The sequence below is a fragment of the Oncorhynchus masou genome, chromosome 15, assembly GCF_036934945.1.
Source record: "Oncorhynchus masou masou isolate Uvic2021 chromosome 15, UVic_Omas_1.1, whole genome shotgun sequence".
NCBI classification, from domain to species: Eukaryota; Metazoa; Chordata; class Actinopteri; order Salmoniformes; family Salmonidae; genus Oncorhynchus; species Oncorhynchus masou.
In genome coordinates this window covers 61,234,251-61,306,339 of record NC_088226.1, presented here as the reverse complement: position 1 = coordinate 61,306,339, position 72,089 = coordinate 61,234,251, and the positions used below count along the sequence as shown (strand labels likewise).

General features: G+C 43.1%; 3 protein-coding genes across 5 annotated transcripts in view; 2 read left to right on the top strand and 1 right to left on the bottom strand.

Moving 5' to 3' along the window:
• Positions 1 to 22,602: 22,602 nt before the first annotated feature.
• lsp1a (lymphocyte specific protein 1 a) lies at positions 22,603 to 59,730 on the top strand. Of its 2 annotated transcripts, none has more exons than XM_064989915.1 (13): positions 22,603 to 23,004; positions 31,884 to 32,036; positions 42,271 to 42,703; positions 42,859 to 43,004; positions 43,520 to 43,772; positions 44,551 to 44,688; positions 46,945 to 46,988; positions 48,894 to 48,975; positions 50,516 to 50,653; positions 52,140 to 52,241; positions 52,985 to 53,074; positions 53,220 to 53,337; positions 58,398 to 59,730. In XM_064989915.1, exons 1-13 carry the CDS (start codon positions 22,946 to 22,948, stop codon positions 58,418 to 58,420), a joined length of 1,779 nt encoding a protein of 592 aa, XP_064845987.1. In that variant the 5' UTR covers positions 22,603 to 22,945; the 3' UTR covers positions 58,421 to 59,730. The 2 variants fall into 2 exon arrangements, with proteins under 2 accessions (XP_064845987.1, XP_064845988.1); XM_064989916.1 differs by having other exon boundaries at positions 22,608 to 23,004; positions 52,143 to 52,241.
• Positions 53,426 to 61,670, bottom strand: prr33 (proline rich 33). Of its 2 annotated transcripts, XM_064989913.1 has the most exons (3): positions 61,404 to 61,670; positions 60,890 to 60,938; positions 53,426 to 58,152 (listed from the first exon to the last, which is right to left on the bottom strand). In XM_064989913.1, exon 3 carries the CDS (start codon positions 58,135 to 58,137, stop codon positions 55,015 to 55,017), a length of 3,123 nt encoding a protein of 1,040 aa, XP_064845985.1. In that variant the 5' UTR covers positions 58,138 to 58,152; positions 60,890 to 60,938; positions 61,404 to 61,670; the 3' UTR covers positions 53,426 to 55,014. The 2 variants fall into 2 exon arrangements, with proteins under 2 accessions (XP_064845985.1, XP_064845986.1); XM_064989914.1 differs by lacking the exon at positions 60,890 to 60,938.
• A 3,978-nt stretch (positions 61,671 to 65,648) lies between these two features.
• Positions 65,649 to 72,089, top strand: part of LOC135556893 (troponin T, fast skeletal muscle isoforms-like) — an 8,357-nt gene continuing 1,916 nt past the window's right edge. Inside the window, exons 1-9 of the mRNA XM_064990303.1 lie at positions 65,649 to 65,665; positions 65,751 to 65,833; positions 69,098 to 69,116; positions 69,689 to 69,728; positions 70,855 to 70,971; positions 71,208 to 71,285; positions 71,411 to 71,524; positions 71,671 to 71,783; positions 72,057 to 72,089. The exon at positions 72,057 to 72,089 is cut by the window's right edge and continues 58 nt beyond it. Coding sequence (XP_064846375.1) covers positions 65,649 to 65,665; positions 65,751 to 65,833; positions 69,098 to 69,116; positions 69,689 to 69,728; positions 70,855 to 70,971; positions 71,208 to 71,285; positions 71,411 to 71,524; positions 71,671 to 71,783; positions 72,057 to 72,089 — 614 coding nt within the window. The remainder of the gene's footprint in view (positions 65,666 to 65,750; positions 65,834 to 69,097; positions 69,117 to 69,688; positions 69,729 to 70,854; positions 70,972 to 71,207; positions 71,286 to 71,410; positions 71,525 to 71,670; positions 71,784 to 72,056) is intronic.

The window sequence follows — 72,089 nt, the reverse complement described above, 5'->3', positions numbered from 1 at the left end:
GCCAACATACTGACTCAACTCTAGCCACTTTAATAATGGAAAAATTGATGTAAAAAATGTATCACTAGCCACTTTAAACAATGCCACTTAATATAATGTTTACATACCCTACATTACTCATCTCATATGTATATACTGTACTCGATACCATCTACTGCATCTTGCCTATGCCGTTCTATACCATCACTCATTCATACATAATTTATGTAGATATTCTTCATCCCTTTACACTTGTGTGTATAATGTAGTTGTTGTGTAATCATTAGGTTAGATTACTCATTGGTTATTCCTGCATTGTCGGAACTAGAAGCACAAGCATTTCGCTCCACTCGCATTAACATCTGCTAACCATGTGTATGTAACAAATACAATTTGATTTGATTGGATTTGATTTGACCTGGTAGGTTCCATAATAATTTGTGTGAGATTGAGGGCATCTAGCTTAGATTGTAGGACGGGTGGGGTATTAAGCATATCCCAGTTTAGGTCACCTAACAGTACGAACTCTGAAGATAGATGGGGGTCAATCAATTCACATATGGTATTGAGGGCACAGGTGGGGCAGAGGGAGGTCTATAGCATGCGGCAACAGTGAGAGACTTGTTTCTGGAAAGGTGCATTTTTAGAAGTAGAAGCTCTAATTGTTTGGGTACAGACTTTGATAGCCTGCAGAGTTCTGTATTACTATCTCTGCAGTAGATTGCATCTCCGCCCCCTTTGGCAGTTCCATCTTATCGGAAGATGTTATAGGTAGGGATGGAAATTTCAGGATTTTTGGTGACCTTCCTAAGCAATGATTCAGACATGGCTAGGACATCGGGCTTGGAAGAGTGTGCAAAAGCAGTGAATAAAACAAACTTAGGGAGGAGGCTTCTAATGTTAACATTCATGAAACCAAGGCTTTTATGGTTACAGAAGTTTTAAAAAATGAGAGCACCTGGGGAATGAGAGTGGTGCTGGGGGTACAGGGCCTGGGTTAACCTCTACATCACCAGAGGAACAGAGGAGGAGTAGGATAAAGGCTATAAGAACAGGTTGTCTAGTGTATTTCAGAACAGAGTGTAAAAGGTGCAGATTTCTGGGCGTGGAAGAATAGATTCAAGGCATAATGTACAGACAAGGGTATGGTAGGATGTGAGTACAGTGAAGGTAAACCTAGGCATTGAGTGATGAGAGAGAGGTTTTGTCTCTAGAGGCACCAGTTAAGCCAGGTGAGGTCACCGCATGTGTGGGGAGTGTAACAAAAGGGCAATCTAAGGCATATTGGGCAGGGGCTCTACAGTGAAATAAGACAATAATCATGAACCACAACAGCAATAGACATATTTACATTAGGGAGAGGCATGTGTAGCCGAGTGATGATAGGGTCCAATGAGTAGCACTAGATGAGTCAGGGAGCCAATTCCGTAGTCGCTGCTATGCCTGGCGAGCTGGACACATAGCGATTCAGACAGCTTGTGGGCCGGGGCTAGCAGATGGGCATCCGGCGACGTTGCAAGGGAAGAGCCTGTTGAGACCACATCGGACGGTTACGTCGGCAGACCAGTAGTGATGGATCAGCTAGCGGGCCGGGGCTAGCAGATAGGCATCCGGCGACGTTGCAACGGAAGAGCCTGATCAGACCACCTCGGACGGTTACGTCGGCAGACCAGTAGTGATGTATCAGCTAGCGGGCCGGGGCTAGCAGATGGGCATCCGGGGACGTTGCAACGGAAGAGCCTGTTGAGACCACCTCGGACGGTTACGTCGGCAGACCAGTAGTGATGGATCGGCGGAGCTCCGTGTCGGCAGTAAAGGGTCCAGGCCAATTGGCAAAAGAGTTATTGTATCCCAAGAATTGTGGACAGTTAATGGATAGAATATGCAGTATATCTGAAGAATACATTGGAAAGAATAGTACAGTATATATACAGCAATAGTTTAAGGATCTTCCCCTGTTTTCCAATTTTCGCCTAAAATTACATACCCAAATCTAACTGCCTGTAGCTCAAGCCCTGAAGCAAGGATATGCATATTCTTGGTACCATTTAAAAGGAAACACTTTGACGTTTGTGGAAATGTGACAGGAATGTCACACGGAGACACCTGAAACCCCACCTCTTCAAGGAATACCTAGGATAGGATAAGTAATCCTTCTCACCCCCCCCCCCTTAATGACTTAGATGCACTATTGTAAAGTGGCTGTTCCACTGGATGTCAGAAGGTGAATTCACCAATTTGTAAGTCGCTCTGGATAAGAGCGTCTGCTAAATGACTTAAATGTAATGTAAATGTAATGTAGGAGAACATAACATAATAGATCTGGTAAACGATAATACAAAGAAAAAAACAACAGTTCTTGTGTATTTTGTTGTACCATCATTTTTGAAACGCAAGAGAAAGGCCATAATGTATTATTCCAGCCCAGGTGCAATTTAGATTTTGGCCACTAGATGGCAGCAATGTATGTGAAAATGTCTGCATTTCTGGACAAAATTGTGCACTCTCCTCAAACAATAGCATGGTATTATTTCACTGTAATAGCTACTGTAAATTGGACAATGCAGTTATATTACCAAGAATTTAAGCTTTCTGCCTATATCAGATATGTCTATGTCCTGGGAAATGTCCTTGTTACTTACAACCTAATGCTAATCGCGTTAGCCTATGTTAGCTCAATCATCCTGTGGAAGGGACACTGATCCCGAAGAGCCTTGACTAGAATACGGTATATGCATCTGAAATGGGTAGAACAGTATGTAAACATTATTAAAGTGATCAGTGTTCCATGTCTAACGGTTGGTAGCCAGCTAGTGACAGTGACTAAAGTTCAGGGCAGGGTACTGGGCGGAGGTCAGCTAGTGGTGACTTTTTAACAGTCTGATGGCCTTGAGATAGAAGCTGTTTTTCAGTCTCTTGGTCCCAGCTTTGATGCACCTGTACTGACCTCACCTTCTGGATGGTTGCATGGTAAACAGGCCATGGCTCGGGCGGTTGAGGTCCTTGATGATCTTTTTTTTTGGCCTTCCTGTAACACCGAGTTCTGTAGACGTCCTGGAGGGCAGGCAGTTTGCCCCTGGTGATGCACCCTCTGGAGAGCTCTGTGGTTGCAGATGGTGCTGTTGCCATACCAGGTTGTGATACAGCCCGACAGGATGCTCTTAATGGAGAATCTGTAAACATGTATGAGGGTCTTTCATGTGAAATATACTGTCACGACTTCTGGCGAAGTCGATTCCTCTCCTTGTTCGGGCAGTGTTTGGCGGTCGACGTCACCGGTCTTCTAGCCATCGCCAGTCCATTTTTCATGTTCCATTTGTTTTGTCTGATTGTCAAACTCACCTGGTTTCAATTCCCTAATTACATGTTGTATATGTTCCCTCTGTTTCCCCCATGTCCTTGTTGTAAGCTGCGAGTTATGTGCATTAAAATGGCTACGGCCATTTACCAAGTTCTGCTCTACTGCATTTGACTTCCATGCCACCAGTTACGCACCCCTTGGCAGTGTGGGCAGCACTTTGTTTTAAGCATCAATTGATCAAACCAGTTCTATGTTTTCTTATTTAAACTGTGAGCAATACTGTCAAACTCTGTAATGTAAAAAACACAGGGATGTCAATACGCACTAGTATTATAAAAGCACCTTGGAGTTTGCCAAAAACAGTAGGTTATTCTGGCTGCAATTGTTACTCTCCTGCCATGTGAAAATTACTGCCATGGCAGATTCGCACGGGACTAGAATTATGGATGTGCACATAATTACATTACCCGAAATCCCCCGGTAAATCTAATCCCGTCCAGATAGGCCTTAATGAACTTCTACATCCATTTCATGCATTATTCTGAAAGTGTACTTTAAGCATGGTAGCTGCATCCTAACTGCTTTATGCCTGTATAATAACATGATTTACGAAAGCAACATATTTATTTATTTCCATTGACAGAGCAACATCAGGAAGCCCTTCAAAGTTTCAAACAAGAACAGTAATCCCTCTTAGAAAGTCTGCAAAGTGCAGAACAGCTCAATAAAGAATGTAAGGTTAGTATGTTGTTTTGTACTCCAATATGCTGATGAAGAGAATATTCAAAACACAGGTAATGCAATTCATCATACATATGCCAAGGGGGGCATACGTTGGTCATTTTACATTCTATATTGTTATTTAGCTTTATGTGGCTGTGGACAGTACAGATAAACTCAGCAAAAAAATAAACAGCCCCTTTTCAGTCTTTCAAAGATAATTCATAAAATCGAAGTAACTTCACAGATCTTCATTGTAAAGGGTTTAAACACTGTTTCCCATGCTTGTTCAATGAACCATAAACAAATAATGAACATGCACCTGTGGAATGGTCGTTAAGACAGTAACAGCGTACAGATGGTAGGCAATTAAGGTCACAGTTATGAGCAGGACACTAAAGAGGCCTTTCTACTGACTCTGAAAAACACCAAAAGAAAGATGCCCAGGGTCCCTGCTCATCTGCGTGAACGTGCCTTAGGCATGCTGCAAGGAGGCATGAGGACTGCAGATGTGGCCAGGGCAATAAATTGCAATGTCCGTACTGTGAGACGCCTAAGACAGTGCTACAGGGAGACAGGACAGACAACTGATCGTCCTCGCAATGGCACAACACGTGTAACAACACCTGCACAGGATCGGTACATCCGAACATCACACCTGCGGGACAAGTACAGGATGGCAACAACAACTCCCTGAGTTACACCAGGAATGCACAATCCCTCCATCAGTGCTCAGACTGTCCGCAATAGGCCGAGAGAGGATGGACTGAGGGCTTGTAGGCTTGCTGTAAGGCAGGTCCTCACCAGACATCACAGGCAACAACATTGCCTATGGGCACAAACCCACCGTCGCTGGACCAGACAGGACTGGCAAAAAGTGCTTTTCACTAACGAGTCGCAGTTTTGTCTCACCTGGGGTGATGGTCGGATTTGCGTTTATCATCAAATGAATGAAAGTTACACCAAGGCCTGTACTCTGGAGCGGGATCGATTTGGAGGTGGAGGTTCCGTCATGGTCTGGGGTGGTGTGTCACAGCATCACCGGACTGAGCTTGTTTTCATTGCAGGCAATCTCAACACTGTGCGTTACAGGGAAGACATCCTGCTCCCTCATCCCTTCCTGCAGGCTCATCCTGACATGATCCTCCAGCATGACAATGCCACCAGCCATACTGCTCGTTCTGTGCGTGATTTCCTGCAAGACAGGAATGTCAGTGTTCTGCCATGGCCAGCGAAGAGCCCGGATCTCAATCCCATTGAGCACATCTGGGACCTGTTGGATCGGATGGTGAGGGCTAGGGCCATTCCCCCCAGAAATGTCTGGGAACTTGCATGAATACATCCTGGAGTTGTATGTTATCTTGTTTTGGTGTTACTGTTTAGCCCCTTTATTCACATTATTCAAGGCAAAATATGTCAAATGCTTGTTGTTTTGACCAAACTTGCCTCCTTTGAGTCCATTCAACATGAATAATAATAATAATAATAATAATATATCCCATTTAGCAGACGCTTTTGTCCAAAGCGACTTACAAGTCGGCTGGGGCCACTACTTTTACATATGGGTGGTCCCAGCGGGAATCGAACCCACGACGCTTGGCGTTGCAAGCGCCATGCTCTACCGACTGAGCCACACAGGACCCACATGTCTGCATGAAATGTAATTTAATTGTTCGTAAAATTGTTTTTGCTAATGCTGTTTTTATCTTCCTATATATTACATTTGTCAACATTGTATGATGTTCTGTTATTTATTATTATTTATATTAGTACCAAATAAAATAAAAATACAATCAGCAAAATCTGTCAAATGTGTAAAGAAATGTACTGTATACAACAATGCAATTGATGAACTGATTGATTTTACTTCATTTTCAAGTAATTTTTATTTTTTTATTCCACACATAACCACCTTGAGATTGCACTGATGTACTTGATGAGACTAAAGACTTGCCATTGTCAATGCAGAAATGGTTGTTTGGTCCAGTGAACATTTATGAGCATTTATTGGTGTCGTCATGGTACGCTGATCCATGAGGGAACAGACCATCTTTAATCATAATATTCACATGCTCAATGGACTTGGAGGGAGGCACTTTGACTGACGTCGGCAAATAAGAACAAAAAGATACTTTCAATCATGTGTTTCATTCGTGGATGATGACCATGATGTGAAAGGTTTCAATAACACTACTACTTTCTTACACCTAATTGCGGGCAGTGGGTGAACACCAGACACTACCCAGTGATGGTAGAATTCACTCACTAGCTACACCTCACCCCCCACTGAGATACATGACTGGGGTTTAACCCTTATGGAGGGAAGTTGCATTAAACCCGTCAGATGGGAGGTTTTACCTGCCAGGACAGCACTCTATCGTGTCACGTAGTAATCTCCACTGTGTGAGGTCTGGGCTGCCCGCATGGCTGCTGTGATAAAGCGAATACATCTCTACAGGCAAACAAGCACTTCATTCACAAGCTTATTAGATAAGTGCATCTGCGGTTTGAACAGATCTGGGCTTCATTCCATTCTTTCCATTAATATACAGTTTCCTCAAAGAAAGACATATTTTTGTATTATTCTCGAAACATGTCACATGGATATTTGCATCCAAATCTACACTGTGTCCAAATGTAAGATGGATGTGTGCAGATTTTAATGGAAAGAAACTCAAAGGCTTATGGCATTTCCCCATTTCTATGAAAAGTATTCCTCACTTAATTTTGTGAGTGTCTGGGGAGAATCCAGTTCTTCAGAAGGGTTGTTACCAAGGGCTGTGTGTGTGTGTGTGTGTGTGTGTGTGTGTGTGTGTGTGTGTGTGTGTGTGTGTGTGTGTGTGTGTGTGTGTGTGTGTGTGTGTGTGTGTGTGTGTGTGTGTGTGTGTGTGTGTGTAGGCCTTATCCCGTCACACACACAGGGTTTAACTTTTCTTCCATGGATCTTTCACTACAGAAAAATATTTCATGATTGATATGGAAAAGTTAAACTCCTTCATGACATGTACACAGCCTTAGCTTCTATTAGGTCCTTGGTATACAGCATCCTTGGGACTGACTCTGACGTAACCCCATTGAAGTTGATATTTGAAAGGGTTATGGTAAGGGTTAGGTAAGAGTTATGGGAAGGGTTCTTTGCGAGGCATTGGAAAACCTCCCTGGTCTTTGTGGTTGAATCTGTGTTTGAAATTCCCTGCTCGACTCGGGGACCTTGCAGATAATTGTATGTGTGGGGTAGAGAGATTAGGTTGTCATTCAAAAATCCTTTTAAACGCCATTATTGCACACAGAGTGAGTTTATGCAACTTATTATTTTACTTTAATTTTTGCTTCTGAATTTATGTAGGCTTGCCATAAAAAAAGGGGTTGAATACATATTGACTCAAGACATTTCAGCTTTTCCTTTGAATTAAATTGTAAAAATGTCTAAAAACAATATTCCACGTTGACATTATGGGATACTGTGTGTAGGTCAGTGAATTTAAAAAAAATGTAATCCATTTGAAATTCAGGCTGCAACATAACAAAATATGGAAAAAGTTCATGGCTGTAACTATTTTGTGAAGGCACTGTTTTCAGTATGACAGACCTGTGATAAATCACAGACTGAGCCCTACCAGAGTTGTTATGTACTTGAGTGAAGACCCAAAAGCGGTTTTAACAGAAAACAGAGTTCTTTAATGAAAAACAGGAATGGCATAAATCCTCTTCCAACGTTGACAATGGAACAAAAAGAACGTAGTATAGTGCAGGATGCACCTGCCAGGCAGACTCCGACAGGATAGGACAAGGTGGAAGCAAACGAGACGACAGCTTGCTTCTGGCATCAAAAACACAAACAATAATCAGACACTGAAAGTAGCAGGAACAGAGAGAGAAATAGAGACCTAATCAGAGGGGGAAGAGAGAACAGGTGTGAAAGAGTGAATGAGCTAGTTAGGGGAGATGTAGAACAGCTGAAGAATGAGAGACAGAGAAGGTAACCTAAAAAGACCAGCAGAGAGAGACAGAGTGAAGAGAAAGGACAGGAACAGACATAACAAGACATGACAGTACCCCCCCCACTCACCGAGCGCCTCCTGGCGCACTCGAGGAGGAAACCTGGCGGCAACGGAGGAAATCATCGATCAGCGAACGGTCCAGCACGTCCCGAGAGGGAACCCAACTCCTCTCCTCAGGACCGTACCCCTCCCAATCCACTAGGTACTGATGACCACGGCCCCGAGGGCGCATGTCCAAAATCTTACGAACCCTGTAGATGGGTGCGCCCTCGACAAGGATGGGGGGAGGGACGAGCGGGGCGCGAAGAACGGGCTTAACACAGGAGACATGGAAGACCGGGTGAACGCGACGAAGATAGCGCGGGAGAAGAAGTCGCACTGCGACAGGATTAATGACCTGGGAAATACGGAACGGACCAATGAACCGCGGGGCCAACTTGCGAGAAGCTGTCTTAAGGGGAAGGTTCTGAGTGGAGAGCCATACTCTCTGACCGCAACAATATCTAGGACTCTTGGTCCTACGCTTATTAGCGGCCCTCACAGTCTGCGCCCTATTACGGCAAAGTGCCGACCTGACCCCCTTCCAGGTGCGCTCGCAACGCTGGACAAAAGCCTGAGCGGAGGGGACGCAGGACTCGGCGAGCTGAGATGAGAACAGCGGAGGCTGGTACCCGAGGCTACTCTGAAAAGGAGATAGACCGGTAGCAGACGAGGGAAGCGAGTTGTGGGCGTACTCTGCCCAGGGGAGCTGTTCTGACCAAGACGCAGGGTTACGAAAAGAAAGACTGCGTAAAATGCGACCAACAGTCTGATTGGCCCGTTCGGCTTGACCGTTAGACTGGGGATGAAAGCCGGACGAGAGACTGACGGAAGCCCCAATCAAACGGCAAAACTCCCTCCAAAATTGAGACGTGAACTGCGGGCCTCTGTCGGAAACGACGTCAGACGGAAGGCCATGAATTCGGAAAACATTCTCGATAATGATCTGAGCCGTCTCCTTAGCAGAAGGGAGCTTAGCGAGAGGAATGAAATGAGCCGCCTTAGAGAATCTATCGACAACCGTAAGAATAACTGTCTTCCCGCTGATGAAGGCAGTCCGGTGATGAAATCTAAAGCGATGTGAGACCACGGTCGAGAGGGAATGGGAAGCGGTCTGAGACGGCCGGCAGGAGGAGAGTTCCCAGATTTAGTCTGCGCGCAGACCGAACAAGCGGCGACAAATCGACGCGCGTCACGTTCCCGAGTGGGCCACCAGAAACGCTGGCGAATGGAAGCGAAGCGTACCCCGAACGCCGGGGTGGCCGGCTAACTTGGCAGAGTGGGCCCACTGAAGAACGGCCGGACGAGTAGGAACGGGAACGAACAGAAGGTTCCTAGGACAAGCTCGCGGCGACGGAGTGTGAGCGAGTGCTTGCTTTACCTGCCTCTCAATTCCCCAGACAGTCAACCCGACAACACGCCCTTCAGGGAGAATCCCCTCGGGGTCGGTGGAGACCTCAGAAGAACTGAAGAGACGAGATAAAGCATCAGGCTTGGTGTTTTTGAGCCCGGACGATAAGAAATAACAAACTCGAAACGAGCGAAAAACAGAGCCCAACGAGCCTGACGCGCATTAAGTCGTTTGGCTGAACGGATGTACTCAAGGTTCCTATGGTCAGTCCAAACGACAAAAGGAACGGTCGCCCCCTCCAACCACTGTCGCCATTCGCCTAGGGCTAAGCGGATGGCGAGCAGTTCGCGATTACCAACATCATAGTTACGTTCTGACGGCGATAAGCGATGAGAGAAAAACGCGCAAGGATGGACCTTGCCGTCAGAGAGAGAGCGCTGAGAAAGAATGGCTCCCACGCCCACCTCTGACGCGTCAACCTCAACAACAAACTGACTAGAGATGTCAGGTGTAACAAGAATAGGTGCGGATGTAAAACGATTCTTAAGAAGATCAAAAGCTCCCTGGGCGGAAACGGACCACTTAAAGCACGTCTTAACAGAAGTAAGGGCTGTGAGGGGAGCTGCCACCTGACCGAAATTACGGATGAAACGACGATAGAAATTAGCGAAGCCCAGAAAGCGCTGCAGCTCGACGCGTGACTTAGGAACGGGCCAATCAATGACAGCCTGGACCTTAGCGGGATCCATCTTAATGCCCTCAGCGGAAATAACGGAACCGAGAAAAGGGACAGAGGCGGCATGAAAAGTGCACTTCTCAGCCTTCACATAAAGACAGTTCTCCAAAAGGCGCTGGAGGACGCGCCGCACGTGCTGAACATGAATCGAGAGAGACGGTGAAAAATCAGGATATCGTCCATGTAAACGAAAACAAAAATGTTCAGCATGTCTCTCAGGACGTCGTTAACTAGTGCCTGAAAGACAGCTGGAGCGTTAACGAGGCCGAAAGGAAGAACCCGGTATTCAAAGTGCCCTAACGGAGTGTTAAACGCCGTCTTCCACTCGTCCCCCTCCCTGATGCGCACGAGATGGTAGGCGTTACGAAGGTCCAATTTGGTGAAAAACCTGGCTCCCTGCAGGATCTCGAAGGCTGAAGACATAAGAGGAAGCGGATAACGATTCTTAACTGTTATGTCATTCAGCCCTCGATAATCCACGCATGGGCGCAGGGACCCGTCCTTCTTCTGAACAAAAAAAAACCCCGCTCCGGCGGGAGAGGAGGAGGAGACTATGGTACCGGCGTCGAGCGAAACCGACAAATAATCCTCGAGAGCCTTACGTTCGGGAGCCGACAGAGAGTATAATCTACCCCGGGGGAGTAGTTCCCGGAAGGAGATCAATACTACAGTCATACGACCGGTGTGGAGGGAGAGAAGTGGCCTTGGAACGACTGAACACCGTGCGCAGATCGTGATACTCCTCCGGCACCCCTGTCAAATCGCCAGGCTCCTCCTGTGAAGAAGAGACAGAGGAAACAGGAGGGATAGCAGACATTAAACAGGTCACATGACAAGAAACATTCCAGGATAGGATAGTATTACTAGACCAATTAATAGAAGGGTTATGGCGCACTAGCCAGGGATGACCCAAAACAACAGGTGTAAAAGGTGAACGAAAAATTAAAAAAGAAATGGTTTCGCTATGATTACCAGAGACAGTGAGGGTTAAAGGCAGCGTCTCACGCTGAATCTTGGGGAGAGAACTACCATCTAAAGCGAACAAGGCCGTTGGCTCCCCTAACTGTCTGAGAGGAATGTCATGTTCCCGAGCCCAGGTCTCGTCCATAAAACAGCCCTCCGCCCCAGAGTCTATCAAGGCACTGCAGGAAGCAGATGAACCGGGCCAGCGGAGATGGACCGGAAAGGTAGTGCGTGATCCAGAAGGAGAGGCCTGAGTAGTTGCGCTCACCAGTAGCCCTCCTCTTACTGATGAGCTCTGGCTTTTACTGGACATGAGGTGACAAAATGACCAGCGGAGCCGCAGTAGAGACAGAGGCGATTGGTGATTCTCCGTTCCTTCTCCTTGGCCGAGATGCGGATACCCCCAGCTGCATAGGCTCAGCATCCGAGCCGGCGGGGAGGGTGGCAGTGATGTGGCAGGTGGCAGTGATGTGGAGAGGGGAGCAATGGAGAACGCGAACTCCTTTCCACGTGCTCGGCGACGAAGATCAAACCGTCGCTCTATGCGAATAGCGAGAGCTATTAAGGAGTCCAGACTGGAAGGAACCTCCCTGGAGAGGATCTCATCCTTAACCTCGACGAGGAGACCCTCCAGAAAACGAGCGAGCAAAGCCGGCTCGTTCCAGTCACTAGAGGCAGCGAGAGTGCGAAACTCAATAGAATAATCCGTTATGGATCGATTCCCCTGACATAGGGAAGACAGGGCCCTGGAAGCCTCCCCCAAAAACAGAACGGTCAAAAACCCGTATCATCTCCTCCTTAAAGTCCTGAAACTGGTTAATACACTCAGCCCTCGCCTCCCAGATTGCCGTGCCCCACTCACGCGCCCGTCCGGTGAGGAGAGAAATGACGTAGGCGATGCGGGCTGCGCTCCTGGAGTAAGTGTTGGGCTGGAGAGAGAACACCACATCACACTGAGTGAGGAATGAGCGGCACTCAGTGGGCTCCCTGAGTAACAGGGCGGGTTGTTGATCCTGGGCTCCGGAGACTCGGAAACCCTGGAAGTGGGCGGTGGATCGAGGTGGAGTTGGTGAACCTGTCTTGTGAGGTCGGAGACTTGGACGGCCAGGGTCTCAACGGCATGTCGAGCAGCAGACAATTCCTCCTCGTGTCTGCCTAGCATCGCTCCCTGGATCTCGACGGCGGAGTGAAAAGGGTCCGGAGCCGCTGGGTCCATTCTTGGTCTGATTCTTCTGTTATGTACTTGAGTGAAGACCCAAAAGCGGTTTTAACAGAAAACAGAGTTCTTTAATGAAAAACAGGAATGGCATAAATCCTCTTCCAACGTTGACAATGGAACAAAAAGAACGTAGTATAGTGCAGGATGCACCTGCCAGGCAGACTCCGACAGGATAGGACAAGGTGGAAGCAAACGAGACGACAGCTTGCTTCTGGCATCAAAAACACAAACAAGAATCAGACACTGAAAGTAGCAGGAACAGAGAGAGAAATAGAGACCTAATCAGAGGGGGAAGAGAGAACAGGTGTGAAAGAGTGAATGAGCTAGTTAGGGGAGATGTAGAACAGCTGAAGAATGAGAGACAGAGAAGGTAACCTAAAAAGACCAGCAGAGAGAGACAGAGTGAAGAGAAAGGACAGGAACAGACATAACAAGACATGACAAGAGTAGAGAGAGTGATTTAGACCGGGCTTCAATCTGATCCTGGGTTGATGACAATGTGGCTTTTAAAGGGATTTTAAAGAGATTGCATTCAAGGTAAACAGCTGCAGATGTCGGTTCAATAGGAAATGACCTTTAAATGTTGCATTGTAGACAGGCGAGGTCGGCATAACATTAAATCCCGGCATAAATGCCCCCATTACCTAGGATACATGTATCTTTGTGTGAATAAATTTGCTGTGTGAGTTAAGTTTGTCACATATTTGATCCTAGCTGCCATGGCAGTGTGTCATTGTTCACCAGAACAACTGAGGCAGGTATCACACATAATCGCCCCCAGGGATGTTATCAAGAATACAGTACAATCCATTGTAACCAAATCTATGCAGTCCAGTAACTTCACATGGGGTGTTTAGAATATACACAGAGGTGCTCCGAGCCTAACCAACAAGCACATGTTCATTCTTTTTGTAATCTTCAAGTTTCATCTTACCTCTTTTTAAACCTCATTTGACCTTATTCATCTTCTTTTGATTATTTGAACAAGAAATGACAAACCATGCATTTATCTCTCTAAACCTGTCCTGAAGTGTTCACCATCTCCCTCAGGTAAAAAGTATGCAACGTCAAGCGAGGAAACACATCTGAATCTGGAATACTAGAACTTTTATAGTTTTGTATCAAAACTGCATCAAAACTGTATCAAAACAGCTCACAGCTGGAGGGAGGAGAACCTGGGTATCAGAAGGAGGAGAGGTCACAGGTCAGCCCTCAGCTCCTGGAGATGAGAGGATTTAGTTCTCCTGGTCACTTATCAGCACAACCACTCCTTGGTATTACAAGGGGAGAGGGTTGAATCATAAGCTTTACCCCAGTTTAAACACTCCTCACCATACAGATGTGCTATCTTAATTTGTCCAGTTTCTCACAGCAGGAAAATAATCCTGCAGCAACAGGAAATGTGAATTATTATGTGGATTATAATTAATGGACATTTTTGTAGAGGTTGATACATTTTTCGTTCGGATAAATCCAGTTTGACATTTCAAAGTGGAAATTAGATAATTGATAAGCCTTTTTAAATCTAGAATATACTACAATTTGCATTTGCTGATGTGCAGGAAAAGGATCTGCAACATCAGAGTGATCAAATTAAGACAGCACACCTGTTCAGTATATACAGTACTGTACTGTACCTGTAATACATTGCTATTGTGACAATGATATGTAAACAGATATTCGTCCCTAGCTCTAACTTCACGTCCCACCCCGGCTCAAAGCTAGCCCTAACACCAACCCTAGCTTCATGTCCACACCCCGGCTCAACGCTAATCCTAGCCATAATCCTAAGCCTAACACCAACCCTAGCTTCCACACCCCTCAGAGTAATTACCCAGTTATAACAATACTGTAATGTTAAGTCTGATCAATTCCTCTGTATACCTTCAGCCCCAATAACAGCACAGTTTATGCCACAGCATAATTACAGACCTTTTCTAGTGTGTCTGAGGCTGCTGGCAGGCAGTGGTGGAAAAAGTTCCCAATTGTCATACTTACATTTACATTTACATTTAAGTCATTTAGCAGACGCTCTTATCCAGAGCGACTTACAAATTGGTGAATTCACCTTCTGACATCCAGTGGAACAGCCTTGAGTAAAGGTATAGATACCTTAAAACCTGTTAAGGCTCAGGACAATACTGCCCCCTTTGGATGAATTGCGTGCCCATAGTAAACTGAAAGAAAATCTGTCCAAAATTGCTAATATATGCATATAATAATAATTATTGAATAGAAAACACTCTAAAGCTTCTAAAACCGTTTGAATTATGTCTGTATGTATAGCAGAACTCACAGGGCAGCCAATCTCCCAAACTAGTTTTCTCATTCAGAAAGTTGGGCCAACTTTGACGTCATCGCCCCCACCCTTCCCAACCAGCTATGGATCTGGGAACAATTTCTATGTCTTCCGTGAGATGTCTTCTATCAGGAGAGCGTTTAATTGTGCAAATCCCGCGAGCTTTGACCCTTTGGCAGGCAAAATAGTGGGTGTCGCGAGAAAATGGATGCGCGTTCGGGCGCGAATTGTACACAGTCATTCCTCCGTTCCAGATTGTCTGAGAGGAATTGCTTTTGTCCGGTTGAATCGCCAATTGTTTTGTACATTAATAACATCCTAAAGCTTGATTCGCACTTAGTTTGACCAGTTTAGTCGACATATAATATGTAATTTTGAAGTTTTGATGCGCAACCGTTGGGGACCAGAAGTCATTTTGGATGCATTTCAGCTGGAACTTGTCGCATATGCTAATACAAAGACACACGACTTGAAACCAAACAATGTTTTGGGTAATTATGACTCCTTCCACTACATTCTGATCGAAGACCATCAAAGGTAAGGGAATATTTATGTTGTAATTTTGTGTTTCTGTTGACTCCAACATAAATATTAGTAAATATTGCTTATGTCTGAGCGCCGTCTCAGATTATTGAATAGTAAACGATTTCTGTAACGTTAAAAAGAAATGTGACAAAGCGATTGCATTAAGAAGCAGTGTATCTTTCTAACTATATGTAGAACATGTATATTTAGTCAAAGTTTATGATGTGTATTGCTGTTATCTGGCGTTATCTGGCGGAGTTATCTATAATTTCTCCGGACATTTTTTAGCATTTTCTGAACATGGCGTCAATGTAAACGGAGATTTATGGATATAAATTGCATATTATTGAAAAAAACATAAATGTACTGTGTAACATGTCCTATTACTGTCATCTGATGAAGATTTTCAAAAGGTTAGTGAATTATTTTTCTTTTAATCCTGCGTTTGTGATTGCATCTTTTGTTCGACAAAATGGCTACATATCGTCTGTGTCTTTGTGGTGGTTTGACATACATATGTGCTATGTTTTCGCCGTAAAACATTTTAGAAATCTGACTTGCTGGGTAGATGAACAAGGTTTTTATCTTTCATTTGAGCTATTGGACTTGTTAATGTGTGGAGGTTAAATATTTCTAAGAATATTTTTGCATTCTGTGCTCCACTTTATGAGTTGAGGGGGTAGGGGGGGGGGTGCCCTTGGGGAACGTGTAGCGTGAACACGTTAATAGAAAGTTTCTCAAGTAAAAATGGAAGTCAGCCAGTAAAATACTACTTGAGTAAAAGTATAACAGTATTTGGTTTTAAATATAATTAAGTATCAAAAGTAAATGTAATTGCTAAAATATATTTAAGTGTCAAAAGTATAAATATTTTAAATTCCTCATATTAAGCATAGCAGATGGCACAATTTTCTTGGTTTTAAGATGTATGGATAGACAGGGGCACATTTCAACACTAAATAAAGACATTATATACAACATATGTGTTTGTGTTTAGTGAGTCCACCAGGCCAGAGGCAGTAGGGATGATCACGTGTTCTCTTGATAAGTTTGTGAATTTGACCATTTTCCTGTCCTGCTAAGCATTCAAAATGTAATGACTACTTTTGGTTGTCAAGGAAAATGCATGGAGTAAAAAGTATAATATTTTCTTTAGGAATGTAGTAAAGTAAAAGTAGTCAGAAATATAATAGTAATGTACAGATACCAACAAAAAAACTTTAAAGTAGTACTTTAAAGCATTTTTACTTAAGTACTTTACACCACTGCTGGCAGGTCACTGTGGCACACAGCAGCTGCAGACAACCTCAGACTGCAGTAAGACAAGGATCATTGTCCATTGATGTGTTTTGGCTCTGGCCACCTATTTTGTCTCCCCCCTCCTATTGCCCAGTAAATAGAGATTTCAGCTAAGTTTGTACTGTATGTCTCAGGTGTGAACAGAAGTTATTGTAAATCTCCTGTTTAAAGTATGCAGGTGAGCAACATATCATGCTGTCCAGGAATTAGATTTGTTATCTGTCATTAGCAATATAATTTTCTCCATATTATAGAGCTGTTTGTTTCCCTCTGCACAGTATGGTCAATCAGTTCATACACACAAGCAAACACACACAGACACACAGATATGCAGACACGTAGACACAAAGACACGCAGACAAGTAGACAAGTAGACACAAAGACACGTAGACACGTAGACACAAAGACACGTAGACACGTAGACACGTAGACACAAAGACACGCAGACACGTAGACACAAAGACACGTAGACACAAAGACACGTAGACACGTAGACACGTAGACACAAAGACACGTAGACAAGTAGACACAAAGACACGCAGACACGCAGACACGTAGACACAAAGACACGTAGACACGTAGACACAAAGACACGTAGACACGTAGACACGTAGACACGTAGACACGCAGACACGTAGACACGCAGACACAAAGACACGTAGACACGCAGACACGCAGACACGCAGACACGTAGACACGTAGACACGCAGACACGCAGACACGTAGACACGTAGACACGTAGACACAAAGACACAAAGACACGTAGACACGTAGACACGTAGACACGCAGACACGTAGACACGTAGACACGTAGACACATAGACACGCAGACACAAAGACACGTAGACACGTAGACACAAAGACACGTAGACACGTAGACACGTAGACACGTAGACACGTAGACACGTAGACACGTAGACACAAAGACACAAAGACACGTAGACACGTAGACAATCAGACACAAAGACACGTAGACACGTAGACACGTAGACACAAAGACACGTAGACACGTAGACACAAAGACACAAAGACACGTAGACACGTAGACACGCAGACACGTAGACACGTAGACACGCAGACACGCAGACACGCAGACACGTAGACACAAAGACACGTAGACACGCAGACACAAAGACACGCAGACACAAAGACACGTAGACACGTAGACACGCAGACACGTAGACACACAGACACAAAGGCACGTAGACACGCAGACACGCAGACACGCAGACACGTAGACACAAAGACACGTAGACACGTAGACACGTAGACACGTAGACACAAAGACACGTAGACACGTAGACAATCAGACACAAAGACACGTAGACACGTAGACACGTAGACACGCAGACACGTAGACACGTAGACACAAAGACACGTAGACACGTAGACACAAAGACACAAAGACACGTAGACACGTAGACACGCAGACACGCAGACACGTAGACACGCAGACACGCAGACACGCAGACACGTAGACACAAAGACACGTAGACACGTAGACACGCAGACACAAAGACACGCAGACACAAAGACACGTAGCCACGTAGACACGTAGACACGCAGACACGCAGACACACAGACACAAAGGCACATAGACACGCAGACACGCAGACACGTAGACACGTAGACACGCAGACACGCAGACACGCAGACACGTAGCCACGTAGACACGTAGACACGCAGACACGTAGACACGTAGACACAAAGACACGTAGACACAAAGACACAAAGACACACAGACACGCAGACACTTAGACACGTAGAAACAAATACACGTAGACACGTAGACACGTAGACACAAAGACACGTAGACACGTAGACACGTAGACACGTAGACACAAAGACACGCAGACACGCAGACACGTACACACAAAAACACAAAGACACGTAGAAACGTAGACACAAAGACACGTAGACACGTAGACACAAAGACACGTAGACACAAAGACACGTAGACACGTAGACACAAAGACACGTAGACACAAAGACACAAAGACACATAGACACAAAGACACGTAGACACAAAGACACGTAGACACAAAGACACGTAAACACGTAGACATGCAGACACAGACACACAGGCACAAAGCAGTATCTGATGATGATCCACCTCCTCCTTCGTGTCTTCATAATGGCCTCAGATGGGATGGCTGCCATGGCCTGGATTAAATGTCAGGGGAGGAATGCACAATGACAGGGTTCTGTTCTGTGTGTGGACCAGATCCTGTGTGTGTGTGTGTGTGTGTGTGTGTGTGTGTGTGTGTGTGTGTGTGTGTGTGTGTGTGTGTGTGTGTGTGTGTGTGTGTGTGTGTGTGTGTGTGTGTGTGTGTGTGTGTGTGTGTGTGTGTGTGTGTCAATCCCTGGCCCTGCAGCTGTAGATCAACCACACCGGTGGTATCATACTGTGGAGCTGGCTGGCATTTGGCCTTCTCTCTGATAAGTGATCCACTGTACGGTGGGTCAAATACGATACACAACTTGCTGAGACTTGAGAATGTGTTAAATATAACCTTTTGAAAAGAACAATGGATAATATTATTCCATTATAAAGGAACACTACAGTAGAATGTAATGTCATCTTTTCTCAGTCACTACTCACTTCGGGCGCCAGTACTTGACCGTGTAGAAAGTTAACAGTAGAGACGGAGTAGTGACTTAGTTACACTACTGTATAATTATTCATCAATTATGGTGTTGTAACGGAAACTAATAACACAAAAGCCTTTTAAAAAATGAGGGGGGAAAGCTGGTCAGACTAGCAGCTCTAGATGTCCCAGTGTCATGGCCAGGTAGTGTCTTACACTTAAGGGACTGTTTATTCTGTGTGTCTGGGATATGACCAGTGGGATACGACCAGTGGGATAAGACCAGTGGGGTAAGACCAGTGGGATAAGACCAGTGGTATGCGACCAGTGGGATACAACCAGTGGGATAAGACCAGTGGGATAAGACCAGTGGGATAAGACCAGTGGTATGCGACCAGTGGGATACGACCAGTGGGATGTGGTCAGTGGGATGCGGCCAGTGGGATACGGCCAGTGGGATACGACCAGTGGGATAAGACCAGTGGGATACGACCAGGGGGATGTGGTCAGTGGGATGCAGCCAGTGGGATACGACCAGTGGGATACGACCAGTGGGATAAGACCAGTGGGATAAGACCAGTGGGATAAGACCAGTGGGATACGACCAGTGTGATACGACCAGTGGGATACGACCAGTGGAAAAAGACCAGTGGGATACGACCAGTGGGATAAGACCAGTGGGATACGACCAGTGGAATATGACCAGTGGGATGCAGCCAGTAGAAAAAGACCAGTGGGATAAGACCAGTGGGATCCGACCAGTGGGATACGACCAGTGGGATACGACCAGTCGGATTCGACCAGTCGGATTCGACCACCGGGATAAGACCAGTGGGATACGACCAGCGGGATACGACCAGCGGAATGCGACCAGCGGGATAGGGACCAGCGGGATACGACCAGTCGGATTCGACCAGTCGGATTCGACCACCGGGATACGACCAGTGGGATACGACCAGTGGGATAGGGACCAGCGGGATTGGACCAGCGGGATTGGACCAGCGGGATTAGACCAGTGGGATAGGACCAGTGGGATAGGACCAGAGGGATACGACCAGTGGGATAAGACCAGTGGGATAAGACCAGTGGGATACGACCAGTGGGATGCAGCCAGTAGAAAACGACCAGTGGGATAAGACCAGTGGGATACGACCAGCGGAAAGTGACCAGCGGGATAGGGACCAGCGGGATACGACCAGTCGGATTCGACCAGCGGAATTGGACCAGTCGGATAGGACCAGCGGGATAGGACCAGCGGGATACAACCAGCGGAATGCGACCAGAGGGATAGGACCAGTGGGATAGGACCAGTGGGATAGGACCAGCGGGATACGACCAGCGGAATGCGACCAGCGGGATAGGACCAGCGGGATTGGACTAGCGGGATAGGACCAGCGGGATAGGACCAGCGGGATTGGACCAGTGGGATAGGACCAGCGGGATAGGACCAGAGGGATACGACCACCGGGATAAGACCAGTTGGATAAGACCAGTTGGATTAGACCAGCGGGATACGACCAGCGGGATAAGACCAGCGGAATGCGACCAGCGGATAGGACCAGCGGGAATGGACCAGTGGGATAAGACCAGTGGGATGAGACCAGTGGGATAAGACCAGCGGTATTGGACCAGTGGGATAGGACCAGCGGGATAGGACCAGAGGGATACGACCACCGGGATAAGACCAGTTGGATAAGACCAGTTGGATAAGACCAGCGGGATACGACCAGCGGGATAAGACCAGCAGGATACGACCAGCGGGATAAGACCAGTGGGATACGCCCAGAGCTGTGTTCAAACATTATCAGAAATCTTTCAAATACTTTGAACATTTGCTATAGCGTGCCCACAATGCCAGATGGGCTGTGTTTCACATTTTGGGACTATTCTATTGGTTGATTAAGCCAGGGAAACTTAATCAAGCAGAGATAAAGTACTTACAATTATTATTATTTCAAATAGTATTTAAACCCAGGTTTAGATACAACCAGTGTTCAGGTCAGTGAGGGTGCCATAAAGTATTTTATCTGGTTTGGGTTGTTCTACATGTCCACCGCTGTTCCCCTGCTGCTGTGAGCAGCTTCTCCTGATGAGGGGGGTGGGACGGTGGGAGGGCCAATCTAAGTCGGGCTCTGACAGGCTGAGTACTCCCTTTGTCCGACGTGTCACAGAGAGAGTCTCAGCAGCACAGGAGGCGTGAGTGGTGGGCAGCTTCGCCATGGTAACGGCAGTGACTATGCCGTCGCCCTGGTGACAGTGTACTTTGGCGGGGGGGGGGGGGGATACATGAGAGGCTGAACAGAAAAGGAAAGTGTGTTTGTCTGTGTGTGTTGAGTGGGTTGTTATTGTTCTTCCGTTGGGGCCTGAAAAAAGTGCACGTTCTCATAAAACGGAAAGTCCATATAGGAACTATAAATCATGTTATGAAGTTTGAATAGTGTAAGACTGACGCTATGCTACCACTTGTCTGCTGACGCTATGCTACCACTTGTCTGCTGACGCTATGCTACCACTTGTCTGCTGACGCTATGCTACCACTTGTCTGCTGACGCTATGCTACCACTTGTCTGCTGACGCTATGCTACCACTTGTCTGCTGACGCTATGCTACCACTTGTCTGCTGACGCTACGCTACCACTTGTCTGCTGACGCTACGCTACCACTTGTCTGCTGACGCTACGCTACCACTTGTCTGCTGACGCTACGCTACCACTTGTCTGCTGACGCTATGCTACCACTTGTCTGCTGACGCTATGCTACCACTTGTCTGCTGACGCTATGCTACCACTTGTCTGCTGACGCTATGCTACCACTTGTCTGCTGACGCTATGCTACCACTTGTCTGCTGACGCTATGCTTGTCATTTGTCAAACACACTGAATACACAGGAGACTCCCAAATGACCTGTTGTTGCATGTTCAGAATATTCCCTGATAGTTTTCCAAGAAAACTGAACTTTGTCATGTATCTTCTACCTGGCCATACTGACACCAAGTCCCACTGAGAGTGTCACTTTCCAGACAGGCTGGAAAGGAACATAAACAGTAGGACCACCAAAGTGACACACAGTACTTCTCCAAATGCCACATGCCTCTAAATAAATCATATTTGATAAACGAAATGTGTTCATTCAAAATGTTTTTACTACTTTATGATTGGTAAATAAAACTAAACCTACTCAATATTTTTTTGTACTGATTATTAGTAATTTGAGGTAGTGTGAACGGGACAAGCATTCAATATATGTGTAGGAACATTAAGTGTTGTTTGTTCCCAAATACAAATATCTCAATTGTCTTCTTCATCTTTTCTAACCTGAGTGAAGATTGAGATGTAGTGAGTGGATGGGCCCGGGGGACAGACAGAGGGACAGGGGGGTATTAGGGGTCTGGATTGGAGGACTTTGGGTGGGGGTATCATCTTACATCTCCCCCAGGGAAAGCCACATGACCCTGCTCTGCAGGTCAGGGTCATATGTAAGGTAAGGGTAAGGGAGGAAAAAAGATATTGGGCTACGGTCTGAGCACTCAATAAGAACCACATGTAGCAGAGAGGAAGAGGAGGAGGAGAGAGGGAGAGAGGAGGAGGGATGAGGGGGGCAGTAACTAAAGTCTCTGTGAGAGGAAAGAGAGTGCTGCTCTGAGCTTTCCTCACATTTTCAACAGGCTACGTGGGGGCCAGCATCTAAGAGACGAGGGAGCCCTGGGGGTGTGTGTCTGAGTGGCTAGGTCAGAAAGTGTATGTGCCTTCTCGTCTGAAGGACAAAAGAGGAGTACAGAGATCTGTCCTATAGAAACCTCATCACTGGCCGTTGGGCTCAGGACTGGAAAAGACAGAGAGGTTCTGTCATTCTGTCGGAGGAAGAGGAGCTACACTTGTGATATTTTGATTCCGATAAAGAGGGTCAGAAGAGGAGAAAGGAGACATGTCACATGCTATCCTGAGAAGAAACTCCAGCAAGCAAGGTTTGCAGAACCTCTTGAAGTGAGTAAAAACATGAAACCCGTTTTTAGAGTAGAGATAGTTTGAATAGAGAAAGATAGTTAAGTATGCTGTTTTTCAGGTATGCTAGAGAAAAAAGGTGCTCAACTCTAGTGAATTGAGTCACAACACTATGTTTGTAGCATGCTAGAGTCCATTGCATACCATAGCACGGCATATTGTACACTAAAAACGTGGTATGATGCAACTTTTAATTGAGGAACCACTGTATGTTAAACCATGCTAAACCATGTAGCCATATATCCCCAGTTCTGGCTAGCCTGCCTCTCTTTAGTGAACAGGTTTGTCAGATCGAGCACCAGAGAGATGGATCAGTGTACTGTAGATGTTGGTCAGAGGTAGATTCCACAGCAGCTTCCACAAATGTTCTCAGAGTAGGAGTGCTGATCTAGGATCAGCACACTTTTGCCTTCTATATCATAATGACTAAGAGGGGGGACCTGATCCTAAATCTGCACTCCTACTCTGAGTCGCTTCATGTATACAGACCCTGGGCTTTCTCCTGTTGCTATGATTACAGGAGGGGTAATTCAATGTCCACTGCCCTGGGTCTTATCACTGTTGACAACACAACCTGGACAGGGACTGGGACTGAAGTTAATCAAATACCACTACTGACTGTTTCCTTGTTGAGATTCAATGGCCACATGGGCAGTCTGTGGTTGTATTTGATTAACGTTTATAGAAAAAATATGGATTTCAGCAAACAAAGAAAGACAAGCAACTTCAGAGGGCATAGGTACAAGGTGGGCTTCTCCTAATAAAACATTTGTGAAGTATTGACCTTGGGCGAATCGATATCGTCAGAGCTAGATTTCACAAAGACTAGTCTCGTCTCCAGTGAAGTTTTGTCAGCGAGGACTGAAGCAGTGCTTCTGACACCACAGACAGACCTTTACATCAGATCTCCTTGGTTCTTTGTTTTTCCTCTCGAAGACTCTGGGGGACAGGGAGGGAGAAAGAGAGAGAGAGAGGGACAGAGATAGGGAATAAGAAAGAGAGAGAGAGAGAGAGAGAGAGAGGAGGGGGCAGAGATAGGGAATAAGAGAGAGAGGGAGAGAGAGAAAGAAAGAGAGAAAGAAAGAAAGAGAGAGATTATGAGATTGGTGCCCCAGGCTTTCGCTTCTGACTGAAACTGAGGCAAATTGGGGCTGTGAACTGTGTCAAAGGTGACAGGGGTGACATGGGCCACTCCCTTGTGAAAAGAGGCCGCTTACGGGTGGCGGCATGTTAGGTATTTCTCTTTATTTTACATTTCCTTTCCTCCAGTGTTACTCTGAGGTAGAGAGCCAGTAGTGAAAGTAAAGTGTAGGTGGTCTGTAAACCGATAGCCTCCATTTAGTGCAGGTCCAGAAATCACTCAACATTCAGATTCAGAGTGTTTAATAGTCACATGGTCAGGGTTGCAGGTGTGCTTGCAAGGCACAGTGAAAATCTTAGGCTTCCAGGTTCAACTCGCAGGACTAGTGAAATAAAATAATGAAAATGGTAATAAACAATAGAAATAGAAATAGAAATATCACTATAACATGAAGGGGGTGGGGGCAATTACACAATTAAAATACGAGAGACATGAAATAATAGATTCCATCTATCGAGACCCATTTCAGTCTAATTTCCAAACAGCGGATCAGTCGATCCAGAGCCTTCCCTGATTGATCAAACACAGAACACTGTTTGGGAAAGGGACCTTAAGACACTTCAACTGTCATGATTAGCAAAATAATAAGTGAAAGAGAGTAAATGAATGCAGCATTCAGTCTTCACTGAGAATTCAAACTTTTGTTTTGATTGTCTACTCAGAGTGTTCCAGTTTTGTGAATGAGAGAAGAAAGACAGGCTTGAGGATTTCCGGTGGAGCAGAGCAGGTGTGGTTTATGAAACAGCTGAGAGTTGAGGCTTACGCACTTAGGCTGCTCAGAGGGTGTGGAAAGTTAGGAGGTGGGTAGAAGGCACTTTATCCTTTGTCTTTAGGGAACATAAATACTATACAGCCAGGCCTGGGGGGGGGGGCATCAAAACTGTGTTCCCACGAGACACTTGGGCTAATCCTCAGTGCAGATGTTCCCACTGTGAAAGTGGAGAGAGATGGATCAGCTTCAGACAGACACTTCTCCATCCCAACCTTAGTGTCAGATAATGCCAAACCTCTCACAAGCTTGTCTACATGTTCTGTTGCCCAAGATTTTTTATCAAGTGAGTCCCATCCCATCATTAGAAAGTATATGACAATGCCAATCCCTTGGAAGTGTTTATTATTTGTTTACTGTAACAAAAATATGGTTTACAGTTTGTTCATGATCCTTCATCCTCTTGATTAAATGTTATGTTGCCTCAGATTTACTACTAAGTGAGTCAGAAATACTGATGTTAGAAGCCAAACAGACTCAAATTTGAGTCTTATTGTTGGTGAAAAGCACCCTTACACTAAGCAGTGAAACTGTCCCAAACTTCAGCTTCTACCAAGAGGAGGTATTCACAGTAAAACCACATTAAAACCTCCAAGAGCGCTGTGTCGATACCAATAAAAGCAAACAGAACACAAATGGAAACAATCTCAGAAAAAGCAGTGGCCTCTAAACACTTTTTATCTGATGTTGTGCCATTCATTTGAATGGGTCAAGGAAAGAATGTGAGGTGGATCTGTTTTGAATGAAGTCAGAGAGAGACATATATAGAGACAGAGAGAGACAGAGAGAAACATGGAGAGAGAAAGAGAGTGAGAGAAAGATGGAGTGAGAAAGAGAGGGTGAGAGAGTGAGAGCGAGAAAGAGAGAGAGAAAAAGACAGAGCTTTTCTCTTTTCCGTCTTCCTCATCTCTGATCCTCCATCACTCAGAGGTTTGAGATGAGATCATTCACAAGGCATCCAGGGAAGCGTCAAGCAGAGGAAGCCTGTCTGTTTTGTGCACCCTTCTGCCATTTCGCAAAGATAAATTGTGGGTATATTAAAATGTGCTTGATGAATAAAGGCAATTCTGATTCTGATCAATACAGGGACATTAATACTACAGACCCACCCACCTCAGCCTGTGACCTCGGTGGACTAGGTGTTCTCTCTGTTTTACCATAGGGGGGAGATAAGAGACAGAGGAATGTGGTGGGCTTTGCCAGTTGAGTGAAAAGGCAATGAACTCTGACTATCTCCCAAATGGCACCCTGTTCCCTATATAGTAAACAATGTTTGACCAAGGTTCTCCGTTGCCCTTGCCCTGGTGTGCCTTACCAAAGGTTGTCGGGTTTTGGAGGGCAACATGGGAAAGCAAACACCCAGGTGTTTCCCTCTCCAGAGATCACTCTCTTTAGAGCAGGAAGGGAAAGAGGTGATAGGCAGACTGGCTTTCTGACGGTTATCTCTCCTGCCTCGGCCAGTTAAGATCCTATAGGATAAGATAGACTCAGTGGTGGATGGATTTTATCTCTATCGGTCTCACCATGGACTTAAAACCATCAAATCCCACACAGTGAGATAAGATGAAGTGCAAATGGGTTCACCAGACCTGCTCATTGAACAGCTGTATCAGGGTATTCCATGCAGTTGAGACCAACGCCACATTAAGACGCTTTATGTTGGTGTTTTGCTTTATTTTGTCAGTTACCTGTGTGTAATGAGCTTTGACTAAGGCCCGTAGGTAAACAAACCAAAAGGACCCTGGTGTTCCCAGACTGTAGTAAATGAGCTGTGCTCCATTTGGGCTCTGCACGGGGGTGCCAGTCGAGAGCCATAACATGGTTAGTGACTACTGTCTACTCTACTGGCTTACAAGGGGAGCCCAGGCAGGCCTGTGTCCATGGCAGCCAGAGGAGGCTAGTGGGATGAGCTATAGGAGGACAGGGTCATTGTAATGGCTGGAATGGAATAAATGGAACAGTCAAACTTGGTTTCCCTGTTTTATGTGTTTGATACTGTTCCATTTATTCAATTCCAGCCAATCCAATGAGCCCGTCCTCCTATATCTCCACTCACCAGCTTCCTCTGATGGCAATGCAGTCAGATTACCTGGCAGTCACCTCCATGGTCATCATTCATCCTCCCCAGGTGGCCGTGTATAAACGTCTGCCATAAACATGTTGCGTTTCACTGAAAATGACCAGCCATTTTGGAATGACTGGAAAGTGTCATGATGATGTGGCATTCATAGTAGACTTTCATTCGTTTGAGTAGAGACACATAAGGCTACAGCTAACTTAGTTTTAATCTGTAGTTCAAGTTAGTTCATGGCAGTGTGGATTGGCAAAAACTCCTCTCAGTTAGTGACTTGTTCACCCGATTCTTGGAAAAGTAATCTCCTCAGTATCGTCAACAACATAGTATTGTGTCTGGCTGATGTAATGGCGTCCACATAGCAACTGTTCTAACTTGTTTCATGACAACCATGACATCATCCTGGACATGTTTCACAGCACCCTCTCTTCAGTGTCTGTCTGTTTGGCTTTTAATAGAGGAAGGACATGTTATTATATAATCGTTCAGCGAGTAGCGAAGAGCTAAACAAGTGTTCTGAACCTTTCTGACTTTAAGATAATAATGACTGTGGTTTCCTGTGAAATACTTACTTTCTTAACTAATGCATCTCTAGTCAAGTATTACGTACAACGGTCAAGAAAAGGGTGTGTGTGTGTGTGTGTGTGTGTGTGTGTGTGTGTGTGTGTGTGTGTGTGTGTGTGTGTGTGTGTGTGTGTGTGTGTGTGTGTGTGTGTGTGTGTGTGTGTGTGTGTGTGTGTGTGTGTGTGTGTGTGTATACATGTAAATGCTACACAACAGAAGGAATATATGGCTCGGTCATAATTTTGGCTCAAATTTTCACAGTGTGGCAGGAAACCCGGTGTGTCACAGTGAGATGTTAGGGGTCACCTCCCTTCCTGTACTCCATTGATCTTTGTGATCTCCGGGTGGCCAGTCAATCATCTTTAACAGCCAGGTGTCAAACCTAACAAGGGAGTCAGAGGTGGGGAATGAACTACCAGAGGGGTTCACATTTTGTTCCATAATCGTTCCAACCCTCAGTGCATTTGAAGGCTTTATTGCTGGGGTAGATCATGTCATTAACTTCCAGAGCAAAATTCACTCAGGCTGCCTGCAACCCGCACTTTGCTAACCAAATACAGTACATTATCATGAAACATGGTTATTGCTTGTGATCCCCTGACTGCTGTTTAGACCGTCAAACTTCTCCCAATATCTGAACCTCCAGTCTGAAACCCAGGAGTGGCCTTTTTCTGTTAAGTTTGTTGGTGGCCTAAGCTCTAAGAGGAATAAAATCCCTCAGTAAGTAAGATTTGGTATGGTCCCTCAGATCCTCAAGAAGTTCTACAGCTGCACCATCGAGAGCATCTTGACTGGCTGCATCACCGCCTGGTATGGCAACTGCACCGCCCTTGACGACAGAGGGTGGTGGAGATGGCCCAGTACAGAGCCTTCAGAAAGTATTCACACCCTTTGACTTTGTCCACATTTTGTTGTGTTACAGCCTGCATTTCAAATGGATTCAATTGAGACTTTGTGTCACTGGCCTACACACAAAACAGATATTGAATATCCCTTTGAGCATGGCAAAGTGATTAATGACACTTTGGATGGTGTATCAATACACCAAGTCACTACAAAGATACAGGCGCCCTTCCTAACTCAGTTGCCGGAGACGAAGGTACTCAGGGATTTCATCATGGTGACTTTACAACAGTTACAGAGTTTAATGGCTGTGATAGGAGAAAACTGAGGATGGATCAACAATATTGTAGTTGCTCCACAATACTAACCTAATTGAAAAGAAGGAAGCTTGTACAGGATTTATATTCCAAAACTGTAAAGCCCGAAAGTAAACCTGAAAAAAATGTGTCAAAGAAATTAACTTTATGTCCTGATACAAAGCATTGTTTGTGGCAAATCCAAAACAACACACAACTGAGTACCCCTCTTCATATTTTCAAACACGGGGTGGCTGCATCAGGCTATGGTTCTGCTTGTCATAAGTTTATTTGGGCGGATAAAAATAAAGCACAGGTAAAATCCTAGAGGAAAACCTGGTTCAGTCTGCTTTCCACCAGACACCGGGAGACACATGAATCTTCCAGCAGGACAACAACCTAAAACACAAGGCCAAATATACACTGGAGTGGAGTTTCTTACCAAGATGACATTGAATGTTCCTGGCTGACCTGGTTATAGTTTTGACTTAAATCCGCTTGAAAATATATGGCAAGACTTGAAAATGGCTGTCTAGCAATGATCAACAACTAATTTGACAGAGCTTGAAGATTTTTTGCAAATATGGTACAATTCAGGTGTGCAAAGCTCTCAGAAACTTTCCCAGAAAAACTCACAGCAAGTAATCACTGCCAAATGTGACTGTAATCTATTGCGTTCTTATCTAATGAATATATATGAATGTTTATTTTCCATGAATTTTATACAAATGTTCGAATTTTTCTTCCACTTTGACATTACATAGTATTTTGTGTAGATCGTTGACAAAAAATTGCAATAAATTTGAATCCCACTTTGTAAAAACCATTTGGGGGGGGGGGGGGGTATGAATACTTCTTGAAGGCACTGTACATATCTACCTCAAATACCTCATACCCCTGAACATTGATATGGTATTGGTAGACCTTGTATATAGCTTCATTCTTGTGTGGTATATTTCCTCATGTGTTTTTCACTTTCTCATTTAACTCTGCATTGTTGGGAAAGCGCTTGTAAGTAAGCATTTCACTGTATTCGGTGCGTGTGATAAATAAAATGTGATTTGATAAGTAAATAAGTCTGTCAGAAAGGTGAAGCGTCTGGCAGTTCCCACTCCAAGAACTCTGCTAATCACACTCCCCTGTGACACACAACACCGACCCATCTGGTCTGGAGAGGCAGTTGTCTGTTTGTTTTCAGTTTTGTGTGGAGACAACAGTGGCATGCTCAGGCTTGCTCTAGTGTAAATTTACAAAGGGGGAAAACAGCCCCAAATAAATCCACTTAACAGTCTAACTGTCGGAATCTGGCTCTTTGGCCCTGCGGCTTTTGAACATTATTTAGAGGAAGTTGAGATTAGATGTCGTTACAAATGTCAGGAAAGGCAACATAAGCCCCAATGTAAACCAGATTCTTTGGCGTGTCTTTCCTCACTGCTATTCCTCCCCACCTCCCACGGTTGCAGATCCAGAAGACAAACGGGGTGAGAAAATGGGTCTCTTAGATTAGGTCTAAACAAGGACAGATTTAGACAGTGAGTGAAAGAGGATGACAAAGAGAGAAAGGCCATCGATAATCCAGTCACCAACAGATTAATGACATCATCATCTGAGTCAGACATTTGACTGGTGCCAAGAATGAGATAATCCCATAATGCAAATGAAAGGAAAAAGAATGATAGGTATAAGAAGTTAAGTCCGACTGCCACATCCTCTAATACCATACCAAATGGGATGGTGTGCCTGCGTTCTTGTCTCCACAATGGTTGTGTTGTGTCAACATTTTTGAGGAGACAAAGTCAAAAATTATACTTTGTGTCTCAATTGACATATCAAATGAGTTATACATCAGTTTTTCAACCTGTCCGTGAAGTCGCCTTTGTGAAACCATGACAATACTCCCTGGTTCATCCATCACTCAGTGGTGTTGGGCACTTGGTTATCAGCTCATTTTCCCCTGGCCACCAGTTCTGATTGTGAAGGAAACCAACATTGAAAATAGTGGAACGTATCTGGGTAACCTAGATCCAGCTGTGCTCTGACCCTTTCACCCCCCCCCTTTCCCTTTCACAAAAAACCCTGTGATTAGCGGTGGGGGTGTGGGGTGTGATCTTACGGACCATCCCACCTACATGGACCTTTATATGGGGTGTTGTGAAAGGGAGAGTCACTGAAGCAGATGGCCTCAGGTGGTGGTAACACAAACGCCCCGGGGCCTGGGACACATTAGGGCCCTATTAGTGACCTGAGACTGCCTTAATTGACCCAAAAGCCGAATGCATGTGAGTGTTGTCATTTGACACCCTGACACACAGATGGAACCTATTGACCAGGCAGTTCTCCTGCATTCACCCTTATAGGCTCATACCATGGCCCTCGCTAGCTACACAGCAGAGACGTACAGCAGACAAGTCTGTAAGTGCTGTAAACTATCTGCTCATTACATTGAAAAATAGATGTCTTTAACTTCCTACATTTACTCTGAGGCTAGTACCATGACCCCTTCGTTACAAAACAGATAAACAGTACAGCCGACAAGTCCATAAGTGCTGTGGAATCTGCTCTTCATAAATACAGAAAACTAACATTTAAATGTCTACATTAGTGAGGATGCACTTTGAACCCTTTTTGAATCCCAAGGGGAGTTTGGTTTGGTCTGACGTGGAGAAAGTGGTTTACACTGTTGTGATAAATGTGTTGTTGCAGTAAAATGCAAACATGAGTAGAACCACATGTGTGTGTGTGTTTACTAGTGAGATAAACACAGGGGGATGCAGTAGAATTTCCGATGTTCTGTTGGGATGTCATCGCTCATCCGTGACGAGCTGAATGCTAGGAGGTCTGAGGCAGATGTTCTCCTGGCATTCTCCCTTCTCCAGGAATTAACAGGCCATTGTTTAGAAACATCTTCTTGGGAGAGCCCAGGACGATGACTCATGGGATCCAACCATGTCGGGCACAAAAAACTCAAAGACACATGGGGGTGAAAAGCATATCTCAGTAAGGTTCTAAAGCTATAGTCTGGGATTTTGAAAGCTGTTCAAGCTGGTCATTACAATTCTTACTATATTTCTTCCTTAGCCTCATCTCTCAAGTGGAGGTGACCCATTTTGTTATTTTACAAATCACAGACTGTAGCTTTAAACAAATATCTTCACCCCGTCTCTCGCCCCACAGAATAACCACCCAGAGGAGTGTGGAGGATGCAGAGGAGGTGGAGCGAGAGCGTCGACGGAGGGCCCGGGAGTCCTTCCGCAGTATGGGCAGCAGCAGTACCTTGGGCCCTGGAGGCCACTCACTGGACAATGGGGCCTTGGCGGAGGATGGCCTGTAAGTACCCAAGTACTATACTATGACTCATCAAGCATGATAATGGTGTTATTGACCCTTGTAGATCAGGCATGACTCATCTCCTATCATCCCTGTTCCACAACCAAACATTACTCACTGACCCACCAGGGTTGGGCTGAATTCGAAGTGAAGACAGTCAATTCAGGAAACAAACTAAAATTAGAATTCAATTATCAAAAAAATGGCATTTATATTCAATGTCTTCTCAATAAACTGAAAAGTAGAAACTATTTATTTCAAAATTATTTACATTTCTGAATGTTAAATTCAAATCACTTCTTAATAAATTGTCTGCCTTCAATTTGAATGGAGCCCACTCATTCATGTCACATCTCCCACATCCAAACTACAGTTTCTCTATTATGTTTTGTCTTGTGCAGAAGCAGCTGATATAATGATTTATATGAAGGGCTGTTTGTCAGATTTCCTGGCTGTGGAGCCAGGTAGTGTAGTGGTTAAGAGTGTTGGGCCAGTAATTGAATGGTCAGTTGTTCAATTCCTGAGCTGACTAGGTGAAGAATCTGTCAATGTACCCCTTGAGCAAGGCTCTTAACCCTAAATGCTTATGTAAGTTGCTCTGAATAAGAGTATCTGCGAAAACACAATAATACCATGGGAGTTCTACTGGGATAGTTACTTCCCCTTGTTTGCTATACATTCAGTTGTTTATAGGTTTGCTCCACTATCCTGAGGATGTGTGGTTACAAAAAAACAAATATTTCCACTAATGTCCACATGCCTCCTTTTCTCTATCTCTCTCTCTCTCTCTCTCTCTCCTGCTCTCTCGTTTGGCCATCTCTCTCGCTCTCTCCCTCTCTCTTTCTCTCCCTCACACGCTCATTCTCTCACTCTATTCTCTCTCTCTCTCTCTACCGTACTGGTTGATTCACTCTCTCCATGCAAAGAAGAACACACAGCTGCATTTCTCATTACAGCAGCTGGGAAGAATGTTTAGGACATAGCGTCTTGGGAAACTACTACTATCATGGCCTTTAACTGCCACACTTTCTCCAAAGGGGAGAAGAAAGAACAAAAACAGCCCTAGATCATGACAATGCCTCCACGTTTTTAAACCGTAATGCGTGACTTGACATGAGGTAAAGTCACTACACTCAGTGTAGTCTGTCATTTTGGATTGATTATAGAAACAGGCATAGTAACATTGTCAAACTGTTTCAAGGACTCCCTGTTTCCTCTTTATCCCTAAGGGGGATAAATTATAAATGATACAGTCGAATAATAGTTCAGAAGACCAAACGTCAAAACAACCGTGAACACTGGTTTGGGGTTTGCTGTTATTTGATCTCTGTGTCGTTGACTGTGTACTGCTCTCTCAACAATGTAATTGCCAGCCGAGATTCAGACCAGGCTCCTTCCTCTTTGTTTTCAAAGTCATTACAGTAACATGACATTTCAGAGCCATTACACAAATATTCCTTTCCAACAGGTGCCTGTGGTTTGTTACCAGAGAGCTTTTGGTGTCAGAACTAACCACTTCATAACAATATCTGCATGACTAAACACCTGAAGAATCCAACCACCACAATTACTGCTCATTATTCCTAATTGTCCATTAAATATATGTTAATATATATATAAACTACCATCTGGAAACATCAATTTACTTTAGTAGCTAACCTACTTAATTATAATTGGAATGCCTGGAGGGAGCATTACGTTCAGCCAGCTCCTGCAAAAATGAAACAGACTTTCATTTCAGGACTGTTTTAATGAACGGAGGGTTAAGAAAATGAAAGATGATGCTACAACAATAAAAAACAGAAATTGTATGCTCTTTCTTTCTCTTTTTTTCCAACAGATCTACTGTGTTATAATCTCCTACATTCAATTAACATTTCCACAAACTTCAGAATGTTTCCATTCAAATGATACCAAGAATATGCATATCCTTGCCTCTGGGGCTGAGCTACAGGCAGTTAGATTAGGGTATGTCTTCAGGCGGAAATTGAGAACAAGGGATGCAGCCATAAACAGTGAAATAGTCTGTGGTTAACAAGTAAATGTCCTGTGATCGTGTTGTATGAAAGCATGTTGTATGAAAGCACGACACTGTGTTAGTCTAGAGGCAGGTGTTGTGGTGAGGACAGAAAGGATGTGTGGTGATGAATGGGCTCTCGACATGTCTTCTGTTCTGTATGGACCACAGCCATGTCAATATTGACCAACTTCTGGGAACGGGAGGACAGTGGTCACTGTTGCACTTTCAATAATGTGGTCATCAAAAAATGTGGGTAGGACAAGAGGATTTTTCAGCTTTTTCCACCAGCAAATGAATTCAAAATGTGGTAATGGCATAGTAATCCTTGCCCTGTAAGGGTAGAAAACCAAAGTGTCCTATGGTAGGGTAAGAAAATTATTTCTGTGAATGTTGACTTGATGCCAGGTGATAAAATGTGTGTTACTGCACACATAAACTAGACTGGTTTGAAATGCCCCAAGAATCTCCACGTCCTCCAAGACAGTAAATACTGAACACAATCCCAGAATTAGGTTGTTTAAAATGTCTTGTTTTCCCAGTGGAGTAGACATAGATTTGGAGGGAGTGTTTGCATTGTTACTTGTCACATACATACTGTATACGTACATATATGTCACCCTTTTGTCAACTTGTCCGCTAATAACATTCCAGTTAGAAACTATAAACACAGGAGAGGAGAGCTGTTAGTGGCCTGTGTTTACTCAGCATAGGGCTTTACCACTCAGTAATGTGACTGAGTCTGTAATACAGTACCTACATGTTTCAAGCAGACCGCCATAGTCCCTGTGCCCAAGAATGCCAAAGTAACCTGTCTAAATGACTACCACCCCGTAGCACTCATGTCTGTAGACATGAAGTGCTTTGAAAGGCTAGTCATGGCTCACATCAACACCATCATCCCAGAAACCCAAGACCCACTAGACTTTGCAGGATCAACAGATTTCCCACCTGGACAAAAGAAACACCTACATGAGAATGCTGTTAGTTGACTACAGCTCAGCGTTCAACACCATCGTGCCCTCAAAGCTCATCACTAAGCGAAGGACTATACACCTCCCTCTGCAAATGGATCCTGGACTTCCTGATGGGCTGCCCCCAGGTGATAATGGTTGGCAACCCCACATCTGCCACGCTGATCCTCAACACGAGGGCCCCTCAGGGGTGCCTGCTTAATCCCCTCCTGTACTCCCTGTTCACCCATGACTGCGTGGCTACACATAACTCCAACACCACCATTAAGTTTCCTGACGATACAACAGTGGTAGGCCTGATCACTGACAATGATGAGACAGCCTACAGGGAGGAGGTCAGAGACCTGGCAGTGTGGTGCCAGGACAACAACCTCTACCTCAATGTGAGCAAGACAAAGGAGCTGATCGTGGACAACAGGAAAAGGAGAGCTGAGCACACCCCCATTCTCATCGACAGGGCTGTAGTGGAGCGGGTCGAGAGCTTCAAGTTCCTTTGTGTCCACATCGTCAACAAACTGTGATGGTCCAAATACCCCCAAAAAGTTGTGAAAAGGGCATGACAACGCCTATTCCCCCTCAGGAGACTGAAAACATCTGGGTCCTCAAATCCTCCAAATGTTCAACAGCTGCACCATCAAGAGCATCCTAACCTGTTGCATCACTGCTTGGTATGGCAACTGCTCGGCATCCGACCACAAGGCGCTACAGAGGGTAGTGCGTACGGCCCAGTACATCACTGGCGCCAAGCTTCCTGCCATCCAGGACCTCTATACCAGGCGGTGTCAGAGGTAGGCCCTAAAAAGACTCCATCCAAGTCATAGACTGTTCCCTTTGCCACTGCACGGCAAGCGGTACTGGAGTACCAAATCTGGGACCAAAAGGTTCCTTAACAGGTTTTACCTCCAAGCCATCAGACTGCTGAACAGTTTATCAAATGGCTACTATTTGCATTGATCTCCTTTTTACGCTGCTGCTACTCGCTGTTTATTATCTATGCATAGTCACCTTACCCTTACCTACATGTACCTGTATTACCCTTGTTAGAAACAAGTATTGAGTTTATTTGTTATAATTAATTGGTATTCGATTTAAAAGGTGATTGAATTGCTCCCATACTATAACGTTGTTAATGCATTTCTTCTGAAGAAATATTTCTTTAATGTATAAGTGAATAGGTTGGTTTACTTTTAAGTTTATGTTTTGACCAATAAAGTCGCTTGTTAAGCTGTGGCCAATGGGAGAGTTAACCTGGATAACGGGAGACCTGGGGGAAAAGAGGGAGAGAGACGTTGAGAAAAGGATGAACGTTACATTATGACCGTTGGTGAAGAAGAATTAAACAAAAATATGACAAAGATAGAACCAAACCCATACCTACTGAGTTTTGAAGGGATTTTATAAGAGAGTTGTTATAATTTTGTTAAGAAAGACTTAGTAAAGACAGAAGCTACCGTCTCATCATGGAGGTATTGGACAGCCTTGAGGTTAGCCTAGCGTCGTGTGAAATGAATGTGAATGAGAATTGCTTGGGAAAGATTAACCAGTTCATGTTCCCATGAGATATCGGTTACTGCTAAGGAGGACTGTCTGCATTGATAGCTGAGCTTGCTGTGGATCTTGTGAGGAAACCTGCAAGGAACTGCCATACTTCACTGAGGGAATATCCAATATACAATAGGATTCTTATTAGAGATGTCCTTCTCACCTAACATCCCGTGTTGTTGAGATACTCTACGTAAATTCATATCGTGAGAGTCAAATTCGAGCCTGGTGAGAGGGTTACATACATATTACCTCAATGACCTCGATTCACCTGTAACCCCACACGTTGACTCGGTACCAGTACCCCATGTATATTGCCTATTTGTTGTTATTTTATTGTGTTACTTTGTATTTTATATATTATAGTGTATTTGTTTTATTTAAATTTGTTTTGTATATATTATCTTACTTACAAAAAAACCTGCATTGTTGGTTAAGGGCTTGTCAGTAAACCTTTCACACTAAGGTCTTCACCTTCACAATAACATTTGATTTGAGTTTGGTGCTCTGTCCGAAAATGGCACCCTATCCCCTATAAAGTGCACTACTTTGACCACAGTGCTATGAGTGCACATTGTAGGGAAAAGATTCAATATCAGACACAGCCTTGGTCTCACAGCATTTCTCAACATGCCTCAGATGTTGAGTTATAGAATAGGAGAGAGGAGATGACTGTAAAACTCACAGTTATCCACCTATTTTACCAAATAGGATTCCTACCATTGTCCTCACATTACTGTCTACCATGGTCCTCACATTACTGTCTACCATGGTCCTCACATTATTGTCTACCATGGTCCTCACATTACTGTCTACCATGGTCCCCAGATTACTGTCTACCATGTTCCTCAATACTGTCTACCATGGTCCCCAAATGACTGTCTACCATGGTCCCCAGATTACTGTCTACCACGGTCCCCAGATTACTGTCTACCATGGTCCCCAGATTACTGTCTACCATGGCCCCCAGATTACTGTCTACCATGGTCCCCAGATTACTGTCTACCATGGTCCTCACAATACTGTCTACAATGGTCCCCACATTACTGTTTACCATGGTCCCCACATTACTGTCTACCATGTTCCTCACAATACTGTCTACAATGGTCCCCACATTACTGTTTACCATGGTCCCCACAATACTGTCTACCATGGTCCCCACATTACTGTCTACCATGGTCCCCATATTACTGTCTACCATGGTCCCCAGATTACTGTCTACCATGGTCCCCAGATTACTGTCTACCATATTCCTCACATTACTGTCTACTATGGTCCCCAGATTACTGTCTGCCATGTTCCTCACAATACTGTCTACAATGGTCCCCACATTACTGTTTACCATGGTCCCCAGATTACTGTCAACCATGGTCCTCACAATACTGTCTACAATGGTCCCCACATTACTGTCTACCATGGTCCTCACAATACTGTCTACAATGGTCCCCACAATACTGTCTACCATGGTCCCCAGATTACTGTCTACCATGTTCCTCACAATAATGTCTACCATGGTCCCCACATTACTGTCTACCATGTTCCTCACAATAATGTCTACCATGGTCCCCACATTACTGTCTACCATGTTCCTCACAATAATGTCTACCATGGTCCCCACATTAGGCTCCACCTCATTCCCTGCAGTTAATCACCGGCTCTTAAACACTCGTTACAGAAATCACTTATTGTCGGTTGACGGAAGCTAGCTGCTCTCGACTCCCAGGTGCTAGTTAATTTGTCCAGCTGTGTTGTCTCTGGTAATCTGGGTCTCTATAAGACCAGTTGTCCTTGTAAACCCCATTGTCTGTCTGTCTCTCTCTTCCCTGGTATCACTGTGTATCTTTTATGCTCAAAGAACCCAGGACTGATTCAGTGTTCCTGCCAGCTCTAATCTCAGTTAATGTTGTTCTTACTTCAGCCCACAGTTCCTCACCACTCCTCTCCCAACCCAAGTGTTTATTTGGTGAAATCAGGTGTCAACCGCCTACCATCTCACCACACACACGCGCACACACACATACACACGTTAGCTTGCGACAGTGGCTGTAGAGGAGAAACAACAACACCAGAGCCAGTCTACAAGCTGTTCCAGCTGTTTCCCTGTGTTGTGTGTGTTTCGATCTGTGCCTGATGATGTTCATAGGCAGGCTCAGCAGAAGCTCCACTCGCTGGGCTGCTGGGAGATGGCTTTGTTAGCTGTGTGTGAGCCACACCCGCTCTCACCAACACTGTAGTTGACATATACTGTAGACTTTACTATAGAACCCATGTTTACACATGTAATAAAACCCATGTTTGCATTTAGTTGGACAGTGTATACAATGTACATAATAATACAACTAATAAAACTAATGTTTGACACATACTATAGAACCAACATTGACCGATGCTATAAAACCCATGTTGACCCATACTATAGAACCCATGTTGACCCATACTATAGAACCAACAATGACCCATACTATAGAACCAACTTTGACCCATACTATAGAACCCATGTTGACCTGTACTATAGAACCCATGTTAACCCATATTATAGAACCTATGTTGAACCATACTATAGAACCAACATTGACCCATACTATAGAACCCATGTTGACCATATTATAGAACCCATAATGACCCATACTATGGAACCCATAATGACCGACACTGTAGAACCCATGTTGACCCATACTACAGAACCATTGTTTGGCACTTTGGGATGTTTCACACCAACCAAAACACCTCTTTGGTGGTCATATTAGAAAGCTGTAGTCCTCTCTCTACTAGAGGTCGACCGATTAATCTGAATTGCCGATTACTTAGGGCCGATTTCTAGTTTTGATAACAATCGGAAATCGGATTTTTTGGGTGCCGATTTGCCGATATATATATATATTTTTTTACACCTTTATTTAATCTTTATTTAACTAGGCAAGTCAGTTTTTTTATTTTCAATGACGGCCTAGGAACAGTGGGTTAACTGCCTTGTTCAGCGGCAGAACGACAGATTTTCACTTCGTCCATCGCAATAATGACCTGCCTCTTTCTCGTTGCACTCCACATGGAGGCTGCCTGTTATGCGAATGCAGTAAGCCAAGGTAAGTTGCTAGCTAGCATTAAACGCATATTATAAAAAACAATCATAATCACTAATTAACTACACATGGTTGATGATATTACTAGATATTATCTAGCGTGTCCTGCGTTGCATATAATCTGACCGAGCACACAAGTATCTGACTGAGCGGTGGTAGGCAGAAGCAGGTGCGTAAACATTCATTCAAACAGCACATTAGTGCGTTTTGCCAGCAGCTCTTCGTTGTGCATCAATCATTGCGCTGTTTATGACTCCCGAGATGAGGCTCGTGTAACCGAAGTGAAATGGCTAGCTAGTTAGCGCGCGCTAATTGTCGTTGTGTTGCTGGTTCGAGCCCAGGGAGGAGCGAGGAGAGGGATGGACGCTATACTGTTACACTGGCAATACTAAAGTGCCTATAAGAACATTCAATAGTTAAAGGTTAATGAAATACAAATGGTATAGAGGGAAATAGTCCTATAATTCCTATAATAACTACAACCTAAAACTTCTTACCTGGGAATATTGAAGACTCATGTTAAAATGAACTACCAGCTTTCATATGTTCTCATGTTCTGAGCAAGGAACTGAAACGTTAGCTTTCTTACATGGCACATATTTTACATGGAACATATTGCACTTTTACTTTCTTCTCCAACACTTTGTTTTTGCATTATTTAAACCAAATTGAACATGTTTCATTATTTACTTGAGGCTAAATTGATTTTATTGATGTATTATATTAAGTTAAAATAAGTGTTCATTCAGTATTGTTGTAATTGTCATTATTACAAATAAAGAAATTGGCCGATTAATCGGTATCCGCTTTTATGGTCCTCCAATAATCGGTATCGGTGTTGAAAAATCATAATCGGTCGACCTCTACTCTCTACCATCTGACTCAGTTTAGCTTTAAAAGATTGTAGACCTCCACAAGTCTGGTTCATCCTGGGGAGCAATTTCCAAATGCCTGAAGGTACCACATTCATCTGTACAAACAATAGTACGCAAGTATAATCACCATGGGACCAGGCAGCCGTCATACCGCTCAGAAAGGAGACGCGTTCTGTCTCCTAGAGATGAACGTACTTTGGTGCGAAAAGTGCAAATCAATCCCAGAACAACAGCAAAGGACCTTCTGAAGATGCTGGAGGAAACAGGTAGAAAAGTATCTATATCCACAGTTAAACAAGTCCTATATTGACATAACCTGAAAGGCCGCTCAGCAAGGAAGAAGCCACTGCTCCAAAAACGCCATAAAAAAGCCAGACTACTGTTTGCAACTACATATAGGGACAAAGATTGTAATTTTTGTAGAAATGTCCTCTAGTCTGATGAAACAAAAATATAACTGTTTGGCCATAATGACCATCGTTATGTTTTGAGGAAAAATGGGGAGGCTTGCAAGCTGAAGAACACCATCCCAACTGTGAAGCACGGGGGTGGCAGCATCATGTTGTGGGGGTGCAGGAGGGACTGGTGCACTTCACAAAATAGATGGCATCATGAGGGAGGAACAGTCAAAGTATTGGAGAGGCCATCACAAAGCCCTGACCTTAATCCCATAGAACATTTGTGGGCAGAACTGAAAAAGTATGTGCGAGCAAGGAGGGCTACAAACCTGACTCAGTAACACCAGCTCTGTCAGGAGGAATGTGCCAAAATTCACCCAACTTATTGTGGGAAGCTTGTGGAAGGCTACCCAAAATGTTTGACCCAAGTTAAACAATTTCAAGGCAATGCTACCAAATACTAATTGAGTGTATGTAAACTTCTGACCCACTGGGAATGTGATGAAACAAATAAAAGGTGAAATAAATCATTCTCTACTATTATTCTGATATTTCACATTCTTAAAATCAAGTGGTGATCCTAACTGAGCTAAGACAGGGCATTTTTACTAGGATTAAATGTCAGGAATTGTAAAAAACTGAGAATAAACGTTTCACTTCAACAGTACCGTAGAGAGCTATTTATAACTTGTCAGAAATGTCCAGATCCACTAGCCTATGTCAGCTAACGTTTTTTTTAATTAAGGTTTTTAGCCCATATTGTTGTAATTTTTTTCTCACTCAAATATCACATGAATACACATAAGAAATGGCAAAATGTATAGAATTGCAAGAAAATTTGCTTAAAATTGCAAAATGTTCTTTGCACCCCATGACAGAATGTGTAGAATTGCAGGAAATAAACTTTAAACCTGCAACATATTCTCTCCACCAACAAGAAGGGTGTGAACAGTTTGTGTCATGAACAGTGCCTGTGCCCATAGACATAGACGTGGTGTGTGCGCATGCACAGAGGGGTGGCGCGGGATGTTTCCCAATGCTGGAAGGGGGTCCCTGAGAGAAAAGTTTTGGGAACCCCTTGGTTAAGCTATCCTTGCATTCACATACACCTATAGTTCTTTCATGTTATAAACTGAAGCTAGCACAGTCGACTTCCCTCTCAGACTAGCGGTGAGTTTCCAAAACATTGGTACCACTAAGATCCCATTTCGTCCATTGCCTAACAAAGGACTTAAGACAACCTTAGTGCTACAAAGGTTTTGGAAACTCAACCAAGATTAGCTCATGATGCTCATCTGAATGGTGTCCTAACATGTTCTATCTCTCCATGCTCCTCTTTGTGTCCCAGGTATGAGAGGGATCTGAAGCCCAGCAGCAGCTCTCCCTCTATGGAGGAGGACGAGGGCTTCAGTGACTGGACCCAGCGGCTGGAGAGACGCAGGCAGCAGGCCCAGCGCATGGAGGAGCTCAGTCAGGCCACAGAGGAGCAGGACCAGAGGCCCCTGAATGGTGCCGCAAAGCCCCCCACACCACATACCCTCTCTGGCTCAGCCACCCCCACCACATCCACCTCTCGCCAGCAGAGACACAAGGCAGAAGTGGAGGATGAAGAGGAGAAGAAGTGGGGAAGAAAGGAAAGTGAGAGGAAAGGGAGGGAGCGAGAGGAGGAGGTGGTTAGAGAAGAGAGGGAAAGAGAAGAGGAGGCAGAGAAACAGAGGCAGGAGCAGATGAGAGTGCTGAAGAAGAGAGAGGAAGACCAAAGATCTGATGCTGGGGAGAAGGTACTCTTTAGCTTTACTGATTTAAAAAATATATTTATATTATAGGCAAATATGTGATTAATTACGAAAATTTCAATTATGAATATGATTATTCAAAAATGTATGTCGTTGAAGTAGTCAACTTTGGAGATGTTAAATGTTCTTTGCAACTCCAGGTGAAAGAGAAACGCAAAGAGGTGAAGGTCTCGTACACATCCAAAGTCGTCCTCCACACGGAGGCAAAGCATGGCAACGTCAACGGAGACACAGCTGGGGAGAAAGTGACATCATACATGGTCAAAACCAAATTAAGGGCTCCCAGGTAAATAATGGCGTATTATGGTATATGGATATGTCTCACCAGATCTGCTTCCAAATTCGGTTACATGGCAAGCAAATCACATCGCAATTCACATTGTAACTCCTAGATGTTTCACATTCTAAACCATCAGGATGGGGAAAACTATTAGGAGACGGAGACATCTCTTCAAATACTCCTCCTCTATACAGTGGGGCAAAAAAGTATTTAGTCAGACACCAATTGTGCAAGTTCTCCCACTTAAAAAGATAAGAGAGGCCTGTAATTTTCATCATAGGTACACTTCAACTATGACAGACAAAATGAGGGGAAAAAAATCCAGAAAATCACATTGTAGGATTTTTAATGAATTTATTTGCAAATTATGGTGGAAAATAAGTATTTGGTCACCTACAAACAAGCAAGATTTCTGGCTCTCACAGACATGTAACATCTAGGAGTTACAATGTATTGCCCCACTGTATATCCACCTTTGTTCCTCCATGCAGTCATCCTCCATCTCCCTCCATCTCTCCCAGGGCTGTGGTACAAATGGCAGCTGCAGAGGCTGAGGAGGAGGCCATCTTGGAGACAGAGGCCAAGCTGGAGAAGATCCGACGGAGCCATGCTAAGAAGGAAAACCAGGAGCTTGAGCAGCTCAAACACAAGCAGGCTGAGGCCGAGCAGGAGCTAGAGGAGCTGAAGAGGAGGAGGGAGGAGAGACGCCAGGTCAGGAAGGAAGAGGAGCGCAGGAGCAGAGAGGAGGAGCAACTGCGTCTAGCCAAGGAGGAGGTGATGGTCAAATACTTTGTAGACATATTATGATGCCCACGGCCTTAAGATACACACACAGAAATAGATTAAATTGTGATGGGCATTCCGAGTCTTTTCATTGAGCCGGATCATTTGGCTCAGTTCACCTAAAAGAGCCCTTAATTTAGCTCCCAAATGGTTATTTGTTCAGTAGTGCTTAAAAATGTACTTAGAAGCATGAAAAAGTAGGAAATTGTGAAGAACAAATTCTTATTTGCCAAATTCTTTAATGGCCTACCAAAGGCAAAAGGCCTCCTGCGGGGATGGGGGCTGGGATTAAAAATACAAATAAATTGTAAAGCCTACAAGCCTATAAGATATACAGCAGCTGAATGTAGCACTCACTAAATGAGCCACCCCTTTGCCTTATAAGCTCTCCAACAGGAGTCTATTATACATTATAACGTAGCTATTTTCACATGTGGTACATTTGATACAAAAAGGTGCTATCTAGAACCTAAAAGGGTTTTCAGGCTGTCCCTGTAGGACAACCTTTTGAATAAACCTGATTGGTTCCTTGTAGAACCCTTTTAGTTCCAGGTAAAACCCTTTCAGGTTCTATTGGGAAACCTTTCCACAAAAGGTTCTACACTGAACACAAAAGGGGTACCTGAAACGATAAAGAGTTCTACCTGGAACCAAACAATTTTCTCCTATGTGGACAGCCGAAGAAACCCTTTTGGAACCCTTTTAACTAAGTGTAGACAATTGTCTTCTCTTCTTGGGCAATACCGAACCATTATGTCTTCATGTACAGGAGGAGAAGAGGAGGATGAAGGAGGACATAGAGAGGAGGAGGATGGAGGCAGCAGAGCGGATGAAGAGCCTCAGTACCTCCAGCGTAGACGGAGATGAGATGTTTAGCTCGCTCAGTCCCAAAGGCTCCATCTACAAGGTAGCTAACTTGTCTCCACTGTCTATGTAGCCACAGTTTGTCGTCATTGTCCATGGTCATATATGACAAGTACGGTTCTTATGATATGATAATAATTCCTTTGTTTTCAGTATTTTTCCCCAAAATTAAATTGCTCAAAAATACTAAAATGAGACTTTATACCATCTTTTCAGCCATTGTGTTCAGTTTAAGCCTGTAAGTTGCATGTGTGTGTTTTAAATGTCAGAATTTGCCACAGTCTCTACCACAATGCTTGTAGTGTGATCAGGTCACAGACATTTACATATGGGTTTGCGATCACTGTGTGTGTTTGTGTGTGTGTGTGAGACATGTGCAGCTTTGAAGTCGATCAGTATTCACTGTTTTGTGTCAACACCACCAGGTCCCTGTCTGTGTGATGTTAATTTGCTCTGACAGCATGTCTCTACATACATACTATGTCACCGTTTTTCAGCCCAAGGCCAAACGGTCACTGTGACAGCCTGTGTTTACACTGTTCTGTGTTAATGCCCTTAACTCCTTCCACCTCGCTTTGTAAAAAGTAGGCTAGGAAGTCATTCACTTAGTTAATATACAGATATTCTGTATACAGATTAGAGGTCGGTCGATTAATTAGGGCCGATTTCAAGTTTTCATAGCAATCGGAAATCGGTATTTTTGGACGCTGATTTTGCAGAATTAAAAAATATATATCTATTTTTTTTATAAAAATCTGTCGTTCTGCCCCTGAGCAAGGCAGTTAACCCACTGTTCCCTGCTAGGCTGTCATTGTAAATAAGAATTTGTTATTTAACTGACTTGCCGAGTTAAATAAAGGCAAAATTCATTTTAAAAACTAATACTAATTAAAAATGTGTTTCCATGGGTTCATTTGTTTGGATTTGAGCATTTACACTGCATGGCATGTTGTGAAGGATTGAGTATAGTACTGCACTCCTGCTTCTTGTATCATTTCATTAGACTTGTTGCCTGTCAGATACATTCCACAGGATTTATAATCCACTCCGATCCCATTAGGATATGTAGCCTAATCACAGTTACTGGCTTTGTGTTCTGCCAGGAGATTCCAGTAAGGACCCTAGATAACCTTTTAGAGCTGGATGTCATTTCTAACACCCCAACCCTATGAGCTTGCTTTATGAGCCTGGCTCAACTCTGACTTTAATGTATCAGTCAGATCATTGAGATAGCTAATTACATTTTTACAACCAGATACATATATCATGTAGCTCTCATCTGTCGTAAATGCACTCGCTGCATGTAGCATTCAGTCTCCTTATTGTCTCCTTGACAGGCAACACGTTCAGCTACTAATAATATTGTGTTTCCATCCACTATCTCTTTAATATTACGATTCCATGCACTATCTCTTTAATATTACGTTTCCACCCACTATCTCTTTAATATTACGATTCCATGCACTATCTCTTTAATATTACGTTTCCATCCACTATCTCTTATTTTCACTTTCTAACCCGACTGTACAGGGCTATGTGGTGACGGGGTTGCTGTGGTGGTGTCCTTGGGCCTTGGTCCTTAGTGCTGTCATGAGATTCCCTCTGATTGTGTGTGTAATTGTAGAGAGAGAATGAATAGAGTTTGACAGGAGAAAATACATGCTCTGTGAGTTGGGGTCGACATGTTGTGCTATTTGATTCAGGTTCGGGGCTGAACAGTGAACAGTAACATAAGGGATCCTTCTGTGTGGGAGGAACCAGAGCTTGGTGCTGGATCCTTTGAAGTATGACCTCTTTGGCAAGCAAGGGTAGAGGACAGGACATTATGACCCTGCCTCAAACTAGAACCCCTCTCATAAAAATATTAGTGTTTTGATTAATGATTAACCTAAGACTTGCAATCCCAAACACATTTTCTTTACTTTGATTCAGTCTGTAATGCAGTAAATACACAGATTCAAGGTAAGGAATGGGTTTTGGAAGCCTTCCCACACCCTGATTTCATTATAACTATGCCTGCAGTAAACCTTGGATTAAGGCAGAGTTAGCTTGAATCTCTCTCTGGTAATATAAATGGACAGATACAGGCAGATGGAGACAGTTGATAAAGACCAGTAGAACATTGCTCTGTTTGACTTGGAAGAGATCTTTACTGTGTCAGGCTAAATCCAGGGCTGTGATTAACATCACAGTGATCATGAGAATCCCCAGTCTGACAATTCTAGAAGTCATGGAACACTTCACTGTTCTATTCTAATTCCAAAACAATCCCCTTCAACATCCTCTTCATATTTTTCAGATCACAGAGCGAACGGAATCCTTGAACCGATCCCTAAAGAAAAGGTGAGACATTTTCACAATGAATCTCTCACAGCAAACAAACAAATTCCACACCCTATGTTGTTTAAATTGTACTCTCACAGTTTCTTTCTAAATCTTGGTTGCAACTTGAAGTTGACCAAAGTCCCACTGGGCCCCCCTGAGGAAGCCTGGATGGAGAGGTGCTATCTATGGCAGAACAGCAGTTATGCCGGCTAAATGGCTGGTGTGTAAAAGTAAACATAGAAAAAGAGGGCCAGTGGTGACCTCTAAACCTCTCTCAGTGCATCACCTTTGTCAACCTGGGTGATTTATGGCTTGGTTAACTCTGACCAGATGTGGGGGCTGGAGCCTGGGCTGGCTGGGTTCTCTCTGATGGCTGGTGAGCTATAGCTCTGGACTGTGGGACTGCTGTGTGGCTCCATGCAGTCTGACCACAGTAGTCAGTTATCAGTGGTAAAAAGCTCTGAGCAGTTGGAGTAGTAGAGGCCAGGTCCGGGTTAAATGAATATGGAGAGTGTGAATGAAAACAGGGCGTAATAACGACTTTATCATCCAGGTGCAGGTTTGAGATCTGAAGAATTGAGTGTGACATCATGTTTTAGTCTAGGACGGAGGGAGACTTTAGTGACATCACTAGTGACAGTCCTTTGATGTGGGTGTTACGCACCCGTGTTGATGTGTGTAAAAACACTATTAGACCAAATCAAAGCATTCTGGAGAAGAAGTTATGGGTGACAGACAGACGGCTTCCTTCGCCCCTTTACTTATAACAGCCTTCTCTCATGCAGTTAGAAAGCATGACATCATTTAGCCAAGCCAATTTGAACGTCTTTGCAGAGCAAAAGATTTGTGGGCCGTTTATCATGTTAAAGCAATCGTGCCATGCCTAAAGAAGCTATTTCATTTTCAAACTAGCCAGCCCTATCAGGCTAATGGCTTATGCCTTTCATGGGAGTTCTCTTACTAATATAAATAGATTTGGGTGCCATTTTGAAATGCAGGGAATAAGCTCATAATTTTCAGATGGACCCACCTATTTGTTTTTGTTATTAGCTTATATGTCTGACTTTAGCTCTGTGTAGTGGATTTTAGGTAGCTGGCTGGCTGGCTGGCTGGTTGGCTGTGTGTGTGTGTGTGTGTGTGTGTGTGTGTGTGTGTGTGTGTGTGTGTGTGTGTGTGTGTGTGTGTGTGTGTGTGTGTGTGTGTGTGTGTGTGTGTGTGTGTGTTTGTGTGTGTGTGTGTGTGTGTGTGTTGTGTGTGTGTGTGTGTGTGTGTGTGTGTGTGTGTGTGTGTGTGTGTGTGTGTGTGTGTGTGTGTGTGTGTGTGTAGGGGTCCTTCACACAGGGTCCCACTGTGGTCAGCGAACAAGCCTAATATTAGGCCTGATAGACAGTGTTGACAGAAGTCCCTGCAAGAGGCCATGCAATCCCATCCCCTGTCTAATTGCAGTGCAGATTCAAATGGCTCATTTTACCAAGGGGGTGTATCCCCACACTGGGCAAAAACGAATTGAATCAACTTTGTTTCCACAACATTTCAGCCCAAAGATTATAGGTGATGACGTTGAATCAACGTGGAAAACTGACTGAATTTGAAAAAGTCATCGACGTGAGAGAATTTTGTCTGTTTTTCACCCAACTTTGAACCTAAATTCAAAAACATGGTGGAATTTTTTTGTTGATTTCACATTGAATTCATAGAAGTTGACAACTTAAACAGATGTAAATTAAAACTAGACATTGAACTGACATCTGTCCCCAGTAGAATATTTCAATAGGGGAGTGAAAGGATGATCCGTGCTCACTTGCAGGCCTGTTGCCAGTCAGATGAGATAGTAAAACGTTATTGTTTTTCTTCCCCCAACCATTTGTCCTCCTGTGTTGTATTTCACTCTCCTCTGACTGAGCGTCTCTATTTTGGATACAGCAACAGCTTCAAGAAGACACAGCCCCCTGTTCTCCTCGCCAAGATCGATGACAGGCTGGAGCAATACACCACCGCCATCGAGGTTAGCTCCCACCTTGTTTTTGCCCCTCCCTCTGTCCCGACAGAGGCCCCATTGGTGGGGGCTGTGATGATCTGGTGACTATTCAGCCAGACTTCTCTGCCAGCTTCTCTGCCTCTCTATAGGTGACACACTGTGTCAGTCTCACACATACATAATTATATTATACCTCAGCCTCAGACTCATATCAACCATATCAGACTCATATCAATAAAGTAACCAGGTTTCCATCCAACCTTTTTATGCGAGTAAAGTACGTTGGATAAAACATATCACGACAGGCCTGACGGACACAGCAAATTTGTCTGCAAACTTTCCAAATGTCAACAAAACGAAATATGCCCGATAAGGTGGGATCTTTTTGTGTCTGTAAAATTAATTATGCGAGAAATGGCTGTGGAAACGCCTTTATGCGCAAATATTGATATAATAACCATCATATCGAAGTAAACTTGGAGTCACGCGATGATGTGTTTTGTGGTCGTCCCACTCTGACTCGTTGGGATAGCATGCAGTTTTTTGGGGCTAATGTAGAGTCAGTTGAGCTTCACAGTCATGAAAGTGCACAGTGATGAGCTTGATGCTCCTCTACAATAAATATCGAGGGTCTTATTCTGGGGACATGATGATCAATGATTGACTGTAGACTATACCCGCAATGTAGACCAGAGTGGGCTACATAATTCAATATTTTCTACCGACAAAACCATCAGTAGAGTTGAAAATGTGATGGAAACCCATTTACCTCGTATGTTTTATTCGGTACACGGGAATGAAACTGCAAAAAAATATTTGTATGTGCACTATGTCATCACACACAGCCTTTCATCTGCAGTGTCAGTTTGATAGATACACCCCTCTGGTGGGATTTTAGAATATTTGCGTGAAAATCGGTCAACAATTGTTTGGAAACCTGTCAGTATCAGTGTTCACACATCAAAGTCAGTCACGTGGCCTTAGTCAGGCCCAGTCCGTCAAACCACCTGTCTACTCTATAATTTGGGAGAGGATTGATGGGCACTTGAGGCTAGACTGAGCTTGCTTTCTCATCTCCTGAGTGGTGCCTGAGTCATACTATAAGTACATGGGAGTAGTTGTGTGTGTGAGGCCCTCCTACTGCTCTCCCATGAAGTCCCTATTGCATCATCAGATCACTAGAATCAGTAGAGTTGTTTACTTTGTTTCTAGATTTGTTACTCATTGTGTCTGTGTTATGCTGTTCTTTATGCAATAGGGTGGGTCTAATCTAAAACCGCGTTCCAGCCGGTGTCTATTCCACAAGTTACCACCAGCTAACTCCATGACGTTAAAATGCCTATTTACTCTGTTTCATCTGACTGTGCACTCCGCTGTCTCATCAGCCCAGCCAAGCAATTTATAAACGTGATCTCCACTATAAAAAGCATCTCAACATTATCTCACATTTCTTTCAAACTTTTTAAGTGAACAAGCTTAATAAATACGCTTTTTGATCTGGAATTCTGTTATATGCAAATTCCATGCAAATGGTCAATAAAGTATATTGTATCGTTCTGTTGTGTAGTACTCCCAGGAGGTCAAGGCAACCAAACAGGGCCTGACAGACATCCCCATGTCACCCGAGCCAGTGTCCTCCAAGAAGAACTTGTTTGAGGCTGGAGAGGCCTGGAACCAGAGCCTGGCCAAAGGCACACCACCCAAGGCAAGGAAACAACCCCATATTGTTACATACACATTAATGAATCAAGTCAAAGAAGTCTAAGTCATTTGCACCATCACCAACGACTGGACATTAATCACCCAACAACATAAATAGAACCTTACGGATACAAAACATGAATGCTCTTTACATTCAGTAGCTGCCTGGAGTTGTACTGTAGACTAGAGACACAGAAATCTACCAAGCTCTCTTTCAAAAGACATTTACACATTGTGCAGATGTCTAATTATATCTGTCCCAAAGCTCCTCTCCATGCTATTGTATGGTTGTGATCTCACACCTTTGTCACAGCCCCCTCTCTCCCCGATGTTTTTAATTACTCTATCCCATTCCTCGTGTGCAAGCCAGGGTTCTTTGAAATAACCAGAAAGGCATGGCAGCTTGACCCCGGGGCGAGAGGAATAACAAACAGCATGTGAGCCACGGCGGTATAGATCTGAGGCCCTTATGGCTGTTGTTTATTTTAACTCTACCACAAATGTGTGGTTTCCCCCCATCCCGGGTATTCCATAGCATGTACAGATGTTGGATCCTAATTTGAGCCAGGTTGCTACAGCAGGATTTTTTTTTGCAGCAACAGGAAATGTGAGTTATTATGTGGATTCAAATTAATGGACATTATTGTAGGGGCTGATACATTTTTTCATAAGGGAAAATCAAGTCTGAAATTTCAATGTAGAAATTACAAACTTCGGAAGCATTTTTAAACCTCAAATATACTACAAGTTTGACATTTCCTGCATTGCTGGAAAGTTATTCTGCAACAGGGCGATCAAATTAAGATCCTACATCTGTAGCAGTAGCTGCTAACCTGCACCCAGAGATACAGTATGTCTTCCCCTTTCTAGCACCATGCTAACGGCTTTCACCACAGGAGTAGCCCTAAAGAAAACAAACCTAAAGGCTGATGGACCAGACAGGCTAGTTTGAAAGAAGTTGAGTGAGAGGAAAATGGAGAGTAAATTACAGAGGAAAAGTTTCATGGCAGTCTGGAGGATGCAGCCACAGAGTAGCAGTCTTGCACTACAGATGTAGGATCTTAATTTGAGCCAGTTTGCTACAGCAGGAAAATAATCCTGCAGCGACAGGAAATGTGAATTATTATGTGGATTATAATTAATGGGCATTATTGTAGAGGCTGATACGTTTTTCGAAATTACAAACTTCAAAAGCCTTTTTTAACCTCAAATACACTGCAAGTTAAACATTTCCTGCATTACAGGAAAGTTCCCCTGCAACAGGATGATCAAATTAAGATCCTACATCTGTAGCCTAATGGTGTATAACCTGGGAGTCACGCTTATGGATGAAAATAGAGCTGCCTAATCTCTGTACCCAAATCTTGTGTGTGTGCTGGACAGCTTTCATTTATCTGTAACAGTCTGTCACAAGAAAATAAGGAATGCCTAAGGAATGGAACTGTCTTGTTGAGCGCCTGAGTGGAAATATGTGTGTGTGTGTGTGCCAGCAGGATGCTGAGAGTCTGAAGGTGGGCGTGGCGGACATGATCACCCAGTGGGTGAAGGGGAACCCAGATGGCACCAGCAGGAGCTCCCCCTCAAGACCAGCTGTAAGTCTCGCTCAGAACAGTTGTGTACAGTATATAGTGTATATGGGTATACATTTACTGTATGTGGCTCTGCATTTCACCAGTTTCATACATTACCGCCAACCTCTTCCCCGTCACTATTCTCTAGCACAGGCATCGCCTTCACAGAAGTGGCTTCTTGTTCAACAATGTAGTAAGAAGTCACACACGGGGTGTCTCATCCCCTTTAGAGAGACTGAATCATCTTCATCAAAATACAGTATCTGTGTATCTACTTCCTTTACTTTCATTCCTCATTCGTGTTATTTCAACTCTCTTCACGTCTTCCCTTAAAGTAACTGCTCTTTTCGCTCTATTTCCCTTTCCCATTTTCCTTCTGAACTGTTCTACATGTAAGTGTTTGTAGTACAGCTGTGCACCAGGCATGCAGAGAGTCAGTGATGTGCGTGCAGTCAGCCTTATCCAAGGCTGCCATCTAGTGGGGCGTAGAGTTCTATTGTGGAGGTTCAGAACAGTGGGGGCTGCTGACGGCTCATAACAGTGGCTGGAACGGAGCGAATGGAGATGCAATTAACCATGTGTTTGACGTATACTCCAGCCATTACCATGAGCCCGTTCTCCCCAATTATGGTACCACTAACCTCCTGTGGTTCAGAACCAAAGCCACGAAGGTTTTGCTTATCTTGCATGGCTCCAAAAACCATTTTATATAAAACTCCAGAACGCATTTGAAGAGTTGCTGTTTGGTGCTGTTCATTCCCCAGGATGTAAAAGCTGGTGACGTGATGCAGAAAAAGAACATGTGGGAGATCATTGGAGAAACATCCCCTGGGATTTCAGGAGCAGTGGCAAAGGTGAGCGTGCTCACACACACACACACACACACACACACACACACACACACATCAATACAAACGTACAGTATTTGAATATTCTGTTTCAAACTTAATATATACTGTTGCAAATTCTCACTGTTCTAAATCAGTCTATGCTTTTCAGGGCAATGCATCTGGTAAAAAGTACAAATTTGTGATGACTGCTCATGGCAAATATGAGAAGATACCTGTTGATGATGATGATGATGAAAATATGGATGAATACACGAATGGAAAAGCAGGTGAGATGACTGGGTTTAGACAACAATTATACATTTTAAAACATTAGTGTAAATACCATAATAGTCCCAATAATAACTCGTATTTTCGGAGGAAAAAAAACACCTTTTTATTCTGCTGGTCCTGCGGATAAAAATAAAACATTTAAATCTACAAAATACCAGCTACAATTAAATAGCATGACTTCTATCAAACACCAAAGGGCAATAACCCTTGATCTGCCCATCATCTTCACTACAGAATTAATTCTCTCTATTTAATTGTATAGCTCAAGATGAACTTTCTATGTCAAACATTAACCAACATAAAAAAAAATGTTCTATTCAAACTTTTTTATTTTCTGTTTTATCAAAAATATATAGAAAATAACATTTACTGTAAATTTATGCAGCAAAATCTCAGATTCCAAAGCAGTTGAACATCACTCTGTCAATAACTGACAATGTTCTTAATCTTTTTAATATAGACATGCATGAAAGAAAAACGTAAAGCACCTACAACAAGCTGAGGAACCTATAGAAACTCAAGGTCAAATGTCACTCTCAGTTCTTGACCCTTCCGGAGACCTCGTTTGAAAGCTGTGTATTTGAAAACTGTGTGTGAAACATGATATTTCAGTCTATTTTACTTTCACGTTAATCCTGCATTGATGTCAATAGGAGATTCGTGGCTCTCCAGTTAGGATTTGGCCTTAGGGACTTCCTGTATACATTTGTCTTAGCATCTGTCGTCACTGCCTTCCATATCCCACAACCCCTTTCCCTGACCTCTTATCCACCCACACCAACAGTGAAACACATCCTTCATAGAGCTGACTTGTCCCCCACAGGAGTTAGCAACCCTATTTCTCAAATAACACTCTCACTGACCTGTATTCCAATAAAGGGAAGGATACCAAGCTGGTATAAGCATCTGCAGGCTACTCAAACATTCTAAAAAAAAAGTAGCACCTGAATATCTAGTCTATTTGAAAGCACCATTAAATAGCACCATTTTGGGAAATATACAGTCCTACTTCACTACCACTTTCATCCTCTCCTCTCTTTTTCATCCATCTTTGGAAACATTTCTCTAAATGCCCTTGAGTCAAGTTTCTTCAGATACCGAAAACCTGCATCAATACAGTCTATAGGCTCTTCACTCATCTGCGATTTCAAGACACGTACTAAAACTGAGAGTTTATCGTTTTTAGTAAATGGTGTACCTAAGTAAATTACACTACAGTCTCAAGACCCCTTCTGAAAAAGAATCTCATTGTCCTATCAGGTTTCAACAGTGGACAAAAAAATTAACTCAGAGATTAACTTAATCTTTGTACATTTTAATCTCACGAGATGTCTAAATTCTTTTAAAACAACAATACATTTTCCCTTATCCTCTGATTGTCAAGGTAATATTTTCATATTATCAGAGAAAGAGACATTCACACAAATGTGTAACATAGTCAGACGACAAAACAATCAGTGCTCAAAATGCAACATGGTGCATTTATCAAGTATAAAGTTTAGACCACATTCTCTATGAGACTGTCTTAAATATTGTATCCTGTGTCAAGCCGAGAGATGGGAACTGTACATTATGACTACCATTTCTACACCTGTGCACATAAAACATTTAACAATAGAATTTTTCTAAATGTTCTTCTCAGTTTCATCTTTACCAGTCCAAAAAGACATGGTTTAAGGACAAGTGAACCCTCTAGCTGTTCTGTTAAAGTCTTTTGGTTCCTCGTCTTTATTTTTACGCCCTATGAGACCCATCTCAAACACTGTCGAAATTTTAGTTAGTGGCCTTGACGCAGCCTCTCTTAGCCTTTTGGCATCAAACTTTGGGCTGAAAAGGAGGACAGGCAGACGATGGGCGAAGGATGGGATTTCTTTCCCTGCATCCTTTGGCTGCTCTTTCCTCTCCTCATCACTTTTGCTGGCTTCAATCACCTGCATAATCTTCTCTTTAGTGGAGAACATATCGAAGAGAAGAGAATCCCACTTCTTCGCTGCCTTGGGAGGATCGTCAGCTGTTACGGCTGCCACCATGTCTTTAAATAACACCTTTTCATCCTTTCTTGCTTCACCTCCTTCCTGCTCAGTCACCTTGGCGGTTTCTTTCTTAGGATCTGATTCTGTGAACATAGGTGGTTCTTCTTCCACTACCATGTGCTTCTTGAGCCGTGACCAACCACTGAGTTTAGACTTCATCATGCCCTTTGGCTTTTGGATCACTTTAAGAAGAGGTTCAGCTGCTGGGAAAGAGTCTTTCCTCTCTTCCTTCTTCTCTGTCAATGGTGTGGTTGGAGCTGATACCACCTTTTCAGGTTGGGCTTCCTGGTTATTCTTTGGTTTAGCCGGCAACAAAAGATTCTCAGGAGATGTAGTCTTTGCAAGTGGAGAAGAATTGGTTGGCTTTGTCCCTACTGGTTTAGCCTCAGTGGTTGCTTTGGTTGGCATTTTAGGCTCTGTTGATTCCTTCAACTCTTTCTGTTGCACCACACTGGCTTTAGCCACAGGAGATTCTGCTTTTGATAAAGGAGGTATTGTCTTGCGTTGGGTTTCTGGGGTGGGTGTCTTGGGTTTTGGGTAAACTCCATAAGTTGGTGTCTTCACTGGGGTTGTAACCTCTGGTGTTGGAGATTTAGCCCATGGTCTTGTGTTTGCCACAGTTTTAACCTTTGGCATTTCAGCAATGGGAGTTGATATTTTGCTGGTCACAGCTGTGGATACTCTTGTTTCTGAGACCTCTTCAGCTTGTGTAACAACAATGGTTGGAAGCGGAAGCTTAACTACTGTCGTGGATACTATGGCCTCACTTGAAATAGTTTTTTCCAGTTCTTTGAAGGGTGCTTCCTGGTTTGACACCTCGGGCAAAGGATGAGATTTTACAGGTAACTCTTGGGTAGGTGTTTTAGATGCTTCTAGCTCTTGGGTTTTAGATTCCTCTTGAGTCGGCGTCTTAGACCTGGATATTCCAAATAAAGGTGAAAAACTTTGGATTCCACCATGGGCAACATATGCAGCAGGAGTCAACCCATAATAAGTATGGGTTGGTTTAGGATCCACATATGTTGGTGTCTTGGGCCTTTGAAATCCTATAGATGATACCCCAGCTGTGGGAGTCTTTGGTCTTTGACACCCTGCTGGTGGTTGTGGTTTTTGATACTCAATTGTTGGAGTCATAGGTTTATGCCCTTCATTGGTGGGAGTCTTGGGCCTTGGATACCCATCTGAGGGTGCTGTAGGTTTTGATGTTTCTTTTGTTGGTGTCTTGGGTCTTTGGTACCCATCTGTGGGTGCTGTAGGCTTTAGTGTGACAATTGTTGGAGTCTTGGGTCTTTGGTACCCATAGGAGGGTGCAGCAGATTTCGGTGTGATATCTGTTGGAGTCTTGGGCCTTTGGTACCCAAATGTGGGTGCAACACCTGTTGGAGTCTTGGGTCTTTGATAGCCTAATAGATCTGTCGGGGTCTTTGGTCTGTCAGACTCAACTACAGGACTTTCGTGTCGAGGAGCCTCTGGTTTTGAAGTGTTCTGCGGAGGTGATTTAGCTGTGGGAGTCTCTTTTGACGTCACTTCCCCATTCAGAGTTCTTGCACCTAGAATAGTTGAAGGTGATTTTGGAGGGTCAGACAAAGACTGACTGGCAGCATTAGTACCAGGTGTTGGTGTGTTAGATATCTGTGCCTCTGTAGTAATGGGTGATACAGCGAATAAAAGTGGGTTGGTTCTTGATATTTCAAAAACAGGTGTTTTGGCACGGGACACATGAAATGAGGGTGTCTTAGGGCGACCTAAAGGAGTTCTTGGGGTTAAAAAATCATGAGTTGGTGTTTTAGCTCTTTTCACTTCAGATGTAGGCGTTGCACTCCTTTGGAGTCCAGGGGTAGGTGTTAAACCTCTTTTTACCCCGGATGTAGGTGTTGCACTCCTTTTGATTTCAGCAGTTGATGTAAAAGCTCTTGTGATTTCTGATGTGGGTGTTATACTCAGAGATAATGCGTCTGCAGTAGCTGTCTTTGATCCAGTATAATCATGGAGGGGGGACATAAATGCAGTATAGACCCTAATTTGAGGGACATCAAACATCGATTTGGGTGCTTTTAGTGCAGCTTCGGTAGCTTTAAAACGTGGACTTGGACTTTTGCGGTGTATTACTACTGGGGCTATTCGCAGAGTAGGTTGTGTGGCAGCAGGAGTGACTGTGACAAGAGCAACTGGAGCACTGAGTGGATGAGGTACTGAAGCAGTGACTGGAGGAGCAATTTGAGCAGCAGCTGTCGTTGTCACGTCAAGCACAGAGGACGTTTGCTCAGGCGTTTTGGGTGCCAATTCATGCAAGGCTGGCCCTGGAACGGCTGACGGGGGTGTTGGAGTACATGTGTAGAGTGGGGCCACATATTGGGGGAAGGTGGGGGCTGGAGCAGCATACAGCTGTGGGGCAAACCTTGCTGTTCCACCAAAAGTGGCTCCTCGTTGCTGCGGGTAAGGGGATGCCACATGACGATAGACTGGCCTGACAGAAAATCTGGGGTGCTGTGTGTAGAAGGATGCCTCTGGAGTTTTGGGAGGGGTTGAGTGGTCACTGTGCTCCAAGTCAGGACTTGCTTCATTCACAGGAGAGAGGCTTGAGCGGAAAGGGACAGGTGTCTTTGCAATCTCAGGAGCGGCTTTTTTCTTGATTTTTTTCTCCGTTTTCTTGAGTAGTTTCTGGAGTCTAGCATTTTCCTTGCCAGGCTTGGGCAGTAGAGCTGGAGGGTACTGCTGGAAAAGCAGGCCTGGTTCATTGACATTGCTATAACTGGCAGCCATGAGCAGTTTAACCCCCTGAAAAAAATACAGGACAGTGTGAGGAATATTTATTTGGTTATCAATGATACAGTAGCCTATTGTTTTAAAGGAAGAGGGCCAGTGTTCAATCAATTCAACTTCTCCTTACAGCTGCTCTCCACCACCACCTCGGCCCATGGTATAGATCAGTGGCTGAACTATTCAATGACCATCAAGAAAATCATCAACACATAATTGGTAAACAAACACATCTGACTACTTTTCTTTTCTTTCTTTTCCAGACCTATACCATGGTGATTATTGAAATACAAATGTTGGTGGCAAAGACTTTCTATTCAAGGTGGTATGGACTTCAACAACTTTGGCCACCTTGTCAGCAAACCCTGTGAGGATATCCTCCAGTAACACTTGTTATGAAAACAATATAATTCACAGTTTATACCTTCCCTACCACATTCAGTAGGTGACTTTTGAGAACTTCTTAAATGGTTAGTTGTTGCTTTGTTTTGTTCTGTGTACTCACTTTGAACTCCCCAGTTCAATTTCATCTTCAGACATGTATTGACTTACTTGTCAAAAGTATCTTTCACGTATGTTTATGTATATATGAATGTTTTTTTTAACTTACTTTTACTTTATCTTTCTTCTCTTCATTTTATGCCATTGACAAACATTAGGTGAATGCATTTACATGTACCGCACATGTATGTTGGAAATTATGCAGAAAGTGACCTAAAACCAAAACCTAAACTTTGAATTTGAAATGGTAACTCTTGTAAAATGTTCTGGTTCGGGAGGTTTGATCACTGAGCCCGTTAATTGTAATATCATGTTTATATTTTATTTTTCTTGTGGCTGTTGTCTGAGCCCTGAGATTATCCAAACATCTCCTGAATATAGTGTTAAAGGCACAATGCGGCTGTTTTTATATCAATATCAAATCATTTCTGGGTAACAATTAAGTACCTTACTGTGATTGTTGTCAATTAAAATGGTCAAAAATAAATAAGTAGCTTCTTAGCAAAGAGCAATATCTCAAGCAAGAATTTAGCTAGGATTGTCTGGGAGAGGTTCGAGTGGGAGGGGAAAACTGAAAACTCCATCCCACCAAAACAGGCTGAAATTTCAGACTGCCTTTTCAAACCGCTCTTACACCAAAAGGGCATTATCATCATTTTCACAGTATTACTCCAACCTCATAGTGTGGAAATATATACAGTATAAAACACAGGAAAATGTCAAATGTCTTTTAAACGCTAGGCTACACTGGGTGCTGCATATTCTCTAAGCTTTTAAGCGAGTCATCTTTTTTTGTGCATTCATAAAATACGGCATTGAAATGCCAAATGATTTTGCAGTAACTGAATCACCTGGTTACAGAACATTGATTGTGTCTGTTGTATTAATAACCCTTTATCTCACACACAGTAACATTTTATCCTGCTATTTAACCATGATTCTGTTTTCAGTGCTGCACACTGGAGTTTTCCACCACCCTATTTATGTTACCAACGTAACATTTTAGTCTTAAAAGACCCGTCATTGTCATTTCTGCTTTTCTTGTTATTAAACTTTCATTTTTTTCTCTGACATGAAATAAAGTATTGTATACAATGACGTTTGTTTTTTATTAGCGATTTTATCTGTCAATTTTAAGCAGCCCGACAAACACTATCTGCAGTGGACAAAGGGGACAACTTGGAGACGAAGTGAAGTGGAAAGCGAAGGAGGGCAGTCAAATGTAACACTCCCTGCAATTAAGGTCTCACAGCTGATACTGGAAGGTTCCTTGGCCTAATTTTAGGTTGAGAGCAGAGAGGAGGGCAGCCAATCACCTGCTTCCTTCTATAAGGCTTGGTTCTGTCCTGTACAGTCAGGGTGCATCACGGTGACAGTAAATCACTGATGAGAAGGTACCTAAGGTGCAGCTTATGCATATCATCTAGAACCTGAGAGCATATATGGGTCCAATCACTGTACTGCCCATAACAATCTGACACTTGTGGCTGTGGGTATACTGAACATGAGCAGTAATTAAGTGACCTATACAAATCCACCTTTTCAAACTTTTAAACTACAGTGCAGTTAGATACTTTTGCTTTGACACTGTGAGGTCTGACTGGCAGACACACTTGGCCTGCAACCTACAGGTTCAAGCATTAACTACGAGTGAAAGTGAACATTGAGCATTTGACCCCAGTGATGTCACTAGTGGTCATTGTGATGTGAGTTATTTTTTTTATGCACAGTAAACACATTCTATAATTGGAAGATTTGGACTCATATCTATTTAAACCTTGATGGCTGTAAACCTTTAAAAGTTTAAACCTTGATAGTTGTATTTAGATTTTAAAGGAATGTGATAGGCCTACAAATCAGAATATTAGAGTTCTCTCACAGCATTCTGTATTTCACCTAAATGGTTTTTCCATGTAGGTTTGTATGTTTTTGGCTTCTACTCGTCAAACTCAAATGCAGTCCACCACTGATCATGTTTTAAAGGGCCCACTCTGCAACAGTAAGACAAACTGGACCTGCAACATGAGAGGAGGTCATCCTTTTAAGGCTCTTGTAGGTTAGGCATTTGGAGCACCTCCAAGATGCAAGTTCAAAAGAGGAAAGGGTAATAATAGCCTAGCAAGAAAACCATGCATCACAATGGCTTTTTGGTGTCCACCATCTCCCAACCCCTAAAAAACATGCACATGCAGTTAGTTTATGAGTTAATCACATAATCAGTAAAGATCTAAAAATATAACATAATTGAGCTTACCAGGTTATTCTTCTTACCGTTGACCAACACACTCCCGACAGGGAGTCCCCTTACCATGAGAAAAACAAAGAAACATTCAACTTAAAACATTTTGTACAAGCTTGTATTTCAACAGTTAACATGCTAACACCCTGTGTTTTCATAAATTCATAGGTTAACATATACTTGCAGGAGTATCAGAACTTAAACCATTATCGTTTTAAGCATTATGATATCTCAATCCAGTTTTGATACCTGGAACGCAACACCCTAAATATATTAAAAACACATGCAACAGTGTGCATGCCCGTCTCTAAGCACCACGTCCCAATTTGATGACGCTTTGACATTACATTGAAAATCCCTCTGGTCAGATAGCTTTAGCCACAATGGCTACAGTATAGAGTACAACCTTCTGGGGACTGGCTGTAAAAGCTCTAACGCCCGTATCAAGAGACCCCCCCCTGTCAATATGATAAACACGTTACTACGAGCTGTCTCGAAAAGTATAAAATCGTAATTGCAGTGTGTTTACCTGTGTGTCTGCTACTTGGGATCGGCCGGCTGCTGCCTGCTTGTCCCGGCCCGGATTATCAGAGCGGGAGGCTCATGTTGAGCACAACTATACACCCTTCCTACATATGGAAGGGCCAGTCTCCATGGCAGTCCAAAAATATAACCTGAGCCTTTTGCTCAGAATGTGCTCCGTCGTGACAGTGCGCTAGCTGCGACCGTCAGCCAGGCAGGGGGTGGCCACAGCACTTTAGATATCACAACCCATCACTACCGTGACCAGATGCTCCTCTGAAAAATACTATTTCAGAGTGGCGCCCCCTGCAGGAGAGTCCGAGCCATCTCAACAAGCACAGGAAGTTTAGCTCTACCAATTCTGATCAAATTGTTTGCCAATTAAAGCTGCTGGGTAGAGTAGAAAAAAGGTCCACCTACTTTTTAATTTGATTTATTTATTTATTTAACGAGGCAAGTACTAAACCAGTCCAATCAAGCACCTATGACACAGGAGATGAGGAAAATTAATATTTTTGCAATTCTATAAGGTGCTGGTGAAGCTAGAAAATTAGACACATTCTCAGCATGACAGGTAGTTCTTGCCCTGGTGTGAATCTAATTCACACTAATACAAGAAATGGACACCGCCACACATATCTTACCATCATAGCCTGTTTATGAAGTGCTATTAGACCGACAGGTCAGTCAAAATACTATTTTAAAACTGCTGAAGACATTGATCGTTGATTCAGCAAATAATGTCAAGGGTTGAGTACAGTAACAGTTACACAGACTGTCCACAGATCCTGTCCTCCTTTGATCGGGCCACTGACATACATTTTGTTTATGTATCTATCTAAGCTCCCTGTCCTGTGGAAAAGGAACAAGTCCACCATCTGATTGCCTCACTGACGTTCCTGTCTTGTTTAACTTTTAAGTTATTTTTGCTTGCCTAACATGACAGCAAATATAGCAACAGGGGTATTTTAGCTGTCCCTCTCCCAACTTAAGGCCTCCCTCCCTACCCCACAATCCATCCATCTCCTTATTGAGTGCCGGGTCTAAGACGCCGAGACATCCCGCGGCCTCGCCTCTTACGGCTCCTTGGCCAATAGGGACCCCCCGTGGATCAAGTGTCACTATAACAGAAGGACATAATCAGGGTGGTAATTCTGCAGAACCTTACAGCCAGTCTCGGCCACCAGGGAGCTCATTTCTTCTGTACGCTTTTCTGAGGTAAGAGAGAGAGAGAGACAGAGAGAGAGAGAGGGGTTGGAAGGGAGAGAGAGAGAGTGAGTGAGTGAGTGAGTAAGTGAGTGAGTGAGTGAGTAGAACAAGAGAAGGAGAGAGTGAGAGAGAGATAAAAAGATTAAGATCAAGTGCAATTTTAAGATCTCAGGGCCCCCCTAGCTGTCTCCTTTCAAGAACAGCTAAAGCAACACGTGCAAAACCACTGCCACTGTGTTAAAACACTCAGGCTTTAAAACAGTCAGCTGCTCCGTGTTGAGGTCAAGGGTGAGGAGGACCCACCCAGGGGGATAGGGACAGGTGAAGGGAACATACAGGTTTCTATAAAAGCTTCTATCTTGACTTGATCAGTAGAGGGTGGGTGTCTCTTTTTGCTTTGACATTTGGAGTTACGGTCGGCTACATTGAATAGGTGGGATTTTCTTAGAACATCGTTCTTGAAAGCCACTGGACATGTAGAATGACTTGAGACAAGTGTCAATGTTTTGTGTCATGAAATGCTAGAATAGGTGTGAAAGTATGTTGTTCTTGTTGTTCTTGTTGTATTATCTGCTATGTGCTGGTAGCTGTTGATGGATTAAGAGGTAAAAGTCACTTAAGCGGTGAAAGGGTCTTGGGTGCTACAAAGGGTTTGGGGTGAGGCCTGGCTCCAACTGGCTATCGGAAACCTGGGAGTTACAAATGGCCCTCTAAGACTTGTAGCTATGTTGTGGAGCTGATCCAACCGTTTAAGTAACAGGTAAGGCTAAGAGGAGGGAATCTAAAGATATGCTCAAAGCTACCTCAATGTTAGGGTTGGGAACAGTATTGCTAGCACTATACCGGTCTTTTGTGCGACGGTAAAGAGATAGCTGGACAGATATCTGGTGAATAGATATGTTTGCTTGAGTGTATGTCGCAGCAGTGTTGGAGATAGTCACATAGAGAGAAAGGTGTGACATTTGATAGTTTATGTTATCCAAGATCCCCGTGAACTAGGATAACATGGTGGTACATTAAGCCTTCCATACCTAGGATAAACACATAGACACTACTACCGTTACAGGGCCCGTTGAACTATGGCCTGATTTGTGAAATCAAGCCAGAAATGTTTAGGTATCAGAATAGTATTGGGATTTCAAGAAACAATCTTTGACTTTCCTTCTTTTTCATTATCAAACAGTTTGATGTACTTTCATTATTCCGCTTTACCCCATTTCATCTATAACAAGTTAATATGTCACCATGGAATCAGAGAAAGTGTCTGAAATGCCTATGTGAGGGAGTAGCCTGCATAAGGAAATTAAATTAGAATTACTGATACTATTCCTAGACAAAGAACCTGATCTGTGCTTGGAAATCGGATCCTGGACATGTTTCTCAGAGACATTTGCAGCTGTCTGTGGGAATAGTCATGATGTGCGAGGAGGCCTCCAGGGCGGCCTTAACAGTTATAGGAGGACGGTTTACAAATGCAAAGGCTAATGCAATGTAAACATCCTGGTAATGTATGCTAATCAATTCAAAATGCATACTTTGGGGATTTTTCATCAGATCATGATACATTGTCTGACAAGATAACAATAAGTTGCAAAACAAAAACTAAATCAGAAGCAAAAGCCCACTGTATACAGACGTCAATTCAACGTCGATTCCACGTTGGTTCAATGTAATTGAATTGAAATTGTGTGCCCAGTGGGAGGTAGCCAATGGCCTACTAAAATTGGCCTAGAAAGTGACAGAATGCCTTTAAAATGTTGATAAAGAGCTAGGGCATCATGTTTCTAAAGATAGGCGTTTCCTAGCACCTATGTTGAGGCATGGAATTTGACCAAGAGATTAAGTTAACTTGAGGGTCAGGGGAGAGGGAGGGGAGGAAGGAGGCATACATATCTGTATGGGGGTCTCATTTATTGTCTGAGTAGCAGAATTGCGAGTGTGTTGAATTTCAGTCTTATCCCATTTCCTAACACTAATTATTAAACAGTTCTCAAAAGGTTGTGATTCAAAAGCATGCCTTTATAAATCCTGCACATTTTTCCTGTAAGACAATTTCTTAAGAAATGTTGGTGAAATGTTATTATATTAGGGTTGGGTTCTGGTAAGGGGAGAATACATTTTAGAGCCTGGGACCATAACCCCATGCTGTAAATACTGCTAGTGACTTGAGTATGGCCTCCTTGGCGTCTTAGTGAAAGTGTCTCTCTTTCTTCCCTTGTACCTCAGGTACAAAGTCCACTGTCAACATGTCTGACACAGAGGAAGTGTAAGTATTGGTAACATTAGTTTTCATCCTCACCATTACTTCATCCAGATTTCCCATGCATCATGTTGTTTTGACTCCCTGAATAAACGTGCAATATCTTTTTCTATCCTTTCACAGCGAAGGTAAGTAACATTATTACTTTATTATTGCTAGATATCATTATTGTCTCTTGTCAATATCATAGTCATTTTATATCAGTAATTGTTCAATCGTATGCTGAATCGTTCTGTATGTTTTTGAAACAATGCCTAACTGATTTCAGTCCTCTATGCAGAATAGTTCAATGCAATGGACAAACTTGGCTTCCCTCCTTGGAGTTCAAGTTGTGTTCAATACTGCCCTCTACAGCACAACAGCATATATTGACTTTGTTTATGATACTGTGAATGTGGAGAAAGCCGTGACTTAGGGATCTTTTCAATCTGTAAAGCTGAACTTCCAGTTTCAGGATGGTTTCAGAAGCCAATGTTGATAACAGGCCGTGCGGTAAATGAATCCTATACATCATAAATTAGATTGAATTAAAGCATACCTTTAAATTATTTTCTAAATGTCAGACCACACATATATTATTAGTATGTTCGCAATAGGTCCCTGCAGCTCTGTAGACCTTTCCCAGTAATACTGTCCTCCTAGTCTGTCCATATTCTGTCTGAATACAAATACATAATGTGTCTCCTCATTATGGAGGTAGATGAATCAAGCCTATTATACTACCAGGCCATGAAATGTTTTGTCTGCTCAAAAGTCTGTGAACTTGATACCATTTGATTAGCTATGGAGGACTGTATTGTGTACGCATACAACGGATCCCTACTGTACCCATATTTACAGTATATTATATATACTAAATATTATAAACTGATATATTGGGTACAGCCGGGTTCTTTTGGTAACACTATTGTTTTACTGCTTTCTTTCTCCAAAAAAAAACAAAACTCTCCATGGAGGCGAGGGAGAAGGTAAAAAAACAATGACGCTCAGACTACGAAGACGGTCATGTCATCTATACTAATTTGTCATTGTTTCGCTCTTGATCTTCAGTGTGTTTGAGAATGTTTGTTCATTCATTGGATCTTCATGTAGCTCGTAGCATGTTGGATAACGCTAATGCTACCTCACATCGTCAGAATAATGCTACCTCACTTCGTCAGAATAATGCTACCTCACTTATTCAGAATAATGCTACCTCAATTCGTCAGAATAATGCTACCTCCTCATTCAAATCTCACTTCATCAGACTAATGCTACCTCACTTCGTCAGAATAATGCTACCTCCTCATTCAAACGTCTCACTTCATCAGACTAATGCTACCTCACTTCATCAGAATAATGCTACCTCCTCATTCAAACGTCTCACTTCATCAGACTAAAGCTACCTCACTTCATCAGACTAATGCTACCTCCTCACTCAAACGCCTCACTTCATCAGACCAATGCTACCTCACTTCATCAGACTAATGCTACCTCACATCATCAAACTAATGCTACCTCACTTCATCATACTAATGCTACCTCACTTCATCAGACTAATGCTACCTCACTTCATCAGACTACTGCTACCTCCTCATTCAAACATCTCACTTCATCAGACTAATGCTACCTCACTTCATCAGACTAATCCTACCTCACTTCATCAGATGAATTCTACCTCACTTCATCAGAATAATGCTACCTCCTCATTCAAACGTCTCACTTCATCAGAATAATGCTACCTCACTTCATCAGACGAATGCTACCTCACTTCATCAGAGTAATGCTACCTCACTTCATCAGAATAATGCTACCTCCTCATTCAAACGCCTCACTTGATCAGACTAATGTTACCTCCTTATTCAAACGCCTCACTTCATCAGTCTAATGCTACCTCACTTCATCAGACTAATGCTACCTCACTTCATCAGACTAATGCTACCTCACTTCATCAGACTAATGCTACCTCCTCATTCAAACGCCTCACTTCATCAGGTCCTTGTTCATAAGATTATGTTTCTATTGTCACATACACCGGATGCGTGCAGTGAAATGTGTTGTTTTACAGGGTCAGTCATAGTAGTACGGCGCCACTGAAGCAAATTAGTGTTAAGTGCCTTGCTCAAGGGCACACCGGGAGATTTTTCACCTTGTTGGCTCGGGTATTCGAACTAGCAACCTTTTGGTTACTGGCCCAATGCTATGCTACCTGTCACCCTAAGAAGAGGGATAAGATAATATGTCAAATATTGCCTCTGCAGATCTAGTCATTGACAACTTAACTCTTTCTCCTGCTTGCTTTTGTCTATGCCCCATGCAGTGCCACCTGGTGGTCACGACCATGAACTGCTTTCCTCTTTCTCTAAAGAACACAACCTCTTTCTCATGCTTCCATTCATTAACCTATCCACCCCCCTTCCTCTCCCTGGTTACTCAAGGCATGTTGTGTAGCCGTAGCAGAGGACATAGTTGAAGAGGTAGTTGAAAAGGTAGTTGAAGAAGTAGTTGAATAGGTAGTTGAAGAAGAAGTGATAGAGGAAGAGGTAGAAGTGGCCCCAGAGCCAGAGGCAGAGGAAGGTATGTTGGCATGTGGTATTCTATCATCCTTTTAGATGCAGCAGTGCGCTCCACCTGTTACAGACAGACAGACAGACAGACAGACAGACAGACAGACAGACAGACAGACAGACAGACAGACAGACAGACAGACAGACAGACAGACAGATAGCTAGGGCTGTGTTTCTAGTGCAAACTTCTAATCCTATAATATGATCCTTAATGTTACAAATATATATTTTTTTAAAGTAATAATACATGTTATACATTCAAAGAGGCAGTCATACCATTGCTGATTAATTAAATATATGGCAATTGGTTGGATGTGCAAAATGTCACTTGGGCTAACTTTTGCTACCTGATGTAAGTCATTATCAGTGTTTATGCCCATTTCTCTAAGAGGAGAAAACTTACCCCTGTGCTTCTACTATGACCCTGAAAAGGAATCATCTCTATTATACATGCACATGTGTTTGTTGTGACAGTTACTTGTTAACTGAATGATACTTTGAGGTGCTATTGTGTGAGATACATTGACAAATCCATAACTGGTGTTCCACACACTGTTGAAGTGTTAGGCTAAAGTAATTCATAGTGCTTCGCCCGACACAGTGTCATTTAGATTTCAAATATGAAAGAGAGACGACAGAAATGCTTGAGCGTAGGTAGACTATATTACAGCATGCAGTCTATAGTCTGATTAGTCAGCCCTTATTGCTGTTTAATTAACTTTTATTTTAATTGCTTTCTGCATGCAGAGGTCAGTGAAGAGGAAGGTCCGTTGATTAAAGATGAATTATCTGTGTCACTCTGGGAGGTATACAGGACTGGCTTTATATTGTCCATATCCCAGGTTTGAGGTCTCACTATTTTGGGGGAATGTCTGTTGTCATGCCTGTCTGTCAGATCAAGGAGCACTGCCAAATTAGCCGACTCTAAACAAAATTAAAATTAAGAACTGATAGGGAAAAAAATCCATTATAAATGGTATAGTTTGGAGGGGGGGGGTTAAGAAAAAGGATGAAAGAATATGAAATGCTAACATTTGCTTAACCCTGCAGTGACCCCACTGTTCAACCCTCCTTGCTATAACCACTCGGTATTAGCATGGTGTGCACCAAACACATAACAAGAGAAATAACAAGTCGATAACTTCAAAGTCCATCTTCTAACAATGACTTATGTGTTGTCTTGCTTGTGGAAATTGTGTGGGGGACAAGCCGTCAACACTATACTGTTTAACCATTTTTATTTTTAAGTTAAACACTTTGCCTGTCTTTAAGGAGTTATATTTTCAGTTTATTATTGTCATTAAATATACAAGTTGACTTTCCTTATTCTAAAACAAGACCACACTTTAGAATTAAATCCTGCACATGTAAAACAAGTTTATATTCTCCAACTGTGTGTGGAAAGTTTTTTATGTTAGGTAAATATGTGAGATTTAGATTTCTGTCAGTTTGTGGTTATTTTTCTTTTGATTTTCAAATCACTAATGAACATTGACTACATCAAATGAAAAGCCAGGCTACAATCAGGAATATCTACCTGCAGACCCATTTTCCATGTCATGTAAAAACATCCAAGTAATGCCTGAATCTTTTTTTGCCTGAGAATTACTCATCTGCTGTATTTGCTGATGTGTGCATTTCTAACCCAATAACATGTACTTGTCCTCTTCATTTCTTAATATACAGCCCACAGGCCACAGTTCAAGTAAGTTTTTATGTAACCTCTCATTTCATTGTACACATTTATATCTAGAAACATATTACTGCATAGAAAGACTGCATTCCTATTCCCAATTCCATTTTAATCTCTCGTTAAAAAATACTATATTCTTAACTGTGATAGTCAAAACATTCAGCTGTCTTATTTTACATAGGCCTAGCACACCAGAAATGTATTTATTCAGATATATCTTATTATTATTATTATTATTATTATTATTTCATTGTCCTTGTTTTAGGTCAACATCATATCAAATTATAAATATGTGCATTAATTTGACTACAAACAAGAAACAACATAACATAAAACATAACATAAGCAACAGAAAACAAACTAGCGCCAGTAAACACAAAAATATATATATATTTTGAAATTCCCTTTCAGTTCTCTGCTCTCTTACAATGTTGCATTACCCCTAACATTATTACATTATTTAACCTTTTTAATAAATCACATTATTATTACACTTTGATTACATGCTGAAAAATAAACATTATTTATTTTTATGCTTTAAATTTTCCAAAGATTCACTGTTATTTTATATTGACACTTCTCAGGGCACCAAAGATTCCTGATGGCGAGAAAGTTGACTTTGATGTAAGTAACTATAGTCCTTCATACATCATGACTATCTGGAGACAGCTGGCTGGATAAATACCAGGGCCAATGTCAGAGATGAAGAAATTTTATTTCCAAAATGCTATATCCACCAATTTCTCACATTTGTGTTTTTTTTCTCATAAAAATGCTTGCTTATGGATACCTTCATGTGTATGTAAAATATTACTGTTCTCAGATTTAGATGTGGATGAAAATGGGGTTTTATGCAAATCGCTATATGCATTGTTTAGCTGGATTGGAATGTTCGTATCCTACATATTTGACTGTGATATGTGGTTGTCTCACATAGCTATCTTTAGTCACTCTGGATAAGAGAATCTGCTAAATGACTAAAATGTCAAATGTAAATGTTTTACATACAGTTCTGTATTGAATTATTATCTTAAAAAATATATATATTGATGTGGCAATAGTATAATTTGTACATTTTATACAAAATGTAGTTATTTATTTGACTGAGTAAAACCTAGCAGTAGTACTCATTTCTCTGACAGTGAGGCGCATATATAGCATTTGACAAAAAAAACATGATTATTTGTCTCTGAAATGAATTCATCAAGTGATAGATTTTAAACAAATACATATCTGTAATTGAACAACCCTATGCCAAGATTAGTGAAAAAACACCAATCTCTTTCCACATTTCTTTAAACAATAAAAGCTGATTTATCAACATTTCTGAAAATGAATATATAGCGTTTTGGAATTAAAGATGCACTATGCAGAAATCGCTCCACCACTAAAATTCTAATAGTTCACCTAATTTCAGTTCATGTGAAAAAACAACTAAGTATAGTGTAGAGAATCATTGTACCATCTAAACTGCTGTGAAATATATTTTCCATACCAAAAATACTGTATTTTCAGCTGTTTAAAGCTGGTGTACAAAACCGAAAGTAAAAAACGAAACTTAAGAACGGGAAGCATAGAAATAGCACACACAGAACAGATCCATTGCTTCTTCGACTTGCTTTCAATGAGAATGACGGATCTACAACACATATTTCTATGTGAATTTGGTCATGTCGCCCCAGAAAGTTACATATTGCAAATTTGAACTCTTTATGTGCTTAACAAGTGGATCTATTTTCCAACCTTACAGGACATTCAGAAGAAACGTCAGAACAAGGATCTTGTTGAGCTGCAGGCCCTGATCGATGCGCACTTTGAGCATAGAAAGAAGGAGGAGGAGGAGCTCATCGCCCTCAAAGACAGAATTGTGAGTGAGAATTAGTAAATTACATGACTCTGCATACACATAGGTCGTATTTGAAAATATAAACAAGGTCGTAAATTAAAACAAGTTTTTCTTTTTGGACAAGTTCAGGTAGTCCATCCCTGTTTGCTTACATTTAGTTCCTAGTCAATAAAACCATGACAAAACGATAAGACGTTGCAGTGCCCACTGTTGGCCAAGGGTATACCAACCAACCGTGTGTGTGTGTGTGTCTGCAGGAGAAGCGTAGGGCTGAGAGGGCCGAGCAGAACAGGATCCGTAGCGAGAAGGAGAAGGAGCGTGCAGCGAGACGTGAGGTTTGTGTCCTCCACCAGTACCACTACTTACCCCTCTGGGTTGTCCTCAACGATCAGCGTTCTGTCAATATAGGACATGTCCTTACAACACATATACTGACGTTGTGCTGTGATCTCTAAAACAGGAGGAGAGGCTGAAGAGGGAGGAGGCAGATGCCAAGAAGAAGGCTGATGAGGATGCGAAGAAGAAGTCTGCCCTGTCCAGCATGGGCTCCAACTACAGCAGCCATCTGCAGAAGGTGACCAGTGACCAACCGGTCTTCACAGGACCATACATGATGAATTTATAAAAGATCATTTACTAGTATATAACATATATTTCAGAAAAAATAATTTGTGTACATGTCGGATCGATCTTGTAACCTCTGCCATTCATTTGTAACAGGCTGACTCAAAGAGAGGCGGGAAGAAGGAAACTGAGAGAGAGAAGAAGAAGAAGATCCTGGCAGGCAGACGCAAGGTCCTGAACATCGACCATCTGAATGAAGAAAAACTGAAGTAAGAGACTGGGAAATTCCCAGTACAAGTAACAGACTTGGGCTTTACTTTATGTACAATGCTTTGTGTGTAGTGTTGTTTTTGCAAGGCTAAATGGGCCTACAGCGGGTATAGCAAAACTTTTGCAACTGTCCCGTTATCTGAAATGAATGCACACTCTAAGAACACCCTTCAGCCAATCAGAATGAAGTATTCACCACAGGTATGAATATGGACTCTCCTCAGAGAATTTGTACATAAACTCATCAAGTCATTCTGCATGCTCTGCTCTAGGGAGAAGGCAAAGGAGCTGCATGAATGGATGAA

What these genes read in the sequence shown, in the direction of transcription:
- lsp1a (XM_064989915.1), top strand. Translation starts at nt 22,946, where the DNA reads ATGTCACATGCTATCCTGAGAAGAAACTCCAGCAAGCAAGGTTTGCAG. An exon ending in AATACACCACCGCCATCGAG is followed by an intron (nt 48,976 to 50,515) that starts GTTAGCTCCCAC and finishes TCTGTTGTGTAG; the next exon opens with TACTCCCAGGAGGTCAAGGC. An exon ending in TTTCAGGAGCAGTGGCAAAG is followed by an intron (nt 53,075 to 53,219) that starts GTGAGCGTGCTC and finishes TATGCTTTTCAG; the next exon opens with GGCAATGCATCTGGTAAAAA.
- prr33 (XM_064989913.1), bottom strand. Translation starts at nt 58,137, where the DNA reads ATGGCTGCCAGTTATAGCAATGTCAATGAACCAGGCCTGCTTTTCCAG.